Source organism: Mandrillus leucophaeus, unplaced genomic scaffold (genome assembly GCF_000951045.1).
Source record: "Mandrillus leucophaeus isolate KB7577 unplaced genomic scaffold, Mleu.le_1.0 Scaffold1477, whole genome shotgun sequence".
NCBI lineage: Eukaryota > Metazoa > Chordata > Mammalia > Primates > Cercopithecidae > Mandrillus > Mandrillus leucophaeus.
In genome coordinates, this window is record NW_012101451.1 from 202,153 (window position 1) to 252,634 (window position 50,482).

Consider the following 50,482-nt stretch of genomic DNA (forward strand, 5'->3'; position numbering starts at 1 on the left):
AAGAAGAGAGGCGGAGGTGCCAGGTTCTTTTAAACAAGCAGCTCTCACAGGAACTAATAGAGCAATAACTCACTTACTACCTCGAGCATGGCACCAAGCCATGAGGGATCCACCCCATGGCCCAAACACCTTCCACCAGGCCCTGCCACCAACATTTTGGGGATCAAATGTTAACATGAGACTTGGCAGGGCCAAACGAACCTTATCCAAACCATAGCAATGGGGAAAATTGTCTGAACCAAAAGGAAAAGTTGTTCTGGAAACTGCAGCCACGAGAAGCCCTATACATTGGCAAGGTAGTTATCCTGATCTTTGAAAGTTATTTCATCCCCTCTAATATCACTGCTGATGTTCTCAAGAGCTCATGTTCTCAAGAGCTTCTGGTTATACATGTCTAGAGAAAGCACAGATGGTGTGAACCTTCTGGAAAGGTACACATATGGGAAAAAGTCTTTAAAATACTCGTCTTAAAGGTCACAGGAGGCCGAGTGCGGTGGCTCACGCCTGTAATCCCAACACTTTGGGAGGCCGAGGCGGGCAAATCACGAGGTCAAGAGATCGAGACCATCCTGGCCAACATGGTGAAACCCCGTCTCTACTAAAAATACAAAAATTAGCTGGGCATTGTGGCGCACACCTGTAGTCCCAACAACTTGGGAGGCTGAGGCAGGATAATCACTTGAACCCAGGAGGAGGAGGGTGCAGCAAGCCAAGATCGTGCCACTGCACTCCAGCCTGGCGACAGGGCAAGACTCCATCTAAGTAAATAAATTAAATAAATAAATAAATAAATAAAAAATAAAGGACACAGGAACTATCTTAAAGGGGTTTCCATTGGCCACATCGGAATTTGAGTAACAAAATAATGACAGTAATGGATTATAACTTCATAGAATGAGTCCATACTGAAACATATAAACAAATGAATAAATGAAGAAGAAAAGAAAGCTCTTTCTTACAGTGGCATTCCAACTAATAAATGTAGAGTGAATGCTGAAATTTGAAAATCATTTTCAATAATTATTTCAGGTAAAAATCATCAATGGATGCTAGAATTAGTAGGCAGGAGTTAATCAAGAAGCACTATTGATATTATCCAGGCTGGGTGTGGTGGCTCACGCCTGTAATCCTAGCACTCTGGGAGGCCAAGGCAGGTGGATCACCTGAGGTCAGGAGTTTGAGGCCAGCCTGGACAACATGGCAAAACCCTGTCTCTACTAAAAATACGAAAAAATTAGCTGGGTGTGGTGGCAGGTATGTGTAATCCCAGCTACTTGGGAGGCTGAGGCAGGAGAATCTCTTGAACCCAGGAGATGAAGGTTGCAGTGAGCCCGGATCGTGCCACCGTACTCCAGCCGGGGAGATGGAGCAAGACTTTGTCTCAAAAAAAAAAAAAAAAGAAACAATATTTATATGATCTAAAGTATCTCCCAAAAGATACTTGTTAATTACAAAGTATAAAAGAAACAATTTTTATATGATCTAAAGTATCTCCCCCAAAAGATACTTTTTAATTACAAAGTGTAAAATAGTAACATTTTAATAGAGAACACTGGCAGACAGCACCTTAACCAATGATCATAGTTAACACCATCGGTTACTGGGACAAATTAACACTGTGCCTCCTAATGAGGCACTGAGGACACAGCCTGGCTTCTATTGTATTTCTCCTGCCAAAAACACAAAACCCAAATCTAATCCCAAAACAAATAGGGCAAACTCAAATTAAAAGATAGTCAACAAAGCCATCAGTTTACAACAGGGGTGTCCAATCTTCTGGCTTCCCTGGGCCATACTGGAAGGATTGTCTTGGGCCACACATAAAATCCACTAGCACTAACAATAGCTGATGAGCAAAAAAAGAAAAGAAAAGAACAGAAAAACTCAAAAAATTATCATGTTTTAAGAAAGTTTATGAGTTTGTGTTGGGTCACATTCAAAGCCATCCTGGGCTGCATGCGACCCATGGGCCGTGGATTGGACAAGTTTGGTTTACACTCTTTAAACATGTCAAGGTTATGAAAGCAAAGACAGATTGAGGAACAATTACAATGAAAAGAGACTAAACTGATTATGACTAAAGACAGTATATGATTCTAGGTTGGATTCTGGACCAGGAAACAGGGCACTAGTAGGTATTGGCAATATTTGATCAATAGATCAATATTTGCAATAGTGGCAATGTCTGGTCGATAGATTACAGTATTGGTCAATATGTTAAATTCTCTGACTTTGGTAATTATATTGTGGATATGTAAGATAATGTCCTTGTTTTTAAGGAATATATATTGAAGTACTTATAGGTAAAGCAACATTGACTGCAACTTACTCTCAAGCAGAGCAGAAAAGACATCACAGAGCGTGAAAAAGCAAGCATGGTGAAATGTTAATATTTGGTGAATCTGGGTGAAGGATATATAAAAATTCTTCACGCAAGTTTTGCAACTTTTTTGTAAATTTGAAATTATTTCAGAATGAAAATTTCTTAAAAAGTCCACTTCAGGTTCTTTATTATTTTTCTTATGTCACTGAAAAAGGTTGACTAGTGTCTCCCCAAAATTCACATCCACCTAGAACCTCAGAATGTAATCTTATTTGGAAATAGGGTCTTTGCAGATGTACTTTGTTAAGATGAGGACATACTGGGTTAGGGTAGGCCCTGGAATCCTTAAAAGAGAACATACACATACGGAGAAAAAGGCCATGTGGTGATGGAGGCAGAGACCGGAGCGATGCAGCTACAAGCCAAAGAACACCAAGGATTGCTGGGAACCACCAGAAACTACAAAGAAGCAAGGGTGGACTTAGAGGGAGCATGGCCCTGCTGTCATCTGGATTTCAGACTTCTAGACTCCAGAAATGTGGAGGAGTAATTATGTGTTGTTTTAAGCCACAGAGTTTGTGGTAATTTGTGACAGCAGTCCTAGGAAACCCTAGGAAATTACAATCACCCGCTTTTAAAACAATGGCGCTCTGGTCTAAAAGACACTTTAGTCTGGCATCCTCAACTGTAAAGATGCTAATAATGATAACATTTATTGGACATGTACACACTTAACACTGTGTTAAGTGCGTTATATACATTATTTCCTTTAACCTTCATAATATCTGAATACACTAGGCTTAATTACTAACTCATTACAGATGGGAACATGGAAGTTTAGAGTGGTTAAGTAACATGTATAAGATTACACAGCTAATAGAGGATGTCAGCATTGAACACCATCTCTTGGGCCTCTTCCCCTTTGTCTCTCTTTTTTTTTTTTTTAAACCCTGAAACAGGGTCTTGCTGCTGTTGACCAAGTTGGAATGCAGTGGTGCAATCATAGCATACTACAGTCTCGAATTCCTGGGCTCAAGTGATCCTCCTGCATCAGCCTCCTAAGTAGTTGGGTCTACAGGTGCACCACTATGCCAGGCTTCCTCTTTGTCTTTTAAAACCTTCCCCTTCGAAGTGCAGCCCACATTCCACGTCCTCTAAAAATTTTCTGGGGCCTTCTAGGCCACAGTGGTCCATCTTTCTTCTTTAAACTTGGCACTCATTGTACTGTTGCTTGGCTCTAAAATATACTGAGGATTATTTTGGATGTCATTGGCTTTTTAAAACATTGTCTTGTCTCCAATTGAGTATTAATTACATGCAGGTATGTGCCATGTATCTAAACATTGAGAATTTACCTATCCTTATTTCTCTAGGTAGAAACCTATCATTACCTCATCAGATTATATGCAAGTAGACACTTGACATTTGCAATTTGACTGTTCTCAAATAATTGGAAGTTTATCTGAGACTCTTGATTTCAATTGCGTGTGTCAAAGAAGTCAGCTAGGGGCTGAGAGCCTGGCTAATCAATTTAAATGTGGCTTTATTTGTTCATTGTTGGTCTATATTGTATTAATTCTTGTTAAATGAATAAAATTTGGTTTGAAAAGGCCCATGAAAATAACACATCTGGGGCAGGAAATCATTTTGGGCAAGAAATTAAGTTTTGTAATTGAGGGTGGAAACCTGAGCCTCACAGTGAGATTTACAATGTGCCATGCCCTCTGTACAAAGATATGATGTGTCATGTGCTCTGTTAAGGGCTCCAGCAGAGTAAAAGTTGCTTAAGTGAGGAATTCGTTTGAAAAGGTTAACTATACGGTGGTTCACTAGTGATTTGGGGCGCGGAAAACAACCTGATTTAACTGACCCAAGAGCCTAGTCAAACAATGCCACATTCACAGATTTAGTGATTCACATTGTCTTGGAATATTCCATGAGATATCAGGTGTCAAGAGCCAGGTAGGTAACATCAGTAAGCAAAAGGGCAGAATTCAAGAAAATACCATCAGCACACCTGCCAACTGACACCTGGCTTCAGTGTTGGGGTGGAGGGAATCATTATGCACTGCCCATGCAGCCTCACCCGGAGGGCTACTGGATGCTAGTTAACCATGGCCTGGAGTATTGTGGAACTCATGTTTTTTGTTGTTGTTTTCTTTTTTTCTTTTGAGATAGTCTCGCTCTGTAGCCCAGGCTGGAGTGCAATCGCACGATCTCGGCTCTATGCAACCTCTACCTCCTGGGATTACAGGCATGTGCCACCACTCCTGGGGTTTTTTTTTTTTTTTTCCTGACAGAGTCTTGCTCTGTCACCCAGACTGGAGTGCAGTGGCATGATCTTGGCTCACTACAACCTCCGCCTTCTGGGTTCAAGCAATTCTCCTGCCTCAGCCTCTCAAGTAGCTGGGATTACAGACACCCACCACCATGCCCAGCTAATTTTTTGGTATTTTTAGTAGAGATGAGATTTCACCATGTTGGCCAGGCTAGTTTCGAACTCCTGACCTCAAGTGATCCGCCCACCTCAGTCTCCCAAAGCGCTAGGATTACAGGCATAAGCCACCGTGCCCGGCTGTATTTTTATTTTTTAAGAGCAGCTACAGGTCTAGGTTTTTAATGTAAATATTTCCAATTAAAAAACATTAGCAGCCAGCTCATTTATAACAAACACTGTACAACCCAAACAAAATACATGTGCAGGCCAGGATTTGGCTCAGGGCCCACCAGTTTGCTACCCCTAGGCTGTTGTTTACATCTATGAACTCCAGGAACCTAGTCCTCTCTTTGTAAAAGGTACAGATGTTCACGGAAGGGTGACTGGACACCCCCAAATGAAAGACAAGAAAGTGTGAATGATGATGAAGGCTTTAAGAAGAGTCACTCAGAGGATTGGTAGTATGTTAAATTCATCCATTCCTCAAGTAATATTTATTACATGCCCTAATATGGGCCACTCATAGGATTAGGTGAGGGACATAAAATAATGAATAAACTACATCCCTGCCACTCTCTTACAAGCTTACATTCTAATGAGGAAGACATTAAATGATAAAGTAATTTCAGTTAGTGGTAAGCATTGTAAAAAAATTAGTGCTGGTTAAGGGATAGAACGCGACAGGGGTGTTTAGAGAGGCTTATTTTAGAAGGGGTGGTGAAAGCAGCCCCTCTGGAGAGGACTGCAGAGTGGGACCTAAATAAACACTATCTCTGAGACAGAAACATCCTCACATGAGGATGGCAATAAAGGCGCAGGAAGAGATGTGCATATACAAAGAACAGAAAAAGCGAGGTTGATGGGAGAGGCCGGCAAGGGGTATTTTACAGTGATATGGGAAACCACTGGAGGCTTTATATATTAGAGCAATGTGATTAACACTTTAAATAGATCATTTTATCTACTGTTCAAAGAAAGGACTGTGACAAGGGCATGACAGACAGAAATCGGACTACACATACCAGAAAAGTGATAGCTGAAACAGGGAAATTTGATGAACTATAAAAGCAGGCAGGGTAGGAATTTTCTCTGTACTTAGAACTGGGTTAGAATTATATTGAACATAGATGGCAATAGCAGAAGGGAGAAGAGGACACCTGGAATCAAAGAGCCCAAGCAGTTTTTCATGCCTTAATTATAAAATCTTGTACTGTTCAAGATTTTCTATAAGGTACACACATTATTGAAGATACTGTATTAGTATTAGTGAAGGAGCATTCTCAAACAGCTGTCTTTTGAACTGTGTTTATGAGAGTGGTAGAATTCAAACTTTTCTGAATATTTGAGTGCTTTCCAATATGAAGTTTGAGTTGCAGTGGTAAAAATAAATCCTATTTGCCCAACACATACAATACACAAAGTGTTGTAAGGGCCAGTAGACAAGAGGTAAAATAACTTGTCAAGTCACTGTGGAGGAATGATTTAAAATGCAGAGCTGACAGGGAAGTCCATGTTCCTTCCATGTAATAGACGGAAATATTCAAATGATTACAAAGCCAACCTTTGAACAAATGGAAGTGTTCAAATGGTTAGAACACCAGGCTGTGGCTTCCAGCCTTAGTGTGAAAGGGATGAGGGGCTCAAGGCCCACACAAAGAACGCTGCTCCCTTCCAGTTTTCACATAGGGAAGTGATGTTCCCCTTAACAAACCTCATGCACCTCCTGTCTCTCCGACCCCTGCAATATGCCCATGCATAAGACCCTCAGCATGTCCATGCTTTTAACTTCATTTTTAAAAATCTGGTATGTAAATTTTCAAACTTATGATTGTTAAAAAATTATTTTTTGAAAACTTTCATGAAAACTGAATGTTTCAAAGTAACCTTTGATGCAGACTGTGGTGTTAATAATGGGGTTATAAGTGGCAATACTTAAAAGCAATTAAAGCAAAACTTAGAACTTCAGTTCTAAGAAAGAATTAGTCATTTTTATGTTCACTTTGTTTTAAAATGTGAACATGGTTAAGAATTTCACCGGTCTTTAAAGATACCAACTGCAAAGGACAAATGTAATGTTCCATAACATGAAAGGACTTGTATTAAGAATCAGGATTTCGCTGGGCGCGGTGGCTCACGCCTGTAATCTCAGCACTTTGGGAGGCAGAGACGGGTGGATCACAAGGTCAGGAGATCGAGACCATCCTGGCTAACACAGTGAAACCCCGTCTCTACTAAAAATACAAAAAAAGTAGCCAGGTGTGGTGCAGGGAGCCTGTAGTCCCAGCTACTCGGGAGGCTGAGGCAGGAGAATGGCATGAACCCAGGAGGTGGAGCTTGCAGTGAGCCAAGATCACGCCACTGCACTCCAGCCTGAGCGACAGAGTAAGACTCCATCTCAAAAAGAAAAAAAGAAAAAAAAAAAAAAAGGATTTAATCCGTGGGTCATTTAAGGAAAAAAAGTATCAGGATCATTTGGACAAATAACATTTTCATTGCTGTAATGGGCCAACCAAAACATGCGACAGAGGACAGAGGGAAAACAGATACAAAAGCCAGTGAAGTACAAGCACCAATGGATAACAACTGAGAACCCAGTAAAATACCTGGTGGATGAGCCAGCAACCTAGTTTTCAGTTCTAAAATAACAATCTGGGTGTCCAGGCTTCTGAATTCCAGACAAATAAAAAAATTAAACCTGAATCTGTTCAAGCCTCAAGATCTACCAGTTTACCACACAGTGGACAGAAAAATGTGTTCAGTGACAGCACAGAGTTACAATGAACAAACCCAGAAGGTGAAAAATTCTTCTGGACATGACCCAATTTCAAGAAAGAAATACGGAGAAGCCTGTGGTTAAAGCCAATGCAACATATTTGGACTTTCAACAAACCAGTTAAAACAAATCAGAGATGAGGGCTTTCTGGATACTGACAGGGGTAGTATGGCATTCCTTTTAACTCTTACAATAAAGCTATATGGTGATGTTTTAAAAATCCTCAGTCTTGTGGATTGAAACACTTGGGAACAAACTTTCCTCGTATGGGATTTTCTTCCCAATAGCAAGGGTGGAGTGGTGAATTGGTGGGATACAGATTAAATAAGTTTTGCTAATCATTATTTTTGGAGCTGATAAACAGGTATTATGGGTATTCCATAATTTTGTTTCTCAAAATAAGTTTGAAAATGAGTATTACTTTTAGAGAAAGCTTTAAAATAGCCATAGAGCAGCATGAGGTTAACATCCTTTGACAACTTAGAAAACAGATTCAGTAACAGACAATAAGACAAAAATCAAGACCCTGAAAACAATCTTCATCTAGCCCACAAAGCCACCTCTAAAAACACCGTTAACATACAAACCTCATTCCACATGCAGGTGTATCCTCCACAATTCCCCATCTTCACAAACAACCCTCACCCACAGCACTCCTATTTCCCAGCAAAGATAAAGCACATAAGTAATTTCAATAAGAATTTAATACTTGGGAGGCTGAGGTGGGAGGATCACTTGAGGCCAGGAGTTCGTGACCGACCTGGGCAACGTAGCAAGACCTCGTCTCTAAAAAAAAAAAGTTAAAAAAAAATTCAAGATTAATTTGCTAACAGGGCCTTTGCTGACATTTGCCTCTGCCTTTTTTCAATGTCTTGTAAAGGAAACAAACTGTTCAGCATTTAGAAGCAGTTAGCTTTTCAGAATATCAATTTATAATTCAGCAATGTGTATTACAAATCATGCAGAAAAGTCTTAATGAACTATCTACCCTCTTTCAAGCATGAAGTGGCTAATTTACACTGGGTCTTGTTAGTTTCTGGTTAGTCTTTATAGTTACAACTATAACTGATTTAAGTAGGACTCCCAACACTTTTATATCCTAATGAATCTCATCTCCTTCAAAGGAGTTGCCTTGAGAAGCTATTTTTTCCAGCCTCCACCACTTGCCATTGGTGAACACATTGTAAGACTTTGGAATGCTCCTCAGAAGCTGTAACTTTATTTTTAAAAATATCCTTAGCAGTAATACATCTTCCTCTTTGTGGGTGTATTTTATTTCTTGAAACAGCAACAAATCACTTGGAGCCAAGTCTAGTGGACAATTAAAGTAGGTAAAATAAATGTAATGGAGACCTTAGTGTAATTATAAAGTAATGCAACATTTTTGACTTTTAAGATCTGTAAACTGATTTCCAAAATCTTGAAAAAATACCAAATGTGAGTAACTTGAAAACATTCATTTGGATAGAAATTCCGGCTTTTTCATCAAAACTTCACTTCTTTGTGATCAGCTTGTATTCTATCAACGACTCAAGTTCAGGGGCCTCGCCTCTTCTCCTAGCCTACATAAAAGTCATAACATTAAATGCCTAAATTATACAGAACTGTTAAAGCTCAATAGTTACTAAGTTTTGGTTCATTCAATACAGCACCTCATTTCAGAAACAGTACTTAAATCTGACTCAAAATTACCTTATGCAAATCAGGTTTTTTGGTTTAGTGCTACAATATTTAATGTTACATTGTTGGGTGACTCCCATTCCCTTTTTCCATATATACAGTGAAGACTTACAATAGCTCACGATGCAGTTAAGAATTGCATTTTACTAATCTCATACTACCATCTAATGGAGGAAAGAATAAGTTCATCAGAAAACCAGTACAGCCATTTTGCTATTAAAATTTTGCTTTTTAATAATTTATTTAAATAAGATATTTGAAGCAGTTTAGAAAAAACAAGATTTGTATTTTATTTCCTTGTAAAAATCTTTACACATGCAGACAAACCAGTGTTAAGAAAGTATTCACCATCATTTAAACAAATAACCACTTAAATAGAACAGTGTCTGCAATTTTATCTGTATAAAAATAAGATACATTTTTACAGAATTCACGCTCCAGTTCTTATAGCAATAAACAATACACAACTATAATAAAGTACAATTGAACCTGACCATGGTTTTTAATTAGATACTGCTAGGGCATTTTAATGTGCAAAAAAATTAACATAGTTCTTTTCAAAAGAAAATGTCCTCAGTGTTCTAGAGACCTAGAGGGTTTCAAGAAATCAAATCCTAATCAGTTTGCGTTTAATGTTTTGATTGAGTCCATACATCACACTGTAGATAGGCAAAACCAAGAACTGATGCAGGCTCAAAGGAAGAGAAAATCAGCGCCTGTGCCTGCCATGTCCTGAGCGACTGCCACCATGGTGCTTGCTTTTATGGGACCTCTCAAAGGAGCGAGATCGTTCACGCCTGTCTCTATGATGTCCCCTTTCATGCCTGTGCTTCTTGGCTGCATCTGAGTGATCCCGAGACTTGCTCTGAGATCGAGAACGAGATTTTTTCCTTTTATGACCATGTCTGTTTGAACTTTTTAAATCATCTCTGGTATGCTTGGCCTTAAGGTGAGGAGAACCATGATTATGATGTCTTCGAGGGCTTTCACTGTGACTGCGGGACCTGCTTCTTGATCTCGAGCTGTATGTTCCAGATCGACTCCGCCTATTATTATAGCTTAGATAATAAAAATTTGAAGTTTAGGTTCAGTTTCTATGGGGAACAGATTACTCTGGTGGTTGCTCATAACAGGTTCAAAGCAAAACTACCAGCTACATAAATGACAAACCAGAACTTTTCAAAATCTCCCCACCCATCACTGCTGTATGCCCAAGCCTATATATAACATATTAAATCTTAAGCAAATGTTCTTATGTCTATATTCCAAGGGGAGTAATTAGCAATTTTTAGTGTCCTAGAGCTATGCTTTTTATTAAATATCTCCCACATGTTCAAAAGACATTGAAGAGCCACGAGGAGCTAACAATCTAATTACAAGCCTAACTAGGAAGGATTCATTGGTTAATTTATTAGTTATTAATAAGGGGTTAATGAAATACATTTTCTAACTGAAATTTTTTAAAAAAGGAGTTTTCACATTAAAAACAATAGTATGGCCCTCAAGCACTTTGTGGGTAGCTCCTACACTTCTCCAAAAAACATGGGAGAAAATATAACAGAATGCCATTAAGATACTGTATGTCCAGAACATCTCCAAACTCATTTCTCATAATTTATCTCATATTAAAAGCCTAATTCTAACCTAACTTTGAAAATAATCTATGTTCAATTTTTAAAGAAAAAACATTAACCTTTAAAAACTCCAAATAAGACTGCTTCTCTAAGAAAACATTTACTTACTGTCTTCTTGGAGTATGTGATCTAGAACGTGATCGTGTTCTTGACCTTGATCGACTTGCACTTCTGCTATTTCTACTTCTCTTGCTGTCTTTTCTTACACTTCAAAAAATCATGACACATTAGTTACAAACTTAGTGTGTTAAAAAGTAAACACATAAAAGATTCCTCAAGCCAGTTTTCCAGCCCAAGTATACTCACCCATTGTAAGGGCTTTTGGAAGCCTGTTGTCTATCCTCAGGTTCTTTTTTCACTGTCTTCACATTAATGGAGATTGGTGATTTCTCTTCAGCTTTTACTTCTCTTGGCGATGCTTTTAAAAGACATAACAGCATGTTAACTACTGGATTTAACAGAGGGCCAAAAAGTTGTTTCTAAATGTAACTCAAAGTACCATGCTTCCGCTTCCAAGTATCAGTCTTTAGCTGACTGCCATAAGAGAACATAGTAGCAGTTTCTTAACATCATTTTTCTCTATGCAACTTTCAAATGTAAAAGCTCTCTAATAGAAATACACTTTCAGTGCCCCCAAGTCGTTTTAATTCTAAATACATCTTACACGGCTTGGAGGCTGGAGAAAATCCACCAAGGGTTGAAAGGGCTGGAGTTCCATCAGGATTCAATCCCTTTGCTTTTAATTTGGCTTCTTGTAAGGCTACTTTTCTTTTTTCTACTTCTTTTTCCAGTAATTCATAGTTTGGCTGTTGGGGAAAAAAGAAAGTTAGTATTTCTCCCTTACAGTAGCTTAGACTCTTAGCATCTTGGCACAAACGAGTAAATAGAGAATACCTTTTTTCTGGTATAAAGCCTAAGCGTTTCTATGCAGATTTCCTGGATTTCCTCTTCCGTAGTACCAAAAAGAAGAAACCAATGGGGACGAGTTGGCAATGGAATCTAAACCATAAGAACAGAATGGTTTAGATTAAATTTTTGCTAAATCTGTACTGGAACCACCGAAAATTTGTGTGATTTATCCTACAGAACAAAATGGGAAATATACACCTACCTGAAGTGCTCTAGCTGCAAGGTAGATGCAAGCACATGCTATAGTCTCTGGTTGAAATCGAACAAAAACATTGGTTCGAAGACTGTCATTCATGTAATTCCTGAAAAATATTTCAACTATAAGCTTGTATGTAAACAAACCAGTTCTTCTGAAGCTTACATAAAATTGGAGACTCAATCTACTTTATTCTTTTTTCTTCTCTTATTTATATTCACATCCTCATATTCTAGCATATAACAACTCTTAATTCAAAAAAATCAGTAAGCAGTAAGAATTTAATAGTAGGACCATTTGCAATTTTCCTATATATGAGCAAAGCTCTTTTAAATTATTTCGTATTACAATCCAACTAGAAATTACTCCTAAAGTTAATATATTTCTGTAAAAAGCAATGCTTTCAAAGTCAATTCTCACATGATTAGTTTCAGAAATGATAAACCACTCCAATAATACTTCAAGCCATTAATTACCGACCATCTCTCCTTTATCCACAATAAAAGCAGTGTCAACCAAGTTCTTTTCAAAAGCTCAACATACCGTTAACAGGGGTAAAAAGGCATTTTCAGTAGGTAACAAGTTAAACTTATATTAAGAAAATTAAGATATTTAGAAAATCTAGATAGGGAAGTAAAGAGCAATAAACACATATAATGGCCTTGTTTACATACCTTTTTTGTGACTAGGTAAAAGAGATAAACTACTTCAGTTAAAAAATTGCTGAACTTTTATTAATGAACTCTCCCCACAACATTCCTAAACTATTAAAGAAATTTTACAGGTCATTTAAAAGGTTAAGCTGAAATTAAATGGACTATTTCTTAAAAATCCTAAACCATGAGAACTGCTATAATCCATTTTATGCAACACATACTTAAAATGTCATGCATTTTATAAAAGTAATGAGACTTTTCTAACATTACAAATATTTACTGAGTCCAAAAGAAGCATGGCAGTCATTAAAAGGACATCTTGCTGGGAAGTCCAAAATATAAAAATTACTTCACTAAGTCCTTCACATCAATAGTCTTAGGAAACAGTAGTTGTGGCTGATCCACAAACTCCTTGGCTTGACCTTTAAATAAGCCAGCACTCTAAATCACACATCTGCATCTCAAAAAGTCCAAGTGCTAAAGCATTTAAGCAATATAATAGTAACATCTCTTTTAAAAATGAAGTGCTTCTTGCTTCTAATATTACCCGCAATACAGCCAAGCAGTTATATAAATTAAGCCAGTGTGGGAACTGGTTCCCATTTTAAGCTGCAAGTTTGTAGTCTCCTTTGGTAGAATTCACGCTATACATACTAAAAATAAAAATTTAGTCAAACTCCTAATAAGAAACCATTTAATTCATAATGGCTGGACAACAAATCTATCAAAAATGAACTATTCATTTTGATAGTTACAAGTATACATTAAATACATAGGCATGTCAAATAGTTACTTCTAGAAGCAAATATACAAATCCTTTTGACACCCCGACAGAACTAGAAGATGCTGCCAGATGGATATGGACCACTTCAGTGAATCTCGGATGAGAGCTTGCACTGGATTGGCTGGAGAGCAGGGTAGCCAATCAGGCCATCCTGAGGTCATGGGCTGAAGTGCAGAGGGCAGAGTTCTATGACTTACCATCATGGACTACCCTTTAATTAAAGAGTAGAAAAAAGAACAAAGTTAAATTGAGTTCTCCATTAAAAGTAATTAGTCAAGCCAAGAAAACAGGAAGCAGAAATAAGCATTATTTACCTTTTGGTTAAAAAAAAACAAAAACAAAAAACAACAAAAAGCCCCAAACAAACTTATCTCATTATTTTGGAAAGGGAAAATGAAACTTACTTTATTTCTGCTTCTGTTTTCCTGGCTAGGAAAGAAATCTAAAAAAGTGACTTACCAGGCAGTTTGAACCAGGGTTTGATTACGTTCACATTCTAAGACTTGTAAATACATAACAATGATCTGAAGGACAAGGGAAAAAAACTCAATTTAGTATACTGGTAGTTCTTTCCGAGTAGAGTTCAATGAAAAAAGTAATTGAAAATGTTAGATTCAAGTTATAATTCTGCATCGATAATACAGACCAATTTAAATGTACGTAAGACTCTATTGTGAACTGTTATATGACTAGATTTTATATAAATTCTGTTTAGAAGTACATTTCAGAATTGTACAGGAAAAAAAGGAAACTAAAAGAGTATTTTTCATTGGCACTTTACTATGTGATGGGCACTGTGCTAGATTATTTCACCTAATTTGCCAAGGTACATTTCTAGCCCAGGTAGTCCTGACCTGGGTAACTCACTCTACCGCTTATATCGCGGTAAGAGAAAGCTAAGAGATGTTGGGAGAAACAAATTTCCGACAATGCTAACAGTGAGCAGCCAACACACTTAGAACATTCTACTATGACAGTAAGTGTGCCAGACACTTTTGTAGCTACACATTTATTCCTTGGAATGAGGAACTTTACATCTCTGTATTCTAGGTGGAAAAACTGGGACTTTAACCACAGAAACAAAAATAACTTCTCTATGAGCACACAATTAAGATTTAAGATTTGAACCTACATTTTTGACTGTCACTTTACTGATAAATCTCAACATCCAAAAGAATGTTTTTCGATGAAGCCTGAACCTTTAAAGGAATGCTTTTTAAAACCAAGGTTAATGCTCAGATAGAAACATAAATTCATATAAAATAGAATTTTTAGAAAAGTCCTAATACTTACGAACCCAATTTCTGTACTCTACAACTCACCTTATGAGGATGCTTGACATGAACACAAAATCCCAACTCCTTTAGCACCCTCCTCTCTGCTTTGATAACTTGATTTTTGGTGTTAATGTAGTTCTGATCAAGGATCAGGGGGCTTGGAGTCCTATAGTTTGTAAGAAATAAAATCAAAACTGTTTTGCACATCCAAAAAATTTTATTTGTGGCATCTCCATTTTCCCTTCCAACCAACTATTGGCAACAGAAACCAGCTTTTTAAACTCCTGCAAACAAGTTAAAGCATTAATCTTGTGCTGTCCAAGTTATGCTAATTAAATATATACATCTACGAGACTAAGTTCCTAAAGGAACTAACGATTCTGTAATGAAAAAAATTCACTCCAATGCTCTAATTCATCCTTGCCAACTTTTCCATTCTGCTTATATTCTAGGAGTGTATATATATATATGTATTTAACTTTAGTGATAGCATGATTTGTTATCACAAACCTCAAAGTCTCTCCAAGAGACTTTCCACTGGCCAAAGTAATGTGCTCCAGGCTGGTCCGATGGTAGTGGGTTATCAGAACTTACTAAAATCAGTGTCACTAAAGTTGGTATACAATCCCCCCACTGCTATTTGACTCGCTTAAAAAACAAAAAAAACTAACGTGCTCCTAAGATTTACAGTACTATAAAGTCCTCAAAGATCATACTGATTTTTCAGTCATTCTATAAAATAATAACTCTTGGCTGGTTTATGGCCAAAATTTTTCAAAAGTTGGGGGGGAACAGTGGGTAGTTAATCCAGATCCCCCTCCAATGGGGTAATATGTTTTTAACAATCTGTTGTTAAGAGCCTACCTGTTTAAAAAAGTAATCTGAAAACTATAGATTCAGGTCAATTACCCAAATAAATTAAAAATCACATTTAAAACTCCACGTGACCCATGAGATCCAGGCCAAAATTTGGTCAGGGTTGTGGTTATTAGGCAATATGCTTTAGTATTAATACAGAAGAGAATGAAGGGCTATAGTGAGGGAACCAGAACATATTCAAGGGCTCTGTGCCAGACTAAATTTTGGTAACTCGGAAGTTTCTATAATACAGAAGGCTTATGTTAGTGGTTTAATGCTTTAAAAGTAGCACACTCAACTGATGTTATCCCCATATGTTTTATTATATAGTTTAAAAACCTATTACATAGCTTAAAAACTTACAATAAAAGACGATCTTATTTATGTCTTACAATTCGGAACTGGTTTCTTCCCGAGAAGTTTCAGTCAGGAAAGGTTAAGGAATTGGGCTTTTGTTTTCTGTTGTTGGTCATGTCTGAAATTTACCCAAGTCCAACACATTCTTAGATCCAACCAACAAAAACTACAATTGTTATCAAGACACTGATTATATGGTAAAAGTAGAATACTTCAATATTTTTGTCCATACTCATTTCATTTTCAGCCAAAAGACTTAAGAGTCTTTGCTCTAGGCAGGATACACGATCTATTTTTAAGACAGTCATCCTCTCTACCCCAATAAACATCAGATCCAGAAAAATGTGTCTCATATTTTTAAAACAAAAATCTACTTTGATACATGCACCAAAGGTTAGAAAACAATCTGCAATGAACTTCATTATCCCTATGGTAACATTAGAGTAAAAAGTCAGTTATCACACATTTTCCTTACTTTCCTCCATTTAAAATTATTACAGAAACTGGAATGCTTACTAAACAAAAATTGGCAGAACTAACAAGATAAAAGACATCTGTTACTTAAAATGGCCTTCACTCAGACCCATTCCTCACACCTATGAGGAATGAGGCCACCAGCTGGCCTCATTGAGCTGCTTTCTAATATTAACGTGTAATGATGAATCCATTTTATCAGGACAGTAGGCTACAAATTGCTCTTTGGAAAATAAGTCAAACTTAATTCTCATGAAAGCAACCTCTCTCTCTCTATATATATACATACGCATATACATACATACATATAAACATATTCCAAAGATCTTAAGGTTTATGATCAGGTATTATCATTATAGGAAATTTGGAAAAAAATTACACCAACCTCAGACTCTATTTAACTTATGGTGGTGTTATCTAATGGCTCTCCTTAACTGGCATTAAGAGATAAAATAGCTCCAGTGTTACAGCTGCACACTGTTTTAACTCTTAACCCCTTGCAATCCAGACAGAAAATGGTATCATCAAAATCCCTAATAAAATGTAATGTTATGAAAATATAGTTGTCTCATTTTTCTCTATTTGTTAATAAAAATGACACCTCGTAACATAACCTGCTTTAAGAGCTGCTTTCAAATGGTGATATAATTCATTTGTTCTTGCAATTACACAAAAGCAACTAAATATTTGTTTGAATTATAGCTACTATTTAGTCCCAAATCAGACTTATACGCAATATTCTGTTTTTGTGTCAAAATCCCAACGACATCAAAACAGATTTAAGAAAACTAAACCCATTATTTACTATAATTCAATATACACTTAACTTCTTGCTTAATCCTGCTATTTATTACCCACAATTTTCAAAGTTAACTTTGTGGGTATATAACCTAAAACCAGACACTTTTATTTTGTTCAGAATTGGTTCTACCTCACAAATCAAGGGTGCACCTGTAATTTACAACTACCTGGTAGAGATTACTTTGTAACATAAATTTAAAAAAATGTATCTCCATAAACCAGCAGTAAACAAAGTTTCAAATTACAAATTAGTACTTTCTGTTGCAAAAAGCACATTAAATTAAGGTCTGCTAGAATTTTTTCCTCCCTAATCAGGTAAACTTTCCTTGCCAATAAAGTCTGGGGAGGTGGCATTTTAAAATCTCTTTAAAAAAGAAGTCTTCATCTATTCAGAGAAAACTCAGAAATAATTTTCATTATCAACACACAAACTCAATTTCTGCTTTAAGTTTCTATTGTCCGATGTTTCTGATTTATAAGAGAATTATTTTCAGTTTTAGAAAATCCTGGTCTTCGGTAATTATAAGTTTATTATATGGTTTGTTAGAGGAGCTTTTTTCCTTTAGCATGATTATGTAATTGACATATAACTCAACAATAACAAAAATTACAAGGTCCAAACATGGTTAGTCTCATTTATGTGTTACAAAGGCTGAGAAATTTTGGAACCAGGTTCTCAAGAGACTGTAAGAGATAGGTAGCTTACAAAGAGGCATACTGCCAAGCAATATACAAAAAATTTGTAATGCCTACTTAAAAGTAGAAACATTCCTTATAGGTATTTAAACAAACTGAAGGCCACCTTGTAGAGCCACAGAATTATACTATAGAAAGCTGGTAGATTACATAACATCGCTTAATACCTTTCCAATGCGTACCTATCCAACTTTTATTATCTATGGATACACTGAAAGTACATGACATTTACTAATGAGAATGGTTAAAGCAGTCTTTGAAAATTTTAATACGCTGCATCTCAAAAGTAAATATTTGGAAACTACTACAATGAAAAAGCAATCGTCCCTCTAAATTTAGCCATTTATTGTGAACTTAAAAGATAACTATTGAACCACAAAAAATTGAAGGAGGAATAGGCCAAACAATCCAGGTTGGGAACTAAGCACTGGTACTTTTTAAAAAGCTCCTCTGCTAATTCTCAATGTGTAGCCAGGGTGAAGAGACCAATGACTTACAGGCGACATGAATAATGTATCTCCACTGTAACTGTCACAGTCACACTACAATTTAAAGTTACAAATAAACTAGATTAAAACAAATAGCATCATCAAGACAAGTATGCTTTACCTAACTAACGTATAATACCGACAGTACTTTCTAATGACATTAACCTGTGCAAAAATAAATACAAGGCTATAGTTCTAATAACTTGGACAGCAAAGACAAAAGCTTGTAACAAGAAACAGGAGTTTTTCTAAATGGTTCACCAGTGGCCAACCTGTTAGTCCCCGATTCCAGTGACCTATTCTCAGAGCACTGGCTTCTCCTTGGGGATTTTCGATACTTCACTCACTGTTGCCATGACGACAGCTTCATCTCTATGTACCACTCCACATCACCCAGGCTTTGGTAAATGTAGCTGGTCGCTGTATAGTCGGTTGCAAGGGAAAAAAGAGTTGAAGTTAATAACATATACAAGTTACGTGCTTGAGTAAACTTGTAATATGCATAGAAACACTTTTACATCCTGCTTTAAAAAAAGGCTTCCATGCAATTAACAACTCCTTTTAAATTTTGCTATAATCAGACTTCTAAGATTGAAACAAAATCAGTTTCTCTGTAATAATGACCCAAAAAACAAAGTTACATCAGACACAACGATCAGGTGAGATTATATTATTTTAAATTCCATGGTTTTTACAGTTAAGACCTATTCTGACATCAACGAAGAAAACTTAGTCTCACAGGAAAATTTCACAAAAGATAATCATATGATTACATAATAGCTGGCTCAATGGTTCAAAGAATAATACTAGAAAACCATTTCCTTTAAGCAAAGAGAAACCTTTGACTAAAGATAGAGCCTTGTATTAGTGTCATAACTTTAAACATCCTGAAGAATCAGCCAGGTATCTAAATACAGATTAAAGCTCAGACCATACCAAAGACCAATTTGAAATCTTCCCAATTCCCAGGGACTCATCAACAAACTAAAAGATGTTTTAGAATTTAAAAATTACTCTATCCCTGGACACACTTAAGGTGAATGAGAAAAGATGGGGGAGAAAAAGTATGTAGAAAAACTGTTTCAGACTTTTTGACTAGGATATTTTTTTTTAAAAAAGAACTGTCTGTAGACTCACAGAATAGACTAGTCATCTTAAAGTTGCTTTAATATTTGCTTGTCTGAATAGTTCCATTACTGCCAACTTACAGATTCAGCCAATAAGGACTACACATATAGGATACTAACAGCACTAACCAACATACCCAGCCCCCAGAACAACTTATAATCCTTTTAATAACTTCCTTTCAAACTCAGTACACTGACTAACATCACTACAATTCCTTAAAGAGTGAATACAAAAACTAATCTACACCAAATATATCCTTCTGCAGCATGTACTGAAAGTCACCTGTAAATGCAGGAAGTCCTGCAACAAACTTTTTGGTACTGCCTCACAGGAACACATAGGTCCACGTAAAATTATGTTACCACAACACCTACGAGATACTATTTCAGTCTCTGTATTTTCTTACAACATCAAATAAATGAGCCTTATCTCAATACAACCCAGTCAATCTTGTTAATTTTCTAACCCACTCACTGAGACTGTATCTGACCAAAACAAAATACCTGTTTATTCCCTTTGACTTCAAACTTCAAACTTTATCATCCTGCAGTCCTTTCAGATCCGGTATTATTCGATATATCGTAGTTCAATGTTGAGAAGTACTCTAACAAAAGCCAACCTCAATTGATAAAGAATTAACTGGGACTTCGAGTAGAAAAACATAATCTACACAGAACTTTGCCACAATATTAACTTAAACTACAGTGTTTAAACTTCCACAGCCTTCAGTCTTCCAGAGAGGGGAGAGGAAAAATAACTTACAGAATACACTCACACTTGAGCCAAATGTACTCCCTTTCTTGTTTAATCTTAAGCCACAGGCCTGGCTTCACAGCACTGTTAGGATTGTCCATAAATGCAACTGCCTCTACAAACTTTAGATAACCGGTTAATTATGTTTCTTTTTTCAAATTATTTTAAATATCAGTGTTCCTATATGAACTTTAACACCTAAATTAAAGTCCGTTTTCTTTGGCATCCATATTCACTTGAGAGGAAAGATGTTTTGATTTGATGACGGGTGCACAGTACAGCAGTAGCAAGTGATGCTATGTTCAATAATGCCAATCTTACCTTTTTCCTCTTAACTGGCGTAGGTGGTGGAATACATTAATCACATCTCTTATTCTTCTAGGTGCTTCTTCGATTTTTGATGCAAGATTAATACAAGCCATAGCAACAATCTGTAAGAAGCCACGAGCCACAAAAGCCATTGTTAGATTAAACTCACTTTGAAGAATAAACTTTAGAACACAAGTGGGACAATCTTTAGTAAAATTAGAGCGGACATTTCTATGCCATAAGCCTACCAGCTATGCTAGTACTACACTCTTTGTTGTTCCACTCATCTTAATGTTGGTTCCAGAGTCAAGCTCAATCTCACAGCACTTCTGTATTTGGTTGAAAACTACTTCTCGTTAAGAGGGCACTTAGGCTCGGGATCCATTTTCTGGATTGTGAACCACACTCTAAAGGTTTCCACTTCCTGGCGAGTGAGAAGTAGGTACAAAGGCCTAAACTAAACCACTCCCTTTCTGGAAAAGCTGGCTGCTAACACTACCCCTACTTCTGCCCATTTCCGGATGAAGAAATCCCTTTTACCCGCCTCCGCTGTGCTTACCTCGAAACTGTGTTTGACGAAAGATTTGGAGTAGAAAAAACGATGAAACAACACCTGCCCCGTTGCCATCGCCACCTGCAGACAAGAGAGGAGAACGGAAGCGCAGGGGTCAGGCGGGCCCGCTCCAGGCGCCGCCGCCATTTTGTGCCGCCGATCGCTTCCCTTTCCCCTCCCGCCGCCGCCGCGAACAGCCCGCTGCCAGGTCCTCCCTCCGCCTCCGCAGCCCCCCGCCCCGGCACACCCCGGCCCCGGCTGGGCCCCGAATGGGAGAGCCTGAGGGAGCCGTCCCCATCCTCCCGGGGCACAGTGATACGGCGATGCGGCGTAGGGGACGGAGGGGAGGAGAGGAGTGCCCAGCCGACCCAGGGCCAGAGCACTGACCTGCGGCAGCCGGAGGAGAATGCCGGCGGCCTGGATGAGCTCGCAGCCCAGGATGCGTAAGTCTGTCTCGCTGGGCAGGTCAAGCCCGTCCTGCATGGATGGGGTGGGCGAGAGCCTCTCCTCCGGAATCAGAGAGTGGTCGATGGTGAGTGAAACTTCCGAGTACAGGCGATCGCCGATCAGGATCCCTCCCGTCGTGGTCGTCGTCGTGGTCGTCGTCCCGGAGCTGGAGCCGCCCGCGCTTGGGGCGGCAGACGAGGCGGCGGCGGCAGCAGTAGCTGTCGAGTGAGGCCCGGACGCCATAGTCTTAGCGAGCTGCACGCAAGCTCAACGCAGCCGGAACCCGAAACAAGACTAACCAGCGTTCTCGGCGCGACGGATACTCCCGTGACCGCCGGGTTCTGGGCCGCTTCACGCCGCGTGCGCTTCCGCCCTGACGTCACCACGCCGGGCCGCCGCGCGCCAACTAGTCCCTTCAGGCCGCGCCTCCGCCCTCGGCATCTGGGCCTGCGAGGAGTGTTTGGTGCTGTGACAGACCTTGGGGTCATCAGTGGCTAAGGAGGCCTTCTCTAGCCAAGGCCTGTCGACACCACCTTGTTTGTGATACTTAGCCACACGAATAATGGAGCTTTACAAGATCCCTTATGCCCAAAATAGAGATGGCGGCGTTGGCTATCATCTCTGCGCCCCTTCACCCTGCGTTCCGGCCTCTTCCTTTAACCTCGGCGCGGCCAGTGTTCCGCATGTACCAAGGGAAGTGGCGGCCGACCTGAGCGCGCTTTGGCGGGTGAAAGTGGTGACTGGTGTCGTGTGTGGACGAATGTGTAATATAAAGTGACCCTCAAGGAAACTGGAGAGGGCTGCTTTACAGTATTTATCCTGCTTTACAGTATTTGAAGAACACAGGACAGTGGACTGTATCGGTTCCCAGATGAAAGTTCCCCGGGGGGCGTGTTTTTGCCAGTGTGGGGAAGTAGGGCGGACGCACAGGAATGACCGTGAGGGCGGCAGCTTTCGTAGCTCCGCTTGCGAAACTCCTGCCCGGCCTTTGACACTGACAAGGCTTTCAGTAATCTGGAAAATCCCTAGTTTCCAAAAATAGTCTTAGGGCGAGGACTTGACAGAGGTAATTTGATTATGCCTGGGAGTGTCAGTTCATACATAGTTACCTGCCGAGGGTAGGCAGAATAGGTGAAGTCAACCTCGTGGGTTTTTTTTTTTTTTTCTGTGATGTTAGCTAGAAATTTCCAGCGTTTCCTGAACATTGAAGTAAAAACGATGATACTGATCTAAACTACTAGAATCTAGGTTGGAAGGAAAGTAATGCATCACGTTTTACTCTTGACGCTCAGAAAGCGATACCCCAAAGACTGAGAGGCTTTAGAAGCTGCCTCATAATGCAGGTCCCCCTAACCTTGACTTGTTGCCCGCCCTTTCCCCAAGTGCGGGGAGGTACTCTCTGAAATTTCCTTCCCAGACTAGAGAAGCCTCTTTGTAGAAGAAACAATCGCATTCCTCCCCTCACTGAGATCTGGTATCCTATTTCAGAAAGACAGAAATGCAGCCATGCCTGGAGGGACTTTTTCACAAGATAACTCAAAAGAAAATTATTTGCTAATTAATTTCTGTCCATTCATTCTTCCTAATAATCATTTGCTGCTTCTCAAAATAAATGTCTACATTTCCCATCTCCCCTTTCCCCTATGAAAAAAAGGATATAAAATCTTCTGTACTCCATTAAGCTACTGGGTAATGATTCTCCTGCTATTACTCCGGTGTTATGTATGCCTTGTCTCCTGTTAATCGCCTGTTATCAGTTGATTTGTTGTTTCTTTTTTTAAGGTGGAGTCTCGCTCTGTCGCCCAAGCTGGAGTGCAGTGGCGCGATCTCGGCTCACTGCAACTTCCGCCTCCCGGGTTCAAGCGATTCTCCCACCTCAGCCTCCCCTAGCTGGGATTACAGGCACACACCACATGCCCAGCTAATTTTTGTATTTTTGTAGAGAGGGGGTTTCACCATGTTGGCTAGGCTGGTCTTGAACTCCTGACCTCAGGTGATCCGCCCGCCGTGGCCTCCCAAAATGCTGGGATTACAGGCATGAGCCACCGCACCTGGCCTTACCAGTTGATTATTTAAGTGAACCTTCAGCGGCAAAGTTGTTTTAAAACGTACTGATAATTGAGCCTTGTCTGCAGAGGTTGAGGCCATTGATTTAAGGTGGGCCCAGCCAGTGGTTCAATTTTGGCTGTCTTCCAGTGATTGGAATGTACAGCCAAGAGAGTGTAATTATGGTGCTGGCAGAAGTATTAACCTATCTGGATGTCACTGTCTTCACTTTCTGACTAGGCTGCTTCCAGGGAATCTTTCCACCTCAGTATTTATGAGAGATCTATAATTTTATAACAAACTTTTAAAGGAGACTTGGTTTCCTTAAACACAACTGATGACACCAGTTTTCTGGTTTTCTTCCATTTTTGTTTTTACAGCCACTGTCTCACTGTGTTGCCCAGGCTGGCTTTGAATTACTGAACTCAAGGGATCTTCCCACCTCAGCCACCTGAGTAGCTGGGACTATAAGTGGCACACCACTGTGCCTGGTCAGTTTTCTGGTTTTGATAACCTTTGGTTGTGTGAGATATTATCATTGGGGAAAGCTGGAGGAATATATAGGAGAAGTCTGTTTTTGCAACTTTCATGTCTTATTTTCAAATAACCCTAATTGATTATGTACTTCATTGAAACATTGGACTTCAATGAAATCATTACCTATATTCGTAATGACTTGAGAGTAATATAATTTAACTTAATTTTGACCTCTGAACTTTTTATTGGCCTCCTGCCCCAAAGAGTACCCTGCTTCTGCTGGTTTAATGTCTCAGAACTTTGGTGTCTTTGGTCTCAGATACCACTTTGCCATCCACTCTCCAGTGGATGGTGGTCTTTTGGATGGTTTGCATGGAGTTGCTGCTGTCCAGGGCATCACCAAGATTGAAGTCCTTGCCGTCTTCCAGCAGGTGGCGGTAGGTGGCAATCTCAGCCTCCAGCTTGACCCTGATGTTCAGCAGGACCTCGTATTCCTGGGTCTGGCACTGTCCCTTTGCCCGGGCCTTTGCCAGCTCTGACTCCAGGTGCAGCAAGATCCTATTAAGTTGCTCCATCTGCAGGACATAATAGGCCTCCACCTCCCTTAGGCTGTTCTCCAAGCTGGCCTTCGGATTTCTCATGGAGTCCAGGTTGATCTCCAAGGACTGGACTGTATGTCTCGGCCCTGTTAGCATCATAGCAGCTCCAACCTGGGCAGACAGTGTGATGACCCCTGTGGTGCTCTCCTCAATCTGCTAAGACCAGTACTTGTCCAGCTCCTATTGGTTCTTCAGAGCCAGCTTGCCATATTGGGCCCAGATGTCTGCCATGATCTTGGTGAGATCCTGAGATTTGGGGACATCTACCTCCACATTCAACCCAGAGCTAGCAGTCTGGGCTTGTAGGACTTTTACTTCCTCTTCGTGGTTCTTCCTCATGAAGCACAGCTCCTCCTTGAGAGCCTCAATCTGTCTCCAGCTGCAGCCGAGTGACATTGGTGTCATGGATTTCGTTTCCATGGATGTTGTTCTTCACAGACTGGCGTGTGGCCAACTCTGTCTCATACTTGACTCTAAAGTCATCAGCAGCAAGACAGGCATTGTCAATCTGCAGAATGCATTGTCCACGGTATTTGCGAAGATCTGAACCCTCAGGTCCTCGATGGTCTTGAAGTAATGGCCCCAGTGTCTGACCTGGGGTCCCTTCTCCAGGTGCTCCTGGATTTTGCTTTCCAGCCTCTGGTTCTTGGTCTCCAGACTCCTCACTCTGTCCAGGTAGGAGACCAGGTGTTTGTCAGGCTTTGCATGGTCTCCTTGTTCTGGATGCCACTCATTCCTGCCAGACCCCCAGCCATCCCTGTGGCCAGGACCTGGGACCCCATGCTGCCCCAGAAGCTGGTGGAGTGGGACATGGAGATCTGGGAACCAGAGCCCCTGGCGCCTGCACAGACGCTGGCCATGCTGCTGACCAGCTGGGAGTTGTAGCTGGGCGCCTGGACAGAGCCCAGGCACTGGTAGTTGGTGGAGAAGGCAGAGTGAGTGGTGAAGCTCATGCTGTCCAGGGAGGAGGGTAAGAGGACAGGACTCAGGCTTTGCCGACCAATTTAACTTATTTTTAAGACATATCTTAATGGAAGATTTTCTCCTCTTTAGAGTCTTCCACTATGCCTCTCTAATAAGCTGGCTTGGTGACGTCTTGATATACTTTATATTTTTACCCACTAGGTTCATGATTAATCCAGTAAAGGTTCACAAGCATAGGAGGGAGAAGTCTGGGGGATGTGGGTGGGAGGAGGGTCCCTTGCTCTCCAGTAGTGCCCCTCTCTACTTCAGAGATCTGTTCCCAGTGGACCTCTGCTCTCTACTTCCTGTATCTGGCAGTCATTTCCAGGACAGCAGAGCCACCCAGGGCAGTTCCATAATTTTGTGCCCATTTCCCACTCATTTCTGACAGAACCCTTCATTTTATTGAAAACACATGATTGTTTTTACTGTTCCTCCCTCCCAGCTTCAACAAAGGAGGAGGGGGTGGGTCAATATTTTATATAGGTATTTACTTAGCATTAACTCATCAAACTGTCATGTTATTTTAAACTTTAGTTTCATTTTTTAAAAATCTATGACACTCTAATTGGAGGTGGCAAACAAAAAAAATAATCATGGATAATCCAGAGGATGGAGGGCATGGGGCTAGTGGCTCTACTCCACAAGGTTTTGTAAGGATGGAGGTTTTAAAAAAAAATGAGTCTGTTTCTGTGGATGGGAGGAAAAAATAATTTTTTTAAATGGTAACTCTGTCCTATCCTTTCAGAGTCAAATTCCAGAAAAATCATACTTTGGAAAACCTGTTATAGTGTCTCTTTTTTGTTTTTGTTTTTTTGAGACGGAGTCTTGCTCTGTCGCCCAGGCTGGAGTGCAGTGACTGGATCTTGGCTCACTGCAAGCTCCACCTCCCGGGTTCACACCATTCTCCTGCCTCAGCCTCCCGAGTAGCTGGGACTACAGGCGCCCGCTACCACACCTGGCTAATTTTTTGTATTTTTTGTAGAGACGGGGTTTCACTGTGTTAGCCAGGATGGTATAGTGTTTCTTTTTCTTTCTCTCTTCCTTCCCCCTTCCCCCCAGTCACCTCCCTCCCCCCCACACACACCTTTTTTTGAGACAGGGTTTCACTCTGTCACTCAGGCTGGAATGCAGTGGCACGATCACAGCTCACTGTTGCCTCGACCTCTCTGGGCTCAGGTGATCCTCCCACCTCAGCCTCCCAAGTAGCTGGCACTACAGACGTGCACCACCACTAATTTTTGTATTGTTTTGTAGAGACGGGGGTCTCACTGTGTAGCCCTAGTTGCTCTGGAACTTCTGGGCTCAAGAGATCCGTCCACCTTGGTTTCCCAAAGTGTTGGGATTACAGGAGTGTGCTACAGGGCTCGGCTGTGTTACCTTGTTTCTGTTACTTTGTGGAAGGTTGCTTTTCCAAATGTACCTACTTATAAAAGATCGACATTAAAATGCAGATGTGGGAAAGTCCACTGGGCGCAATGGCTCACACCTATAATCCCAGCACTTAAAGAGGACAAGGTGGAAGGATCGCTTGAGCCCAGAAGTCTGAGACCAGTCTGGGCAAGAAAGTGAGACCATACCCCCTTTTTTTAAAAAAAAAAAAAAAAAAAAAAAAAAGAAAAGGAAAGAAAAAGAAAACAAAAATGGAAAGGGTAAGACCTAGTCACAATTATAAAGGATTCAAAGTTAGGAAGAGTGAAGCTCGTGTTTTTTTGTTTTTATTTTATTTATTTATTTACTGAGACAGGACCTCACTCTGTTGCCCAGTCTGAAGTGCAGTGACATGATCAAAGCTCACTGCAGCTTCTACCTCCCAGGTTCAAGTGACTCTCCCACCTTAGCCTCCCCAATATCTGGGACTACAGGCACACACTACCAAAACTAGCTAATTTTAAAAAACTTATTTTTTGTACAGACAGAATTTCACCACATTGCCCAGGCTGGTCTTGAACTCCTGGGCTCAAATGATCCTGCTGCCTCCACGTCCCAAAGTGCTGGGATTATAATTGTGAGATGCTGCACCTGGCCAAGCCTACTTTTTTTTTTTTTTTTTTTTTCTGAGATGTAGTCTCACTCTGTCTTCCAGGCTAGAGTGCAGTGGCACAATCTCAGCTCACTGCAACCTCCGCCTCCTGGGTTCAAGCAATTCTCCTGCCTCAGCCTCCCCAGTAGCTGGGACTACAGGCACACGCCACCATGTCTGGCTAATTTTTGTATTTTTAGTAGAGATGGAGTTTCACCATGCTGACCAGGCTGGTCTCGAACTCCTGACCTCGTGATCCGCCCACCTCAGCCTCCCAAAGTGCTGAGATTACAGGTGTCAGCCACTGCACCCAGCAACCAAGCCCATGTTTTAATTGTATATGTTGGTGCAATAGTAATTACAGTTTTGCCATTTTAATAGCAAAAAAACACAATTACTTTTGCACCAACCTAATATAAACGCATTAGTAGAAATGAATCCAGGTAAGTAATATGAGACTACTGGAAAGTAAATGACTGAATTCCTTGTCACTCTAAGAAAAAATGTGATAGTCTGTAATTGTACACACACAGCAGAGGTCTGGCTACTAAACCCTGAGTTCACCCATGTCTAAAAGAAAATCCAGTGATAAGTAAACATATCATTACTGTTTCAACACAGGCAGGCTTCCAATGACAACTGAAGAGACAAGTGGAATTATCAGTGGCCTACCTGGGGCTACTGAAGAATGATATACCTGATGTTTAAATTAGTTCTCATTCTACTAGACTCTGTTCCCTCTCTGGGGAGCATGGTTTTCATTATTTACATTTCAGGTTCTTTAATCTTAAAATCACAATTGGCATCATTCCATTAATTTATTCAGCAATCACCAGTAGACCACAGGAATTTAACACTTTGCCACCAAAACCTAGGCAAATGAAGTCCCCAGCTAGAAGGAGCTACACTCAGAAAGACAAATGTTAAGGTGACCAGCAAGTATAAAAAGCAGGCAGAGAAGGGATAAATCGTCATGCTAGATGCCATTATGGAGAAGGTATAACCTTAAGAAGTTGCTAATCAAATTTCTGTTGATGGCAGAGACAGTGGAGCATCTGACTTTATGCAATAGCTGTCCTCTCTGTTATATGACTACACACATTCTGAACTGGTTGTTCTCCTCATTAGAAATAGAGTCACTCTATAAATGATTTGTAATGAATACTTACGCATATGCTGCCTGGTACATCTCCTAATATCCCTGGCCTGGAGATTCTGCTGCTGGCGCTGCTGAGAATTAGTCCTGAGACTTTGGGCAAACATAGTTTTCTCATCTTTAAAGTGAGGGAGCCTGACCTTTGCAGGTCTAAAATTATTTGACTATGATCATAAACATATCTTGAACTTCAGACTCATTTTTGGTTCTTATTTCTTCTTTCTGTGTTAATCACCAACTTCTCTTGGTCCTTCTAGGAAGGAAATTGTTTTTGAATCTCTCTGTTCTGTCTATTCTCACAGCTACACATCTGCTGTTACATCATGTTTGGACCATTATAGTAGCCTCCCAAATGGTCTCCTTGTCTCTATTTTCTCCCATTCCTTATTCGTCCTGGGAAATCTCTCAGTCTTTTTGAAATACAAATTTCCCTACCTCACTTTCTTGAACAAAAACTTTGGAGATGAAAAATAGAGATCGTGACTTCTCAGCCTTTTGACTAAGATCAAGTATAAAAGATAGAGATCAAACACCTTTTGGCAGTTGAGGCTTTCCACAATCTAAATTTACCTTGTCTTCTGTTTCCTTGTCACATTACCACCTCACCTTATTCCCCACTGTGTCTCTGCCTGAACCAAGACCAACTGGACCTGTCTGCTCACTAACAAACATGTCATTTACTTTCCCTCATTCTGTTTCTCAAGCCTGCAATATTCTTACTACTCCTCCTTGCTAATCAAATCCTAGCAAGTATTTTGAGACTTGGGATGTTCTACGTTTTGCCGAAAGCCTTCCACCACCTAATCTAACTTACACTAATTTTCCCCTTTCTCAGAGCCCCTCCTAGCGTTTATGACCTCTAGTATGTATTTTGACACGATTCCATACTAGTATACACTATTACTGATCTTATCATGGGTGTATGTTTGGACAAAAATAAGACCATTTTCCATTTATTTTGCATCCTCTACGGCACCTGGTAGACACTGTATGTTAGGCACATAATCAGCATGCATGGACTGAATTTGCCCACTTGTTTCCTAGTGCCTTTCATAGGCAACCTGGTTTTGCCTTTTCCTTTCCATTCCGGAGCTAATTCTATCCTCACATCTCTGTCCTACCAATACAGCCCTCTCTCCCTATGGAGGCTCCAGAGCCCCCATTTATCATGTTCTCTTTGTAGCACTTGGTAGCAGATCAGCCGTGTTTCCACTTCTGCTCTAGTCTTTGTTTTCTTACAGTGGGCTAGTTAAATAGTCCAGGACTTCTGCTTCATACAGGCACGGTCTGCAGAACAAGAGCCCTGTTGGAATTGCCATAATCAAAGAGATTGTATATATTCTGGGGGCTGGGCAGGGGGTGGAAACTCACAGAAAGCAGTACGGTGAAGTGTTTTGGTGTCTGGTATACATGTAGCTCTGGGACAGTTTTGGAGATAGGTCTGGAAATTGGGCATATGTGACTGAGATGTATGGCCAATGGCAATTTCATAAACTGAACTATAAAGTCAACAAACCCACAAATTTGCTTTTAGAGCTAAAGTTAATATTACCCAGTTCAATCTCTCTCTCTCTCTCTCTCTCTCTCTCTCTCTCTCTCTTTTTTTACACACAAAAAAACTAAGGTCCAAAGAAGTACTTGAAAATAGTAGAAAATAAATATTAGCTGATTGCAAATAATCTAATCAAGTTAGTCTTTAGACAGATTCATTCTTTATGGTATTTACTGTCAGAACCAACTAGTCTTGGTTTTAGTCAGCAGTTCAAGAGTAAATCATACTTGTCAGCATGACAACTAAATAGGACCCATCAAGGGAATCTGGCTTTGCTGACACCTTGATTTCAGACCAATGAACCTGACTTAGGACCATCTGACCTCCAGAACTATAAGAAAATAAATGTGTGTTGTTTTAAGCCATCAAGCTTCTTGTAATTTGTTACAGCAGTCCTAGAAAATATACAGTGACCTTAGGGATTCTTCAAGTAAGGTAAACTTCAGTAATATCTTTATCTCAATAGCACTGGAAAATCAGATAAGCCATATTAATTATGTTTTTTAATGTTATCAGGTGTGGGCCACCAGCCTTAAGCCAGGGGGAGCTTTGTAAGACAGGAACATATAAAATGATAAAAGCTTCACTACATACAGTTTTCCTGACTCTGATTCTGAGTGGGACAACCAGTGAAAATTGCAGGTGAAGAGAAGAAATGCATATTTATTCCTCCACTGGGAAAAAAATACTGTCAAAAGCTATGTGACTTGAGGTAAATTAATTTGCTTATTTAGGCAATTATTTAAGCTCAGTTTACTCACCAATAAAATGATAACACCTACCACAAAAGATTGTTAGGAGGCAAAATGATTATAGATTAATTCATGTATTTTCCAGTCCTTGGAAATGCAGATTCCCTATGTGGTGTTGGTCAATGGTTAATGCCTGTTTTTCTGGCCAGGGATTTTTGATCTGCCAGCTGTGAACAGTTTGTCTTCATTCATTCATCTTTAAATTCTTACTTATTAATTGACAAGTAAGTACCAGGTTCTATTCTAGGCATTGGGAATGTTTCTTGTACAATTAAAAATAGAAAGGGACCTAGCAAGTCCCTGGAAATGACATTTTTAAAATGATTCCATTTTCCTTTTAAGGATTAAGTTGTAATTTTATTTTGAGCAACGAAGTGACTGACCCCTTTTAGTAATGTTTTCTATTTCATAATAAACATTCAACAGAAATAGAATTTCATGAGGAAACTTTTACAAATAATGAGAATCAGCTATTCCGAAGCTCCCTATACATTTTAACTCGTGTCCTCCCAGGAACACATTCATTAACTATTTTGAACACTATAAAACAAAAGTAAACCGGCACCACATCAAGTTCCCTGCATATAGTTGTCATGTCTGTTTAAATTCTCTAGCAGTTTGTGTGTGTGTGTCTTGTGATATTTTTCACAGTTCCAGGCCTGCTGTTTTGAAGCATGTTCCTAAATTTGGATGTGTCTGATTATTTCTTCATGATTAGATGCAGGTTAAATATTTTTCAAGGAATACTCCATAGGTAATGTTGTATCTACTCCATGCTTCGCATCTAGGGGCACACATTGCCCAATTTTTTGTTCAATTATTGGCTAATTTTTATCATTTGTTAAGGTGGTGTCCATCACATTTCTCCATTGTAAAAGTACCTTAACACCCTTGCAATTAATAAGTAATCCATGGGGTTATTCTTCCACAATAAATAGCATTCTCTATAACAAATATCAGTATCAAAGAAAAATGGCCTATAATGAAATTTTGTACAGTTAGAATGACTTTAACAAACTTCTAGTGAGTATTCACTAAACTATGTTATGCTAGGTACTAAGACCAAAGTGGTGAACAAGTAGCGTACACGGAATGCTACATGAAAGGGCAGAATACTGCAGGAGCATACAGGAGAGGAGCAAAGACCATTACGTGTGAAGAAATGGAAGTTCAGAGATGTGAAAGGACCTGACCAAGATTTTAGATCCAGTAGCAGAGGTGAAATTAGAACTGTGGTTTTTCTCATGCCCAGTCCAGTGTTCTCTCCATGACCACACACAACGGCTCTACTGTAATGTTGGTTCTCCGGAACAAGTACAGCATTTGTTACCACAGTGAAAACAATGATACCTTAGTACTAAAACAACAAGTTTTCTCCAGATCCACCACAAGGTGCTTTAGAGGGAATTTCGATTTAAATTATGTACATTGTAACATTAAAGTCACTGGAGACCTAGTCTAGTTTTGCCTCAGGAAACTGTTTCTTTATAGAGTCACTGTCACACATACACATAGGCACATACATGCGCAGGCACATGCAGACAGCACATAACTGGATATTGCTTACCAGCCCCATCTTAAAAATACCACAGAACAAGATTTTTCTTTTCAGCAATGAGGAAACAGTTCAGAGGTATCTACATCCTAGTCTTGAGAGTAACGACTTACATTTGATACAGAATTTTTATAGTTTACATAGTATTTTCATATACTATCACTGGACTCTTGAAAACAACCCAGTTAAGGCAGGTGTGGTTGGGCACACCTGTAGTACCAGCTACTCAGGAGACTAAGGTGAGAGGATCACTTGATCCCAGGAGTTCAAGTCCAGCCTGGGCAACATAAGGAGACCTCATCTCTTAAAAACACTTGAATTGGCCAGACACGGTGGCTCACGCCTGTAATCCCAGCACTTTGGGAGGCCGAGGTGGGTGGATCACCTGAGGTCAGGAGTTCGAGACCAGCCTGACTAACATGGTGAAGCCCCGTCTGTGGTGTTAGCCGGGTGTGGTGATGCATGCCTGTAATCCCAGCTGCTTTGGGAGGCTGAGGCAGGAGACTCGCTTGCACCCAGGGGGCGGAGGTTGTAGTGAGCCAAGATGGCGCCATTGCACTCCAGCCTGGGCGAGAAGAGCGAAACTCTGTCTCAAAACAAGAAACAAAAAACAAAAACCCACCTGAATTATTTCTTAAGGTAGGAAAGAGGGATCAGTGTAAAATGTTGGCTGGATTACTGTCTTGCCTTTAGATATAAAAATATCTATTGTATACCTAATTTTCAGAATTAAAAAACTAGGGAACGATCAAACGTATATATATCTTCTTTTTCAAAAGCCTGTGGCACCCAGTGTTTCCAGGTGGTCTCCCATTCAAGGACTAGCTAAGCAGGTCGGACCCTGCTTAGCTTCCAAGATCAGAGGAGATAGGGCAAGTTCAGGGTAGTGTGGCTGTGGACCATATGTTTTTATACATATAATTTATATTCATTCAATCAATCCTACTCGGAGCAGGCCGATCTCAGCTTCAAACTCAAAAGCTGGATCTGATGGTCAGCTCTATCAGGCAGTGTTTTGTCATGGGATTTAAGATCTCTTGTGCTTAGTTTTGGATCTGTAAACATAAATCCCAACCCGAACTCTTCCCTGTGCTATCAGAGTTCAGGGAGAAAGGTGGCAGTAGAGAAGTCATATACTGGAAAAGCTTCGACTCTACCCTGTCATGAAAACTTTCAGGAACATTTCTTATTTCTTTTTAGAGACAACGTCTCACTATGTTGCCCAGGCTGTCCTCGAACTCCCGGGCTTCAGCAATCCTCCCGCCTCACCCTCCGATGTAGCTAGGACTACAGGACCCCGACCCGGCGCCGCCTAAGAACTGTTTTTAAACGTGAAAGCCACGATTATCATTTGCTTTTTGCTTTTCCTTTCATCTTCTCGATAAGAAACCTCGTAACACACTGCTTGCTTTGGGATAAGTGAATTCAAGTATTATTATGGCATTTCCAATTTTCACGGAAGAACTTTGGCGATATCATAATCGTCACAAGCCCTGAAAGGGCCATCAAAGGTCAAGCAGGGAGGTGGGTTTCCTGGAGGGCTTCACTGTGGAGTAAGTGACTGGAGGGGGCTGATCAGTTTCCCCTTTCCCGTTTCCCAGAGCTCAGTGGTAGTCGGCTGCCTACACCCCGTCAGACAAGTGGCCTGAGTCCCCCGCAACCCCTGCAGGTCCGGCCGCCCCCGCCAAGCCTCAAGGCGTTCAAGCCAGGAACGATCGAGGTCAGCTCTGCCACGGAACATGTTTAAGACCCGGCAGCAGGTTCCGGGGGAGGTAAATTGACTTCACAACGGTCGAGAAGGGGGGAGCCCGCCCACTTCGTCATTTCTCGGAATCCCAGGGGACTCGCCGGAAGAGCGGCTCACAAGCCGGAAAACCGGCAAATCCGAGGTCTCTCGGCTCATGCGCCGCGCAGTCCTCTTCGCGTGGTTACCGTAGAGAGGATCCCTCCGCCAGCCACTGCATCCGGCGGCCGGATCTAACTTGCCTGCCAGGGTTCTACCCATGAGCGGCCGTGACGTAGGCGGTTCTTTCCCTTGGTCCCTCCCTCCGCGGCACCGCCTGTTGTGACATAAGCCTCAGAATCCTCTGGCTTAGTCCGTCTCTGTTACCCCCCGTCTGACCCTCCCTGGGTCTGAACAAAAGTAAAAGTCATTTTGTCATTTCCTGAAACTTCAAGTTAAAGCTTTGAGCTGTTCATTTCCTAAAAGGGCGAAAACGCGGACACTCCTCGAGCTAGTTCATCGCCTTTTAACCTGGGAGTTCTGTTAAAAGGAAGTAACTGCAAAATGTGTTCGCTGTTAGGTTTCTTTGGAAGCTTTGGGTTGTGTTCATGCGTTCTCTCGGCGTGTGAACTGGGAGAAAGTGGAGCGCCAGCCATATAAAATGACAACTTTGTATATGGTGGCTGGGAGGTATGATGCCCATTCTAGCTTGATGAAATTAATGTAATTTTAATTAAGTTTAATTTTCGTTTGAATTACCCAGGAATAGCATCTTGAAAGGCGGGGCATAAAAAGCAGTTAAAGAGCTTCGAGAAACGGTTAATCTTTTTGTAAACTAAAGACCAAATGAATATCCAAGTGCATTAGAAAAGAAGTAAACTTATAAGGGCCGAAGGGTTTGTCTGCAATTTACAGCTAATTAGTCTCAAAAAGATTTCTGTGACTCGCCCAAGAGAGGTGGAGTTGGGGCCACTGTTTTCACAGGGACACCACCAGGGCCCGCTTAAATACTGCCGCCCTTAGGACCCGCCGTACATGGCCGTCCAGGGCCTCTTTTCTTGTCTTCCACTCTCACTTGTCTGTTCTCCCCTTTCCATGTCTTTGGTTCCTTTCCTGAGTTTCCCTTGTCTCCACTCCCCTTCCCGTTTGCTTCCTCTGTCTCTTTAACTTCTGTTTTCTTGATGGTGGAGTCAACTTTCCTTTCCATTAAAAGGCCATAAAAGGAAATATAATTATTTTTAAAACGTCTTTTCATAAGGCTTGTTTTCTTGTCCTAAGCCTGTTTTTTTTGGGGGGAGGGGGGAGAGTGAAAAAGTTCATATACAGATAGACATAAAACTTCCTCTGGTAAAAGCTGCCCTCTATTTTCTTCCACAGCTATCCTGTGAAAGTAGGAGTGTGTGTGAATGGTGAAGCAACGAGAGGGAGACATGGGTTCAGTAGAAGAGGGAGCGCAGTGTGTGTAAGGAGTTAATTAGAACCAGAGGGCCTGGGTCTGTGGCTCATGCCTGTAATCCCAGCACTTTGGGAGGCTGAGGCGGAGGACCCTTTGCACCACTGCACTCTAGCCTGAGCAACAGAGTGAGACCCAGTCTCAAAACAAAAACAAAAACAAAAAAAACCAGAAACAGGAGAAAAACCATCCATATAAGCAGAGAGGTACTTAAAATGTTGCAAAACTCAATTCCAAATAATATGTCTGTGGATTCTACAAAATCTAGGAAGCGCATATTTCCAATCAATCTTTGTATATTCATCTGTAATGCATTTCCTTAGATGATTTGGGTCTTTTAGGAATAAATCTGTAGCTTTAGCTATCCCCAAAGTAATCACAGGCATTCACTGTCTATTCAATGACAAAGTATTGTGAATTATTCTATGAAATAATAAAATGTCAGTGTTTTCAGACTGCATGCCCTTTTCAGTAGCCTTTTCAGTGTGATGGCACCTGTTCTGCCAGTGGATGTTGTTATCTTTGATCTACAGTTGGGAAGCTAAAACCCAGAAGGTTACTTGTCTAAAACTAGACGCCTCCAAGAAGGCAGAAGTGTGGCTGCTATTTCCAATTTTCTAGTCTCTGAACATGTAATTAAAGAACTAATTTCCAATTTACAATGAATAATAGAATTTACTAAAACATAACAACTGACGAAAGTGTGCTGTTTTATTCCCAATTTCTCTCTCTATCTCTTTCTTTCGTTTGTGACAGTCTCGCTCTGTTGCCCAAGCTGGGGTGCAGTGGTCAGGTCTCCGCTGACTGCAGCCTCCGACTCCCAGGTTTAAGCGGTTCTCAGTGCGTCAGACTCCCCAGTAGCTGGGACTACAGGCAGGCGCCACTACATCTGACTAATTTTTGTATTTTTAGTAGAGGTGGGGTCTCACCGTGTTGGCCAGGCTGGTCCCAAGTTCCTTGTCTCAAGTCATTTGCCCGCCTGGACCTCCCAAAGTGTTGGGATTACAGGTGTGAGCCACTGTGCCCGCCCCAATTTGTTTCTTTGGTGTTGGTAATTCTGCTTGGTCAACAGTAACTTGCAGAAATTGATTGGAACATATATTTTGATAAAGTATTTGAAGGTATTCCTGAAGTTTGATTTATGTTTCAGGAGCCTATATTGAAAGAAAATAAACTGCTGTGTATTCCATAATTTAAAGATAATTGTTCATTTTGGTGACATTTGGTAGTTGGATAGTGGAGACAAATGATGGTACTCTATGATCTTCAATCTAAACATTTATGTTAGGACAAATTATTCCCTTATCTGTATAATGCTTTATTTTTGCCCTGACCTCTACAAATCACAGTAGCACCATTATTCGATCTTGTTCTCTTTTTCAAAAAATTCTACCTTCCAAGGTGGTGGTTCTTTAAGTTTATAAGTGAACCATAAAGTAGTTGGAAACCTGGATCCCAGGATGGTAGAAATATGAAGCTTGTTTATTCCAAGGACAGTTTTATCTATGTATAGGACTTTATTGTCCTTACTGTATACAGCATTTTAATGGGGAGGGGGAAGTAGGAGCATTGTTGGGGGTTAATTTAATTTTTGTAGTTTTAAAAAACAAACATTTCTGTTCTTGTGATAGTTTGCTAAGAATGATGGTTTCCAGCTGCATCCATGTCCCTACAAAGGACACAAACTCATCCTTTTTTATGGCTGCATAAGGGCCTATCATGGGGAGGGGGGAGGGATTGCATTGGGAGTTATACCTGATGTAAATGACGAGTTGATGGGTGCTGACGAGTTGATGGGTGCAGCACACCAACATGGCACAAGTATACATATGTAACAAACCTGCACGTTATGCACATGTACCCTAGAACTTAAAGTATAATTTAAAAAAAACCAAAAAACAAAAAACAAAAAAAACAAACATGACTGTATCAGTCTTTAAAATCAGCAATAGTGTTATACTGCTAGAACTTTAGAACATACAGACATGAAATAATATCCTCACCAGAAAAGTGCTAGCCAACTCCATTATTGGGAAGCTTGAGAGTACATTTTAACAACATCTACACTTAGGGGATAAAATTTGAAACAAGAGTTCAAAGGACAAGGTTTATTAACCTTATCCTTTTGTCTTACAAAGAAGACAGAAGCTCTCACAATTAAAGAATTTGAACAGAAAGATGAGCAAGGGATTGGTCTTTGTATGTTTAATTACTATGAAGCTATAATGGAAAACCTCTTGTGGGTCAACATGTATTTGCATGTTTGCAAATAATGTTTTACTTCAGATTATTTAGAAAATATTTTATTCCAAAGTATTGTGAACTTTCAAACATCTATTCTGTAGATGATTGAAACATTTTGGATAATTAATCTGTTAATTCATATTGATACAAATATCTTTGACTGTCATACTCTGTTGCAACTACTATCGCTACATAGCAGATTGGCCCAAATTAAGCATCTTGAAACAACCATTTCTTATGTTCATGGATTTTGGGGCAATTCACATCAGACACGACAGGAACAATCTCCCCTTCTTGTGGGGTCAGGTCTCATCTCTTAAGCTGGGCTGGCTCAAAGACTAGAATCGCTGATGGGAACACTCATACCTGGCTGCCTTATATGATTTGGTTTCCTTACAGCTAGTGATCTCAGGGTAGTCAGACTTTTTACCAGGCAGTTCAGGATTCCAAGCCTGAGTGTTCTAGTGCACAAGGCTGCATTGCCTAATATAATACCAAGCTTCGGTATCACGTCCACAGTAGTCTGTTGGTTGAAGCAGTCACAAGCCTGCCCATAGTCAAGAGGTGTGGCCATAGATGCTACCCCCTCTACCTCTCCATGAAGAGTATAAAAAAACTTACGACCCTGTTTAAAAACTGCCGCTTACCTTATTCAGCCCTCTTATACTCATATTCAACTCTGAAGAATTTTTCTTTAGATATTTTCCCAAAGGGACTACATATTCATAAAACCCCCTACATGTGGGTGAAGGTCAGTTAAACTGCCATGGGGTGATTTTTCTTTCTCATGGGAAGCAGATGGAATTAACAGACTGTGGCTGCTGTTTTTAAACAAGGTATGCCAATATCTGTATCCCTTCTGAGACGAGTTGTGTTTCTTCAGTAAGGGAGAACATGTAATCATGTCCTGTTGAAAGCCCTTTTATTTAGAAATCATGCTTGCTTTTACTCTTTATTATTCGGATATATATGTATGTCTGGAAATAGACTGAGAGGAAACTTGCCTGTTGATATCTTAATAAAAGTAATTAAAACATTCCCAAGGCTGGGACTAGGACGAGGTGAGTGAGAAACTTGCTTCAGCTGTAAAATTTAAGGCTATGCCGAAAACTCAGTAATCCAAATGAATATTTTCGTGAAGTATTAAAGAAAATTAAATCTAATGCCAAGCAATCTATAATCAAATATCAAAGTTTTAGATAAAGACAGTATATTATTTTCCTAGGGCTGCTGTAACAAAGTACCCAAAACTGGGTGGCTTAAAAGAACATACATTTCTTTTCTGTCAGTTCTGGAGGCCGGGGCTCTCAGGAGGAAACCTCATGCCTCTCTGCTAGCTTCGGGTCATTGCCAGCAATCCTTGGTGTTTGTTGGCTTGTCTCCACTCATCTGCACCTCCATCATCACGAGTTCTTCTCTATGTGTCTCTGTGTCCTCTCCTTTTCTTTTGAGGACACCAGCCACTGGACTTAGGGCCCATCGTAATCCAATAGGACCTCATTTTAAATAATTATATTTGCAAAGACCGTTTCCAAATAAGATCACATTCTGAGGCTCTGGGTAGACATGAATTTTTTGGAGGCATTGTTGAACAATACAGATAGGATCAGTGTTACTGATTTTTTTTTTTTTTTTTTTTTGCCATAAGATCCAATGTGGCTGAGCATGGTAACCCCCAGTCTGCCTCAACATCCAAAAACTTGCTCACACCTATTACAGGAGTAGATATTAAATATGTTTTGGGCAGGGCACGGTGACTCATGCCTGTAGTTCCAGCACTTTGGAAGGCTGAGGCAGGTGGATCACCGAGGTCGAGAGTTCGAGACCAGCCTGACCAACATGAAGAAACTCTGTCTCTACTAAAATTACAACAAAATTAGCCGGGCATGGTGGTGCATGCCTGTAATCCCAGCTACTCGAGAGGCTGAGGCAGGAGGATCGCTTGAACCCAGGAGGTGGAGGTTGTCGTGAACCGAGATCACACCATTGCACTGCAGCCTGGGCAACAAGAGCAAAACTCCGTCTCAAGAAAAATAATAATAATAATAAAATAAAATAAATGTGTTTTGACTCAAAATAGACAATGCATTACGAGATTTTTTTTAGTAGTTAGCATGGGCTGGCTACTGCTAAGTGAGCTGCTGTTCCGTCACCTCTGAAGCCCAAGACTGAGAAGTTTCACCCACTCATCTATTTCAGCTGTCACCCACTCATCTATTTCAGCTGCCACATACCTGTATCATGACTCCTAAATCCGTCTCTCCAGCCTCATTACTCTATGAATTCTAGATTCCTTTTTCTGGTGGCTCCTGGACATCCCAACTTGTTAGCCTAAAGGCATCTCAAATATAACATATTTCAATGAAGCATTTATATCTCCTTGTCCTCTTCCCCATCTCCTTCATTGGCATATTCATCCTCCCTGTCCCCTAAAACAAACCCTTGAGAGTCTGTCTACTCTGGTCTCTCCGTCTTTCCCAGCATCTTGTCTGGTTCCACCTCAGAGACAATTCTGGATCACCTTCCTCTGCCATGATTCTCAACATTTTATCAGCAGGTATCATCTTGGGTATGGAGATGTTCCTATAGAATATAATGTTTATCATGATCTGCTTGGAAAATAAGAGTTGTGACTGTGTTACAGGTTTGGATACTAAATATATTTTGCCTCAGAAAATACGGTGAATTATACATAATTTTGTCAGGATGACTTTGACATTATATATGGTTATATATATATATAATAGACATATACTCTGTATTATATATATAAACTATGTATTTTAGATATACTTAAACCCTATATATTTACACACATACACAGACACACACAAAGACAGTGAGAGAGAGAGCGAGCATGAGCCTGGGCTTACATGATTCTGCCTTCAGCCTCAGAAAGGGATTATGGGCATACATTACCACCCTCATACTGGATGTTATGTTTTGATGCTTTAGTATTGCTAAACCTGGTCACTCGAAGCAAATTCCTTCTAGTCTCCGTTTTGCTATAATAGAAACTCTGTTCGTCCTGAGGATGCTGCTCCCTTGTGGCCCTCTCTAGTGTGGCAGTTCACAGGCCTCCTACCCCTGACTCTGAAGCAGAGTGGAAGTCCTCCCTTCTCCTTCTGGTCACTTCTGGACCATATTCCCCCCTCCACCCTATCCCTACCCCAGTTTTTAGTATCACATTAGCAGATTGGCATACTCTATTATTCCACAGTACAAACATTTATGAACCTCCTGAGTTCTTCTCCCTGTTTTTTTGAAGATTTTTACCTTCAGGTTCACTGCCATTCTCTGAAGTGACACTGATTTCAGCATCCAAGTGGATGATCTTCCAGTAGCTAGATTTCATGGTTCCTTTACTTCCCCTTTTCCAACAATTTTGTTCTCTCTCTGTAGCAGCCACTCTACTCCCGTGGACCTACTTTAAACTGTGTCATCTCACATTCAAGCCATCATCTCAGTCTTACTTTACCACCTCTAATCTTTGCAGCTCACTCTTCCTAGTTCTTTTCACCCCACATTATATTCTCACTATTCTCTTTACCTGGTTTAAATCCCATGATGAGTCATTATAATAACTTCCTTGCATAACTCTCAGCACCCAACTAAACCCACCCAGCGTAATATAATTGCAGAAAGACACACAACCATGCTTCCCGGGCTCACTCTGAATGACCCCAACCTTGAGTGGGCCCTTAATTCTGTGTGGCGACCGCTCATTTCCCTGGAACATTCACCTTCTCCTAGATAACCATTCTGATAATAAACACACTCTTCTGGATACCTAGTTTTCACACCTTCCCTTCTTTCTTCTGACCTCTCATACCTCTCCCATCATCACTCTGTCAGTTTCCTTAAGAAAACAGAAGTGATCTGAATAGACCTCCTTGGCGATCACCACCTGTCCACTCACCTTCTGCACCTGGGTCTAGATACTCTGCCTTCCCTGATGTTTCTGTGGGTGGACTGTCCATGATCCTAGCTAAGAGCAGCCCCTTCATGTGTGCCCAACAGCTCTTCTTCTTTCATTTATTCAAGGTAATTACAGCAGCAATTGTTCCCTCCTTCTCTATTATCAGTTGACTTTGAGATAGGGTCTCGCTCCATCACCCAGGCTGGTCTCAAACTCCTGGCCTCAAGTGATCCACCTGCCACAGACTCCCAACTCACTCAATTGATATTAATTATATGTTAATCAATATCAGTCAGTTAATATCATTATCAATCAATGGATTGTTCATCAGTACACAATCTGTACTTTGTCTAATTAAAAATTAAGCCTCTCTTTTGATCTCTCATCTGCTCTAGCTACTGCCCCATTTTCCTGGTTTTTTTTTTTTACACAGCCAAACACCTTGCTATGGTTTGGATGTGGTTTATTTGTCCCCTCCAGACTTCATGTTGATATTTGACCCCCAGTGTTGGAGATGTGGCTTAATGGGAGGTGCTTGGATCTTGAAGGTAGATTCCTCATGAATAGCTTAGTGCCCTTCCTTAATGGTGAGTTCTCACTCTACTAGTTTCTGGCAGAGCTGGTTGTTCACAAGAGGCTGACACTTTCTACTCGCTGCCCCCCATCCGCTACCTTGCTTCCTCTCTGGCTGTGTGATCTCTGTACACACTGGCTCCCCTTCTGCCTTCTGCTCTGAGTGGAAGCAGCTTGAGATGCAGATGTCCAGTCTTGAATTTTCCAATCACCAGAATTGTGAGCCAAATAAAATATTTTTCTTTTTTCTTTCTTTTTTTTTTTTTTTTTTTGAGACAGGGTCTTGCTCTGTCACCCAGGTTGGAGTGCAGTGGCACCATCTCAGCTCACTGCAGCCTTGACCTCCCAGGCTCAAGTGATTCTCCCACCTCAGCCTCTCTAGTAGCTGGGATTACAGGTGCGTGCCACCATACTTGGCTAATTTTTAAATTTTTTTTTGTAGAGAAAGGGTTTTGCTATGTTATCTAGGCTGGTCTCAAAACTCCTGGACTCAAGTAATTTCCCTGCCTTGGCTTCCCAAAGTGCTTGGATTATAGGCCTGAGCCACTGCACCCAGCCAGATTTATTTTATTTATAAGTTATCCAGTCTCAGATTTCTTTATTGCAGCACTAAATGGAATAGACACATCTCAACATTTTCCTAATTCCTCTCTTTCCATTCTTTATTGGACCCACTCAAACCAGGTTTCACCCTTGCCGCCTCAGTAGACCTGCTCCTATCAAGGTCACTGTGACTGCTCTACCATTGGTTAATTCTCACACTTTACCTTTCCCAGCCCATCAGCAGCTGTGACACAGTGGCCTCTTAATTGGCTTTTCTGCCTTTACCCACGTTCCCTGAAGTCTGTTCTCAACACAGAAGCCAAAGTGATTCTTTTAACAGCTTTATCACTGGGTCAGCTCACCCCATTCTTCTCCTTAACAAGTTCATCCTATTAATAAAAGCCAAAATTTAAATCATGTCCTAAAACTCTCTCAATAATTCTGGAAACTTCTCTCCTGCTGTTCTCTCATAGATTTATCCCTTCTAAGCACATTGACTTCCCAGCTATTGTTCCGACACACCTGGACACACTTTTCCCTTCAGTAGGGAGTTTCTTCTGCCTAGAAAGCTCTCCACTCATCATTATTATCTGTCCTCTCCAGCCCTCCTTCCACCCCCAGCACTAGAATGCAAAACCACTAAGGCAGGGAGGTTGGCCCTTGTTCACTGCTCTCGGTGCTTGTTCACTGCTCTCACACAATCTCGGTGCTAAGAATTATGCCTATAGTAGTCCTTATACAATGTTTGTCCAATGACTGAAAGACCTCATGTTTTGTCCTCATCCTGTACCTTCCTACTTGTGTAACCTTGGCCTGGAATGCCTTTTCTCCCACAAGGAAAGTATTCATTCCTTCAGGCTTACCTTTTTGGTGAAAAGTCTTTTTGTTTTTCTTCTTCCTTTTCTATTACCCATGCTGGTGATTTAAATACACTTAACCACAATTACCTTTATTATCCCTAAGAAACTTAAGATTCAATATGGCCAACTAGAGGCAGCCAGGAGGAACATCTGTCACTGAGGGACTGGGACATCAGGAAGACTTGAACACATTTAGCAGATCTTTGGAGGAAAGGCATTAAGAGTGGACAGAGGGAGGACACAGATACTCAGCTGAAGGGAGAGGAAGCTGGGAACACTGCATGGGGCTACTGCACACTAGAATTTATTCCTGGCCCCAATGACTCTTGGGGAAAGGATGAGTTGAATGGGCAAGGACTGACCCACCCTCACCATGGACCTCTGGAATCCTGGCAGCCGAAGACCCCATGACCCCCATGGACACTTAAGCTGTCAAGGATAGCTGCTTAGAGAGGTAGTAGAGGCAGGACTCCAGCCTGCAAGGAGCCCAGGGGGTTTGGTGCAGGAGTGTCTGAAGTGGAGCATGGCCAGGGATGCCCATCTCTCAAGGCTCACCATGCTCCCCTAGGAGAGTTTAGCCTTACAGGAGCTATCGAACCTGAACAGAGCAGGACCGTCTTGCCTATGAGATGTGATCAGTCTTATCTGAGTGCCCCACTGTCTGCTAGACTCTTCTTGGCCTGTCCAAGTCTGCTGGTAGTGCAACCTCAGATGCCCAAATAGGGTGCATTTTGTGGATCCATAACATAGATCCTTTGTTGTCATACCATCAGAGAGCTCCAAAAAAGCAGCCTGTGCCAGTGTGCACCAACCCACCCACATCCTCCCCTGACTGCAGCCTCCTTCGTGTCACTTTGCCTGCACTCATTTGCCCAAGTCCACTCCACACTGCTTAGCCAGCATGGTGCCTGCCCTCCTTCTCTGGCATGGGTGTGCATATGTACCCCACCATGCCACTGTTGCTGACGTGAGTGCATGGAGGCCAGTGGCCCTGTCCCCCACTCTGTGCTACCATTGCTGCTGCTGCGAGTAAAAACACACACATGGAGCCGATAGCACTGTCCCCACCAGTGCCTTCTCCCTGTGCACACACCAGTACCAGTGTGAATGTGTACAAAAAGGCGAGTGCCCCCAAGCCCACCAGCACCCCACCTAAGCTGCCGAGCATGGTCCCCGCCTTGCTGCCACTGTTGTTGGCATTTGTGAACAAGCATAGATCCTGCTACCACTGCCCCAAAGAAGCACTTTTGCTGGCATCACCCCCTGGAGTATTGTTGCCAGTGGTCCTAACCTCCAGCAGCCAAAGGACAAAGCCAGGGGCCTGGTACCAGCCCCCCAGAGTGATAGCATGCATCCCAGAAGTGCTGAGCTGATCCTTGATCTCCTAAAATCTTCCAGAAATGAAGACAGTCAACTTAACCCACCTTATATAACAATGAAACTCCCAAGGGCATCAAAGAAGATAAAAGCAAAAAATATTAAAACTCATCCAAAGGACAGCAACTTCAGATATTGTAGGAATATCAGCCCATGCAAATGAGAAAGAACCAGCACAGGAATTCTGGCAACTCAGAAAGCCATAGTGTCTTCTTATCTCCAAATAACCACACTAGTTCCCCAGCAGTGGTTCTTAAGCGGGCTGAAACAGCTGAAGTGACAGAATTAGAATTCAGAATATGGATAGAAATAAAGATAATTGAGATTCAGGAGAAACTTGAAACTCAATCCAAGGATTCTACGGCATACAATAAAATGATGCAGGTGATAAAATACAAAACAGCTATTTTAAGAAAGAACCATACTGATCTGATGGAGCTGAAAAAGTCACTTAAAGAATTCCAGAATATAATTGCAATATTAACAGATAATTGACAAACTTGAGGAAAGAATCTCAGAGTTTAAGACTGGTTCTTCAAAATAACTCAGATAAAAATGAAGAAAACAAGATTAAAGAATAATGAGCAAAACTTCTGAGAAATATGGGATCATGTAAAGAGAAGAAACCTGTGACTCATTGGTATCTCTGAAAGAGAGAGTGAAGGAAAGCAAGTTGGAAAACATCTTCCAGGATATATCCATGAAACTTTTCCCAACCCTGCTGGAGGAACCAAAATTCAAATTCAGGAAGTGAAGAGAACCCCTGTGAGATACTACACAAGACAACCATCCCCAAGACACATAGTCCTCAGGTTCTCCAAGGTCAAAATGAAAGAAAAAATGTTAAAGGCCGCTAGAGAGGAGGCGCAGGTCACCTACAAAGGGAACTCCATCAGTCTAACAGCAGACCTTTCAGCAGAAACGCTATAAGCCAGAAGAGATTGGGGGCCTATATTCAGTATTCTAAAAGAAAAATTCCAACTGAAAACTTCATATCAGCCAAACTAAAATTAAGATAACTATGATAAGCCAGGGAGAAATAAGATCCCTTTCAGACAAGCAAACATTAAGGACGTTTGTTACCACCAGACTTGCCTTACAAGAGGTCCTTAAGGGAGTGCTACATATGGAAAGAAAAGACCATTACTGGCCACTAGAAAAAGACACTTAAGTACACAGATCATTGACACTATAAAGCAACCACACAAACAAGTCTGCAAAATAACCAGCTAACAACATGATGACAGGATCAAATCTGCACATATGAATACTAACCTTGAATGTAAATGGGCTCAATGCCTCAATTAAAAGGCACAGAGTGCCAAGTTGGATAAAGAAGCAAGACCCAATGGTATACTGTCTTCAAGAGACGCATGTCACATGCAATGACACTTATAGGCTCGAAGTAAAGGGATGGAGAAAAATTTACCAAGCAAATGGAAAACAGAAAAAAGCAAGGGTTGCTATTCTAATTTCAGACAAAACGGACTTTAAATCAATGAAGAAAATTTTTAAAAAGGGCATTACATAATAATAAAAGGGTCAATTCAACAAGAAGACCTAACTATCCTAAATACATATGCACCCAACACAGGAGCACCCAGATTCATAAAGCAAGCTCTTAAAGATCTATGAAGAGACTTAGATAACCACAAAATAATAGTTACAAACTCCAACACCCGACTGACAGTATTAGATAGATCAGTGGGGAAGAAAACTAACAAAGATATTGAGGACCTGAACTTTACACTTGACCAAATGGACCTAATAGATATCTACAGAATTCTCCACCTCAAAACAACAGAGTATACATTCCTCTCATCTGCATATGGCACATACTCTAACATTGACCACACAACTGGCCATGAAACAATCTTCAGCAAATTCACAAAATCCAAAATTTGGATCACAGCGCTCTTGGATCACAGTGCAATAAAAGCAGAAATCAATACTAAGAAAATCACAGGCTCACAGACAGGTGCACTAGCTCATACCTATAACCCCAGCACTTTGGGAAGCTGAAGCAGGAGGATCGATTGAACCCAGGAATTTACAACTAACTTGGACAGCATACTGAGACCTCAACTCTAAAAAAAAAAAAAAAAAGAAAAAGAAAAGAAAAGAAAGAAAGAAAGAAAGAATCTCTCAAAACGAAACCATATGATCACATGGAAATTAAACAATGTGCTCCTGAATGACTTTTGGGTGAACAATGAAATTAAGGCAGAAATCAAGAAATTCTTTGAAACTAATGAGAACAAAGATACAACATACTAGAATCCCAGGGATGCAGCTAAAGCAGTGTTAAGCGGGAAGTTTATAATGCTAAATGCCCACATCAAAGTTAGAGAGATCTCAAATTAACAACCTACCATCACACCTTGGGGAACTAGAGAAAGAAGAGCAGACCAAACCTAAAGCTAGCAGAATGCAAGAAATAACCTAAATCAAAGCTGAAATGAAGGAAATCAAAATGCAAAAAAAAAGTAAAAACAATGAGTCCAGGAGTTGGATTTTTGAAATAATAAATAAGATAGACTGCTATCTAGACTAATAAAGAGAAAAAGGGAGAAGATCCAAATAACACAATCAGAAATGACAAAGGGGATGTTACCACCAACCCCACAGAAATACAAAAACCCTCAGGGACTACTTCAAATACTTCTGTGCACACAAGTCAGAAAACTTAGAAGAAATGCATAAATTGATGGAAAAACACAACCTCCCAAAATTAAAGAAATTGAATCCCTGAACAGACCAATAATGAATTCTGAAATTGAATCAGTAATAAAAAGCCTGCCAAACAGAAAAGTCCAGGACTAGATATAGATTCACAGCTGAATTCTACCAGATGTATAAAGAAAAGCAGTATCATTCCTGTTGAAACCATTCCAAAAATTTGAATGGTCTCTAACACACTCTATAAGGCCAGCATTATCCTGATACCAAAACAAAGCAAAGACACAAGAAGAAAAGAAAACTTCAGGCCAACATCCTTGATGAGCACAGATGCAAAAATCCTCAACAAAATAAGCAGACTGAATCTAGCAGCACATCAAAAGGCTGTGAAGTTGCAAAGTTGGCTCAGCATATGCAAATCAGTAAGCATGATTCATCACATTGTGAAAGGAAAATAAATCTCAGGACCCCAAAATCATTAAGCCAAAGGGAAAAGTCAAGCTGGCAACTGCTTAGGGAAAACTTGCCTCCCATTCTATTCCTAAATAAGATAGCTACAAATATAAAACGGCTGCATACCTCCCTCACAATTTGCCCACAGGGAAATTCCTTGTAGACAAAGGACAGGCAGAACTCAAAGTAATCCTTCTGCTCTTGTGAGATAAATGCATATCTGATTGCTCCATTTGCCCTATTATTTCACTAAGCCAGACTAAGGAATAAATGACTATTCCTGTAAATTGTGCATTCAGTGAAAGGCTAATCAGAAACTCAAAAGAGAGGGGGCACCAAGATGGCCAAATAGGAACAGCTAAAGCCTCCAGCTCCCAGTGTGAGTGACACAGAAGACGGGTGATTTCTGCATTTCCAACTGAGGTACCAGTTTCATCTCACCGGGGCATGTCAGACAGTGGGTGCAGGACAGTGGGTGCAGTCCAACGAGCAAGAGCCGAAGCAGGACGAGGCATTGCCTCACCCGGGAAGCATAAGTGGGAAGGGAATTCCCTTTCCTAGCCAAGGGAAACTGTGACACACAACACCTGGAAAATCGGGTCACTCCCACCCTAAGACTGTGCTTTACTAAGGGTCTTAGCAAATGGCACACCAGGAGATTATATCCCGTGCCTGACTCAGAGGGTCCCATGCCCATGCAGCCTCCCTCATTGCTAGCACAGCAGCCTGATATCTAACTACAAGGCAGCAGTGAGGCTGCAGGAGGGGCATCCGCCATTGCTGAGGCTTAAGTAGGTAAACAAAGTGGCCAGGAAGCTCGAACTGGGTGGAGCCCACCACAGCTCAAGGAGGTCAGCCTGCCTCTGTAGACTCCACCTCTGGGGACAGGGCATAGCCAAACAACAGGCAGCAGAAACCTTTGCAGATGTAAATGTCCCTGTCTGACAGCTCCCAGCACCGAGTTTGAAATCTGAGAACAGATAGACTGTCTGCTCAAGTGGGTCCCTGACTCTGGAGTAATCTAACTGGGAGACATCCGCCACTAAGGGTAGACTGACACCTTACACCTCACACAGCTGGGTACACCTCTGAGAGGAAGCTTCCAGAGGAATAATCAGACAGCAACATTTGCTGTTCAGCAATATTCACTCTTCTGCAGCCTCTCCTGCTGATACCCAGGCAAACAGGGTCTGGAGTGGGCCTCGAGCAAACTCCAACAGACCTGCAGCTGAGGGTCCTGACTGTTAGAAGGAAAACTGACAAACAGAAAGGACATCCACACCAAACCCTATCTATACATCACCATCATCAAAGACCAAATGTAGATAAAACCACAAAGATGGGGAAAGAGCAGTGCAGAAAAGCTGAAAATTCTAAAAATCAGAGTGCCTCTTCCCCTCCAAAGGAAGACAACTCCTTACCAGCAGTGGAACAAAGCTGGACAGAGAATGACTTTGATGAGTTGAGAGAAGAAGACTTCAGATGATCAGACTTCTCTGAGCTAAAGGAGGAACTATGAACCCAGCATAAATAAACTAAAAACCTTGAAAAAAGATTTGATGAATGGCTAACTAGAATAACCAATGTAGAGAAGTCCTTAAACGACCTGATAGAGATGAAAACCATGACACAAGAACGACATGACAAATGCACAAGCTTCAGTAACTGACTCAATCAACTGGAAGAAAGGGTATCAGTGATTGAAGATCAAATGAATGAAATGAAGTGAGAGGAGAAGTTTAGAGAAGAAAGAGTAAAAATAAATGAACAAAGCCTCCAAGAAATATGGGACTATGTGAAAAGACCAAATCTACGTCAGATTGGTGTACTTGAAAGTGACAGGGAGAATGGAACCAAGTTGGAAAACACTCTGCAGGATATTATCCTGGAGACCTTCCCTAACCTAGCAAGGCAGGCCAACATTCAAACTCAGGAAATACAGAGAACACCACAAAGATACTCCTCCAGAAGAGCAACTCCAAGACACATAATTGTCAGATTC

The 50,482-nt window shown here is 40.9% G+C and overlaps 1 protein-coding gene and 1 pseudogene across 2 annotated transcripts; both read right to left on the bottom strand.

Annotated features, from left to right (window-relative positions):
* Window positions 1–8,219: 8,219 nt before the first annotated feature.
* Window positions 8,220–22,501, bottom strand: CCNL1 (cyclin L1). 2 transcript variants are annotated; one of them, XM_011974661.1, is made up of 11 exons: window positions 21,474–22,501; window positions 21,093–21,167; window positions 20,546–20,655; window positions 14,715–14,835; window positions 13,852–13,916; window positions 11,959–12,058; window positions 11,742–11,846; window positions 11,512–11,653; window positions 11,154–11,265; window positions 10,956–11,054; window positions 8,220–8,319 (listed from the first exon to the last, which is right to left on the bottom strand). In XM_011974661.1, the coding sequence occupies exons 1-11, from the start codon at window positions 21,774–21,776 to the stop codon at window positions 8,265–8,267; spliced, it is 1,287 nt and encodes a 428-aa protein (XP_011830051.1). In that variant the 5' UTR covers window positions 21,777–22,501; the 3' UTR covers window positions 8,220–8,264. The 2 variants fall into 2 exon arrangements, with proteins under 2 accessions (XP_011830051.1, XP_011830050.1); XM_011974660.1 differs by lacking the exon at window positions 8,220–8,319 and adding an exon at window positions 9,422–10,271.
* Window positions 22,502–24,340: 1,839 nt separating this feature from the next.
* On the bottom strand, window positions 24,341–25,608 carry LOC105535547 (annotated as a pseudogene).
* Between the last annotated feature and the right edge of the window lie 24,874 nt (window positions 25,609–50,482).

What these genes read in the sequence shown, in the direction of transcription:
- CCNL1 (XM_011974660.1), bottom strand. Translation starts at nt 21,776, where the DNA reads ATGGCGTCCGGGCCTCACTCGACAGCTACTGCTGCCGCCGCCGCCTCG. An exon ending in CGCCAGTTAAGAGGAAAAAG is followed by an intron (nt 14,836 to 20,545) that starts GTAAGATTGGCA and finishes TACAAACTATAG; the next exon opens with GACTCCAAGCCCCCTGATCC. An exon ending in GGCTTTATACCAGAAAAAAG is followed by an intron (nt 11,654 to 11,741) that starts GTATTCTCTATT and finishes TTTCCCCAACAG; the next exon opens with CCAAACTATGAATTACTGGA.